The 72,089-nt window shown below is 40.3% G+C and overlaps 1 long non-coding RNA gene across 1 annotated transcript; it reads left to right on the forward strand.

Annotated features, from left to right (window-relative positions):
* Positions 1-1,369: 1,369 nt before the first annotated feature.
* On the forward strand, positions 1,370-7,189 carry LOC132376193 (uncharacterized). The gene is made up of 3 exons (XR_009506239.1): positions 1,370-1,417; positions 4,781-4,939; positions 7,147-7,189. It is a non-coding gene; the product is annotated as an uncharacterized LOC132376193 (long non-coding RNA).
* Positions 7,190-72,089: the final 64,900 nt, after the last annotated feature.

Below are 72,089 nucleotides of genomic sequence, written 5' to 3' on the forward strand. Positions count from 1 at the left end.
AGTTCCCTTTTCCTGGATCCTCCCAATATTAAAGGTGGCAGCTCTACCAGAAAAATATGAACCCCAATTCCATCTGAGGGGTTGGTGCAGACTAACTAGACAACCACTTTGCCAGTTGACTCATATCACAGGTCACTCACTGACTCATGATCATCATCATAATCTAATTTATAGACCATGGAACATTCTGTACATCTGGTCAGAGAGCCAGAGAGGTGACTAATATGGGTTGTTGCTGTTGGTGATATTTTTTTTTTTCCCACAAAAACAAACACTCCATCTCTTTCATTTTGCAATGGAATGTGAGACCTCAGTTGCTGAGAACTTTTGCCACTGCAAATGAGGGATTTTCCATCTGGTAAGAAATTCAGTTCATGATTAAGAAGTGTTTAGTAATAGCTGTTTGTGCTTCTGTTTTGTTTTGACAACACATGGAGACTGTATTGCCCCAAGGTTTATCTGTATTGAATTTTAGGCATAATTGAGAAATGAGCTTAAAATCTCAGGTAATTTTGACCAATAATGCAGTGGGATGAGGAGGTGAGAGATTGAGGTGGAAAGAGAGAGGAAATATATTTTCCCTGGTGCAAAGTAACTCTGATTCCATTAAGTTTCAGGACAAATCTGTTATGTTAAAAGTAGCCTTAGATGTTTTTTTAATCACTATGATATTGGACAAACACTATTGTAAAAATTCCCCTTTTTTTTTTTTTTAATGAAGAGCAAAACCACATTATCACACCAGTTTAATAAATCACCTGCTCTGATTTTCTCTGGGTTGAGTACTTGGATGTCTTTTAGATTGTTATTAGATAGAAAAAAAAAAAATTATGTCTGCATCATACTGTTATTTTCCTTCTTTCCCAGACCCTTTTACTTACTTAGGACAAGATAACTTGAAGTACATACAAGAATTTGAAGCACCATCATAAAAAATATATACTTATTGAACACCTTCCCCGTGCCATTGGCCAAGGGCCATACTAGGTACACTGGAAGATAGAAAGATCCTGTCTTTTGGGACTACAATTTAGTGTCAGAGGCAAAAAAGTCACATGAAAAAGTAAGTGTACATGAAAGAGTGGGTGCTCTTTATCTCCATGACACATCCACTCTTTAGTGAGAGCTGACATAGGTGACGTGAAGGCTGACTCCCCTTCCTCATTCTCAGGTCCATTTATTTACTGACTCTAGGAAAGATCGACTAAGATATCACTGTGATATCTGTGCAACTATCTCTGCCAAGAGCAGACCCTGATCCAAGAAGAAGAAAAAAAATGCTGTTTTCTCTTCTTGAGGATTGAATACTTCTGTCTTAACACTTCTACAAGTTTTTCCCGCTAAGGATGAAAAAGCTAGGCCTGGGGATGGATGAAGGAAGGAAGCGTGGTGGTCTTGTTGGAAAGAGTGATGGGAGGTAAGTTGGAAACCAGATTCTTACGCCCAGCAGAGTCTGGGTCATCCCAAAAGTCGAGGAGAGCCATACATCTCTGAGCAGGTAAAATGAGAGTAAACTTTTGAGCTTGGAGACTGGTATCTAAAGGATGCGTGGAGAGGAACAACTCATTAGCTCTACCTTAATTCAATGACATTGTCTTAAATGAGCTGTTATGGCCTGACCTGGCCTGGGGATGTCTTCACCATTTACAGCATTGTTTCTATTGAAAAATATTCTAAAAATTTCAAACAGCCGACAGGCAAGTAAACTTTTGGAAAACAACTTGTTCATAAAATGAGGTATGAGGTTCTTCGGTAGCATATGGGGTCATAAAGCTCTGGGGGAAAAAAAAGCAACAACAACATAATCTCTGAAGTATTGAGAAGAACAAACAATGCAACGTTGTCTTATTTCTGAAGAGATCAAAAGATCAATCAGAAACCTTGCCCTAAAGTATGTGTTATTTAGATTTATTTCCATCTGTCATCCTCAAATGATGAAATTAGCATGGTACCGTCACTCATTCTGAGAGCTCTTCAGCCAACATGTATAGATGAAACCTATGTGCCAAGCACTACACTAAATTCTTAACGCATGTTATTGAATTTAGTCTTTACAACCCTCTTAAAGTAGGTATTACCATCTCCCTTTTCAGAGGAGGAAATTAAAGCTCAGAGGGTTAGCTGATTTTACCAGGGACACACAGTTAGCAAGTGGGCAGAACCAGAGGTGAGCCCAAAGCCAGGGCATTCAACCACTTCCCTGTATGCCTCTGTGGATCAATCCACCCTTAAAACATATTTATTGGGCTTCCCTGGTGGCGCAGTGGTTGTGAATCTGCCTGCTAATGCAGGGGACACGGGTTCGAGCCCTGGTCTGGGAAGATCCCACATGCCGTGGAGCAACTGGGCCCATGAGCCACAACTGCTGAGCCTGCGCGTCTGGAGCCTGTGCTCCGCAACAAGAGAGGCCACGATAGTGAGAGGCCCGCGCACCGCGATGAAGAGTGGCCCCCGCTTGCCGCAACTAGAGAAAGCCTTAGCACAGAAACGAAGACCCAACATAGCAATCAATCAATCAATCAATCAATCAATCTTTAAAAAAAAAAAAAAACATATTTATTTGGTCTCCAACCTTTACAAACAAGTCCCTTTTAATAGAACAACTGGCTCAGGTAACAGGTACATTTAATCTGTGTTATTTGTCCAAACTGTTCCCACCCCTTCCACTCGAATCCTGTTGAAATACTCAAACATAACAATATTCTCTGCATGCTTCTCAAGTGTATCATTTTACATGTTCAAAATATCACAGTACCACTCAGCAGGAAGTAAACATTACTATCCATCCATCATGCATTGGTCAACTGAGCTAGAAAGAGAATAAATGGCTAGTTGTAGGATGTAGCAGAGGTGGGAGGTGTCTCAGCAAAACCAACAAAGTTTAATGGACTCATGAAAGCCCAGGAAGAAATCTCCCACCTGCAGTGGCAGCCGGAACGTGGAGACCTCAGGGTGCTTGCTTGGCTAATGGACTCAATTCCTCCTCCCTCCTTTTACCACCGAATCATAAACACATAAATTATCGTATTTATGAGCCCTCAGCTTTGTAGTAAACTGATTCACAGTCTCTTCCTGGGAGTCCTTTGGTCACATGTATCAGAATCATGAACAATGTGTTTTCTAGGTCAGAACAACACCCCATATCCAATTAAGCCCAGTTGAGGAATTCTATCCCATCCAACTCAGGACCACACAGTGGAGACATCTAGGCAAGTAGGGAGCTTGCAGAGGGAATGAATGAATGAGAGAGATGGACTAAGTACTGGTTACTTGCCTAAGTCTCTCTTCTGAGGTGCAGGCCCAAGGCAGCCCTTCTAGCTAGCCTACATGAGGGCCCCAGGCTCTGGAGAGTTCTGTCTTGAGATGCTTCTGCTCTATCACAACAAACAGCCAGTAAAAGGCAAAAAGAAACAACCAAATTCCATTGAACCACAGATGCATGTATAGAAGTGTCCCCAGATGCCTTGCTCTGTAGCATTTTTTACACGCATTTTAAAGAAATTCAGTGTCCTTGTGAAACATTCTCTAGATGGCTCCAAATTGATGTTTGACTACAGAATCAATTTAAAAATGCATACATGTAAGTATATAAGCATAATGTATACAAACACGTATACATTATACATGTATACATATCTGCAACATAGCATTTACCATTTGCCAGATGCTGTGCTAAGTGCTATAAACATGTTACTCTAGTTAAACCTCATAACACACACTAGGATATAGGTGGTGTCCTTTTCCCCATTTTACATACAAGATAACCGAGGCAGAGGTGAGTTGTCAAGGGCAGCTGGGAAGTAGGGAGCCAGGGCTTTAGCCTGACTCAGTCTTAACCATCACACTCTACTGATGGCACCTATTGTGAAAACGACTAACTTTTGACAAAATCTCTGTTGCAAAAAAAAAAAAAAAGTTAACCTTCTGATTTCAGCTTTCTTACTAACCAAGTTGCTTCTTTAGCTGATCTAATTGATCTTCCATAAGGAGCCTCATAAGAAGTAAGCAGCAGCAAGGTAAATGATTCTGGGAAAGCACCTTGACCAAATTATCCTCAATATGTATCTTGGGCTGTCCAGAATTCCACCATTATAACCTCAGTCCTGTGTGGTAATTCTTTCTCGACAATATAAAAGAACAAATGCAATAAAACTGATACCCAAATAAGAACTAAAGAGTGATCACATGAAAAAGCAAAAGTATACTTCAACTATTTATACTGATAATAAATTGCATCTGATTAATGCCCCGGGGTAAGTTGACACTTTAGTGGCAATAAGCATTTCCTTTATTTCTTGCTTTCTATTTTTGCATAGTTCTCTTTCCTCCTCTTTCTACTGAAGATTCCACAACTATTAGGAATTCCTAACTCTCCCTCCCCCCTCCTGCCCCTTGTTCTTCCCTTCCTCCGCGTGGACATAAAATTCAAGGACCTCAGAGAGGAGCAGTCTTCACTGCGGTCTTACATGTGCCCAGAGATCCACTGATGTAGAACTTTTTTTTTTTTTTTTTCCTGGGCAGAATCTAAGTAAAAGAGAGAGAGAAAGAGGAGAGAGAGAGAAGTAAGAGAGAAGCTTTTAAAATCCCTTTTCTGTTACATTCTAGTGGCAGATAATAGTCTTAGAAGGGTTCAGATCTCAGCTCCATCCCTTACCAACCCTGTGTCCTTAATTTATCTCAGCCTGTGTGCCCACATTTTCAAAACAAAAACAATTCCTAGTTCATCAAGTTGCCTTCAATGAGATAATACATGTGAGTGCTTAATTCATGATATTTCTAGAAATGCCAATGCCTCGAAAGGACCGAACACTTGCTCAAAGGAGAGGCTTTGATCAAAGAGGTTAAGCAAGAAGCTGAAGATGGATCCTCTCTGCAGAGGACAAGAGAAGACAGCATTCCCAGTCAGACATCGTGGAAAGGGGAGAGAGTTCTGCTGACAGTAAGTCCTGTGCTTGCCATGGTCTGTGTCCAGTGCTGTCTGGTCATTGAGTAGAGAAGGACAGGCTTTAAGGACATCCCAGGTAAGCGTTCACCTGGTGACAAATCTGCTTTTCCCTCTGAGCTGGAAAGGACAACCTAACATGGGGTCAGATGCCCACATTTAATAAATAAAGAGACTCCGCCCCAGCTTGCCTCGTTCTCTAGCCCAGTTCATGGCTGAGCCAAGATCAGCAGGGAGGTTCCTGATGCATCGTGGCCCAGGGGCTTGGCCCCACATCACGGTGCACGGCCCTGAGAAGCGGGCTTGAAGATGGGGTCACAGCAAGCTGTACCCGTCTGCTGTCCCTATGCAGCAGCAACCTAGCCACGCAGCTTGCAACGTGATGCTAAAGGTTATACAGCCAGCATCATAGAAAATACAAACCTTAGAGAGACAGCCGAGAGCAGGTGACAGCAGGTGCAGGGGAATTAAAGGCACTGCAGAGCCCCTGAGCACATAATGATGATGTAGGCGTCTGCTTTATCTCTGCTACGGAACATTGTGATAAATTATTAATAAAATGATTTGTGCAAGTTGTGAAGAAAAAGAGGCCTATTTTTGCTTAACCAACTTAAACAAATGGGAGGTAAGAGGCTTTTACTTTTCAGTCTGAACTTTAAAAATACATTAAAAGCGAATTGCATGTGGTATCTGTGCTCTTCATAAATTAAAAGGGGGAAGGAACAAAGGTTGGATCTGAGCAAACGCCTCTGAGTAAAGGAAGCTTAAAATAGTGATCTTCTTAATATATATCCTATAACCTATATCCCCTGTAACCTTTAGCCCCAATTGACTTCAATTCTGGAAGATAAATTTTACATTTTAAGACTAGAAATAGTTCATTCAATGGATCTCTTTATTTTTAGAATAATGGGTTTCTATTCTTAGAGCCCCTGACCTGGACTCACAGAGACACATGATATTATGTTTATTTTACTTAGTGTTTTTTTAAGTGTTTTTAATTTTATGTTATTTTTATTTCAAATGTGTTTTATTTAGTTCATTATTTTATTTTATTTTTTTTATAAGAGCCCAGGCAAGGCTTTTTTTTTCTTTTTTCAAATTTATTTATTTATTTTTAGCTGTGTTGGGTCTTCGTTTCTGTGCGAGGGCTTTCTCTAGTTGTGGCAAGCGGGGGCCACTCTTCATCGCGGTGCACGGGCCTCTCACTATCGCAGCCTCTCTTGTTGCGGAGCACGGGCTCCAGACGCGCAGGCTCAGTAGTTGTGGCTCACGGGCCTAGTTGCTCCGCGGCATGTGGGATCTTCCCAGACCAGGGCTCGAACCCGTGTCCCCTGCATTGGCAGGCAGACTCTCAACCACTGCGCCACCAGGGAAGCCCTAGTTCATTATTTTTTAATGGTCAACAATGAAAAGTTAAATTTCAGATCCTGGCTTTTTAAGAGAAACTAGAAAGATTGAGGCCCACACCCCTAAACAGCAAAGAATCAACTGCAGTCAAGAGCAGCCGCCTCCACAGACAGGCGGGCGCTTTTCCGGTAGCCCGGCGTTCCTGCATCCCTGTGGTCCAAGTCTTCTTCCTACCTACCCCGTCCCTCTTCCCTGCCCTGCCTCTGAAGATATTTAAATGTGTTTTAAATCTTTCCTCTTCCTCCCAGAATGCGAGCTTAGTTAGATCATTTTTCTGAACCCTTCTCTCCTTGCTGACCTACAGCCGTGGCACAAAGGTCCCAGGCAGACAGAAGGCACATTGCTGAATAGCATGTTTTTGAACTTCTGCAACAATTATGTTGGCTTTTTTAAAAGACGCTCGCATTGTGTTTAGGAGTAAAATGTTCAGTGTTGCAAAGGAAAAGTCATATTGCAAGATCTCTCTCCTTCAATGCCACATCTCTTCATCTCAGAAGAGGAAAATAAAAGCTATTTAGCACCTTCTACCTAAGAATGTCAAAATAATTAGCAAGCATCAATTAAGTTATTGATGTATTGATGTCATAAGTTTCACAAGTATTATTATTTAGACAGAAAACTGTGAGGCCTGTCTATGAGCCACGCACATGAGAGTGTCTGGTAAACAACGATGGACCGATGATGATGATGAGACAAAGTTGTACAATGATTGACCAGCAAAGGTGGGAGTGACACCCACCAAAAGAAGTCAGCATGTTTTAATCCATGCCTGTTCTGTTTGCTGTTTCTTATAGACCCCAAAGAATATATATGTCCTTCCTTCGGGTCTGTGTTGGTGAATTAGAGCACGTGGTCTGTATGAAAGCAGATTTTCTCCGAACCCGTCTGCACCTCCCACAACAAACACCATTTCCTGCCCCAGCATCTCAGAAGCACACGATGTGAAGCTCTCCTCCCAGCACCTGAAGTCTCCCAGGATGAACAGACACACGAAATATGGGAGACTTCCCGGGTCTCCAGGGAGGTACTCTTCTCTTCTGTCGTCCCCTTTCATCTAGTGGAGGCAAACTCACCATGATTTTGAGCCTCAGCTCTGAAGTCTATTAACCATGTTAATGCAGTGGAGGGTACCTAGCCCCGCGGAGCCTGTAAGGTGAGGAAACTATCATTTCCTGAGAGGGCTGCTTAGAAGGGTCTGTGTGGCCCTTGACAACCTACACAGGCCCTTCCAGATTCACGCGTTGCCCTTTTCTACTGGAGCTGTGCCCTCAGGAGCTTGGTCCACAGGCACCATACACCATACCAACAGGCTCTGTTGCCACCTGACTTCCTGGGGGTTGTGCCCGTGGAGGACCAGTGCAGGACCAGAGGCGGGAGGAGAGAGAAAGCCAGGTATTGACTACCCCAGCTCCCCTCCTGCTGGGTCGTTGTAGATCAGCCTCTTGCCCCACAGAAGCCACAGTTCCCATGAGGCAGCCTTCTCCAAACAGCTACACTCTGTGGGCTCCAGGACTGGGATCCCACTCTTCCTAGCCCCAGGGGACCACAGCATCCTTTGTGGTTTCCTGAAACTCTGCCCACACTTCGGAAGTAGTTCCTTTGTTGAACTCTCCTCAGATTCCCCGTGGGACTGTGGGGTGTCTTTCCTACCAGGACTTGGAGTGATATGCGTGTGAATGCCCGGCTGCAGACTAGAGGCTCAGTAGTGGTGATGATGGTCGCCAACTCTGCAATAAGAAAATATCCTGTGACAATGTGATTCTGCATCTGTGACTACAGAATGGTTTGGAAGTGAAACGCATGAGTGAATTCAGTTAAATACCCACAATACACAAATGGCTTTCATCAGGCTAGATATGACCTTATAAACTGAAACAGAATCTGGAGAAGTCAGAGGCCCTGGGATCACAAATCATTCTTGCTTCCTGGAGGATGGGGACAGCGAAACTTCTGGAGGAGAATTTATTCTAACAGTAGGCTTGTGGTGGTTCTCAAAGTGCAGGTCCCAGCATCACCTGGGAACAAGTTAGAAATTCAATCCCCTGGTCCCACTCCAATCCTGCAGAACCAGAAAATCAGAGTTGGAGCCCAGCAATATGTTTTTTACCAGGCCCTCCAGGGATTCTGATGCACACAGAGGTTTCAGAAACACTGGACCTAAGTAGTTGCTAGAAGTAAACAAAAGCCAGTGTTCAGGAGTCCAGGTAGGCAAATGGCTCACCTAGCAGGAGAGACTTCAGGAGCAGGTGAATTCAGAAAAAAAGAGCTTTGTTTTGGGGGACTCTGTCTTAGGCAGTGGGAATCGGTTCAGAACAGGACTCCAGCCCCTGAGAAGAATCGAGGTATGATCGAGGTAGCACCCCAATATCACAGGGGCTGAGAGCTATGTGAATTAGGATGCACTGGGCACCAGAAATGAGAAATGCAGGATCCTTATGAGAAGTGGAGACCTCAGCAGCCTAGTGTCTGAAATAGCCAGAAGCCCAGTTACCAGAACTGGAACTCAAGATCAAGACCAGAAAAGCATGTTGAGTGACTCAATGTGTGGGATGTGAGTATCTGAGCAGGGCTTTCTAAGTCCCTCGTGTCCTAAATAGGACCGGCCCTAAGAGCCAAGGTAACTGTTTCTTCTGGTGATGACTGAAAGCTTGGCTGTGGGGAGGGGGTGAGTACAATGACCCGATCTTCAGGTGGGGCCTGACCACCTCCCTCCACACCAGCCACTCACTGGCTGGCTGGCTTTCTGATTGAGCTCATCATTTTTCAAACTGACTTATATATGCAGACCTGTGGTTTTCAGGCTTCAGTGGGTGACTGGATAATTTATTGAGATAATACCCTGTGTTTTGTTCTCTGTGTTTTCTCCTTGCCTTGTTCCTAGAAGTTAGCTAGTCTCCTGGTATGTTCTTTTTTTTTTTTTTTTTTTGAATTGGAGTATAGTTGCTTTGCAATGCTGTGTTAGTTTCTGCTGTACAACGAAGGGAATCAGCTATATGTATACATATATCCCCTCCCTCTTGGACCTCCCTCCCACCCACCCCCATCCCACCCATTTAGGTCATCACAGAGCACCGAGCTGAGCTCCCTGTGCTATACAGCAGGTTCCCACTAGCTATCTATATGTTCTTGCCTTGGTGGCTTTTGTAGAGCTGAAAGCAGAAGAGAGCATCTCTGACATCTGGGGAAGCTGAAGTTTATTGAAGGGCAGGGAGAGAGGGCGGAGGAGATGGGAAGCAGGGGCAGTAGACAGTGGGCAGGAGCTTTGTAGGCAACAGGAAGGGAGGGGAGAAGGCGGCAGAGGGAGGGGACCGTCAGCAGTGTTCCCCCCTGGTAGTGCCATGCAGGTGGCAGGACCCCAAGGGGAAGGCCTGAGGTCCACTCAGTGATCACTATACCTTCAGGCCTTGGGGTTCTCAGCCTCTGGAGAAAGTCTCGTGTCCTAAAATATGGCAAAGAAACAAAGCCCTGGACGTTTTATTCTGGGGCAATAGAAGCCTCAAGTAAACCATAAGTTTCTCACAGGCATAATAATCACCTGTTGAAAGTTGGAATCTTGGGACCCACCCCAGACCTTCTGACTCAGTAGTAGCTCTGGGGAGGGGCTCGGGAGTGCACACTATAATAGATATTTCTGATTAAGGACTCCAGTCAGAAACACTGGAAAAGGTGAAGCCAAAACTGCAGCGTTCTGCTCATACCTACAGGAGGGTCTTCTCCTTACAAAGAAGCATAATAGACACTATCTTCCTAAAAACAAGTAATCCTAGTTCTTTGCATCTTTAAGGCTCAGCAACTCATGTCCCAAGAGCAAAGCTGAGAAAATTTCTTCTGTCACTCCCAGAGCCCATAAGATCTCTCTCCACCCTCGATTATGAAAAAATTTATAACAGGTGAAAATTAAAGTAGATCCATCAGTTTCACAATTCATACAAACCATCAGTCAATGACATAACATCCTAATGACTAATGCTACTACCCTAGAAATCGTAACTATTATGTAACTATTAAATGGGATAGTGCTTGGGTGAGTCAGTTGTGGACATGCCACTTTGCTTACCAGATGTGAATCCACACCTCATTTCCACCATGGACACTCAGTCTATAATGTAAATGCAGTCACCATCCGGCTTTGTGGTTGCATCATCTTTAGGTAATAATATTTGTTTGCATAGAAGAGATCAGAATAACACATTGTAACCCCATAGGTTACTTCTCCAGCTTGTCAGGATCCATGAACCTTCAGCCTAAATGGGTGGAAACACTAATGATCTGTAACAGGGGTTGGCAAACTAGAGCCAGAGGATCAGATCTGAACCACCACCTGTGTTTGTTCGGTCGATGAGCTAAGAATGGTTTTTACTTTTTTTAATTGTTGGGGAAAAAAAATCAAAAGAAAAGTATTTCCTGAACATTGACATTATATGAAATTAAAATGTCAGTGTCCATAAAAAGCATTATTGCCACCCACCCACCTTATTCCCTTACTCCCTGGCTGTAATTTGTTTTTTGTTTTTAAATTTGATCTACACACACACACACACACACACACACACACACACACAGAGGTTATTTGTTTTTAAACTTATGAATGATTGGCTTTTGGTTTTTTTTGTTTTTTGTTTTTTTTGCACTCTTCTTAGCAGCTTTGATTTCTGATAAACAAACAAGGATGTTGAAAGATTTGGTTTGGTCACACATGTCACATTCCATTTCTCAATCCATTTCATCAATTACACATGCAAGTCACATTGACTAACAACTGGCAAAACCAAGAGGGAAACTATGGCACATCAAGAAACTGACAGCAGACACTTGTAGTATTCTCCTAATAAATAACTCATCCCAGGTCAGGCATTAAAAAAAAAAAATTACAAAAACTTAACATCTATTCTAATTATAGGTTGAGATGAATTAGTGAACTAAACAGTTAAAAAGGGTGGCTCCAACTGCCATGCAGCCAATGAAATTGTTGGAAATGCAAGAGAAATGCTCTTCTCATGAAAAGATGCCCTTGTTCAATTGATGGTTATGCCTCTACCAAACACTTTCGTAAGGGATACTGTGGATTACCTCGCTCTATACCCACTCCAGGCCCTTTTAAGGGTCCTTAGACTAAACAGCAAAAAGCACGTTTTCCAGGTGTGGTTTATAGTGCTGTTCTGTATGTGATGTGGGTGTCTCCAATTAGATGCACTCACATAAGACTCTGATTCAGAACTGAGTCATGTGGGGGGAAAGGCAGGGTACAAGGCGCTCATTTTGTGGGTACAGGGAGGTGTGGAACCGGCCCTGGCAGCTGAGGTGGCAACTTCTTGATTTGATAGCTTCCTGATCAGTGTAGAGGGGACAACCACCCTTAATGGCCTGGTTCTACAGTGTGGCTTGGGGCTCATTCCTGGTAACTCAGCCTAGATTTGTTTCTTGGCATCTTCCAACGGTTTGGGAATTAGTATCAACACTCCGTAGTAAATACCATTCTGCATCGCTAGCCAGAGAAGATTCTATTTTCTGCAACAAAAATACTGATTAATACATTGAATTACCCATTTTAAACTACCTTAAAGCCTGTGGTTTTAAAAATTATTAAGACTAAAGAAACGGATAATAATACATTTCTTCTGAACTTCCCTATAGCCCATGGGAAGAGACAAAGAGGGCAAGGGAAGGAAAGGATTAAAAATTGTTCAAAATAATAAAGCTTGGATTGTTGGATCACCCATGGTCATTTCACATTTTCCGATTTTTCTGCCTAAAGATTACTGGTTTGTTTATTTATTTTTGGCCGCGCCATGTGACACGTGGGATCTTAGTTCCCCGACCAGGGGTAGAACCAGTGCCCCCTGCATTGGTAGCACAGGAGTCTTAACCACTGGACCACCAGGGAAGTCCCAAGATTACTGGTTTAATGTCCATCTTCCCTCCTAGACTGTAAACTCCATGAGAACAGGGGGTTATATGTGTTTGGTCAACACTGTGTGTGTGATACCTAGCATCCTTCTGGCTTATAGTAGCTGCACAATAAATATTGTGTGACTGTCTAAAGAGGTAGAGGCAGGTAATGAACATTTCAAGGTAGGATGTGTGTCTGTTCAATAATGTCGATAGTTACCGTTTATCAAGCAACTGCTAAGAGAATGGTATTGCACTAATCATTTTACATATATTATTTCACCCTTCTATAGAGTAGATAATACCTTCAACTTTAGAATACCTCTAGAATAATACTTCTAGAATAATACCTTCACTTTACACATAAAGAAATTGAGTCTCAAGATGTGACTGTGGAAGAATGGTCAGAGACACACCATTGCTGGCTTTGAAGACAGAGAAAGGGAGCCACAAGCCAAGGAATGTAGGCAGCCTCTAGAAACTGGAAAAGGAAAGGAAACAGATTCTCCCCAAGAGCTCCAGAAAACAATTCATCCCTACCAACACCTTGATTTTAGCCCATTGAGACCTGTGCCAGACTTCTGTCCTTCAGAACTGTAAGATAATAAATTTTTGTTTCTTTTAAGCCACTAAAAAAAAAAGGAAAGAAAAAAAGAAATTGAGCCTCAAAGAGGTCAAGTAAAAGTCATAACTAGTAATTGTGTTTTTATTCACACCCCAAAACTCTGATTTCAAAGCCCATGATGTGGCTTCTATTATACCTTATATGTTTGGTTTCAGGGATTCAGTGCCTTTTCAGTCAACTGTGAATCTCCTCACAGTGGCTCAATCACATAGGAAACGGAGAGCTTTTAAGACACCTTCTTCCATCCATAGGAAATCCTTTTAAAAGGATTCCTGGCATTTGTCTGCATCTGTGGTTAAAAATACTCCTTCATGAAGGGGGCTTCTTTCCACTCATAAAGTCATACCTGGAAGTGGCAAGACCCACCCACACATGATCTACTAGAGGCTAAGAGGCAGGTTGTCTTTATTCTCAGGATTCTTTAGTGGTTCTGCCAACCAAATTCTGAAGACACCAACACTAATTCTCTATGCAGGAATTTTTTCCGAGGAAACTTATTTTGCCCAAGGATTGTTTCTGTAATACAGTCATATCCACTCTGAGAGTGCTTTTTGGACTCAACTTAATCCATTTTACACAGACATAGAAAATAAACTTATGGTTACCAAAGGGGAAAGTGGGAGGGGATAACCTGGGAACTTGGAATTAACAGATACACACTACTATATATAAAATAGATAAACAACAAGGACCTGTATAGCACAGGAAACTATATTCAATATCTTGTAATAACTTACAATGGAAAAGAATCTGGGGAATTCCATGGTGGTCCAGTGGTTAGGACTCCACGCTTCTACTGCTGTGGGCTGGGGTTCAATCCTTGGTCAGGGAACTAAGATCCCACAAGCCACGCAGCGTGGCCAAAAAAAAAAAAAAAATCTAAAAAATAATATATATATACATATATATATAAATATATAAATATGTATATATATATATATATATATATATATATATATATATAAACTGAATCACTTTGCTGTACACCTGAAACATTGTAAAACAAATATACTTCAATTTTTAAAAAGAAGAAAAAATCCCTTTTAAAAGCCAATGTGACACAGAAGGAACTTGGTCGATTCTGTCACACTTTATTATCCATTTATATGTTCATGCATTCATTCAACAAACATTTACATAGCCTTGACTACATGTAAGACATGGAGCTCCATTTAAATGTAGTAGTTTTCTCTCTCCAATCACCACAGTAAGATTAGGAAGGTTGAAACAGGTTGTTCTTCAATAAATATTTTGGGTGGTTACATCTTTGTACCAAGATATAATATAAGGGCTTCCCTGGTGGCGCAGTGGTTAAGAATCCGCCTGCCAATGCAGAGGACACGGGTTCGAGCCCTGGTCTGGGAAGATCCCACATGCCGCGGAGCAACTAAGCCCATGAGCCACAACTACTGAGCCTGCGCTCTAGAGCCCGCGAGCCACAACTACTGAGCCCATGTGCCACAACTACTGAAGCCCGTGTGCCTAGAGCCCATGCTCCTCAACAAGAGAAGCCACTGCAATGAGAAGCACGCACACTGCAAGGAAGAGTAGCCCCTGCTTGCCGCAACTAGAGAAAGCCTGTGTACAGCAACGAAGACCCAATGCAGCCAAAAATAAATAAATAAAATAAATAAATTAAAAAAAAAAAAGATGTAATATAAGAAAGCAGCTCCTTTCTTGTAGAAACATTTGGACGAAGCTTAATTATAGATATACATATATGTTCAACTTAGATGTGACTCATCACCGTCCAAATTGATATGTAAGTGTCCCTAGACTACATATCAAGTCACACTAGTTCAAAAACATGCCCGGTATCTGACGTAAAATCTAATATTTTAAATGTAATAGATTGTCTCTTTGCTTTCTGAGGTTTCTTAGATCTTGATGCCCATAATATGAACAAAATTTTGCTTCTCTCCTGCTCTGCTTGTCAGAGTGCAGGCACTGAGATAAAGAGAAAAATGAAAGTGTCAACTTCCCGCAGATTTTAGATGAGATATTTTTGCTGGGACCACTTTAAACAAAGACCCATTTTCCCTGACCTTTTCGCCCAGCTGTCCTCCTGAGATGGCAGCTTGGACTCCAGCACATGATTAATTATAGATTCAATTTCAGGTGGAGAATGCACTCAAACAAGAGATGAAAGCTCATTACAGTTATACCTGCAAAGATCAGTCGCTGCAGTTCAAAGTCTATTAGAAAGGTTATAACTTGCCCATAAAAATTTAGCTTTGGGCTCAAGTACAGCATATGAGTTTCTAGTCTGTAAGTACCTTAAAATCAGAAAACTCAATTAGGTACTCCTAAATTAAATGGCTGGTGATTGGCAGAGAATTGAATTTTGATGTTTTAAAATTTCTTGCCAAAAGCTTGAGACGTTTTAATGTTTGAAAATATGGTGTAGCAATTAGAGTAAGAAATCTGAGAAGTCAGTTTAACTCCACCCCTCTCTCCCACCTCTCTGACAACGGGAGACACTTCTTCAATATTTCTGTACTGGTGTTTCTCTAAATGGAAAAACTGTAATGATATTTACCTTTTCCCAGAAGGTGTCAAGGAGCTAATTTAATGGCTCTAATCCTCTTTTCAAGTTCAATAATGCACTCTTCTAAGGAAATTCCTCCACCTCCCAGGTCCTCTATGGTAATTAAGCACAGACCCACCCAACCCCTCAGAAAGAAAGAGTTTCCTTTGCTTCCTGTGCGACTCTTCACTCCCATCTGTCTGGAACAAGAAAGGGATTTTTCCCTTTGCTAGTTCCCGGCAGAGAGGGGTTGGTGCCTCAGAGAGGAGAAAGGATTTCATAGTTTGGCCCACCCAGGTTTGAAATGCAAGTCCCACTTTCCAGATGTGTGGATTGTTTTCTTGTTTGTGAAGTGAGGACTGCTATTTGTGAGGCATGAACAAAGTAGCAAATGAAAAGTGCCCAGTGCACAGGGGACAATCCATGGTAGCTGCAACCTTTAGCACCCAGCCAACAAATCCAACACTTTACCAACCCACTGGCCAGCCCTGCAGGTCTCCCTCCCGTCCCTGGGGAGCCCTGCCAACCTAGGAAGATCAAGTCTATGCAGGCAGAGGCTTCTTCTCACCCTCATGCGGAGAAGCAAAAGAGATGACGTGGATTAGGGAAATACACTCAGATGTTGCTCTGGGGAAGATGCTCCAGGGATGAAGGGTATTTTCATATTCCGAAATATAATGTCAGGATTTCCCAACCAGTAGCATGGCCTGCCTTTTCCTAAATAATTAGTTTTCATAATGATTTCTAATACTAATTTGCTTATTTAATGGGACTACCACATGCAATTCTGTATTTCTTAGTAATACTCTAAGGAGCAATAATAGTCAAAGCTCAGAAAGCTTATTAAGACTAATACCCAAATGTAGTTAAATGCATTAAAAAGCTTTAGCAAAGAATATGCACTATTGATCCCACTCATAGTCTTGGCTTTTGCTGAGGGTCCATTAAGGCACAGCATGTTATCAACGCAAACTAGTCCCCAGGGAACAGCTCTCCTCCATCTTAAAATGAGGTGGCATAAAGCTGAAGCTGAAATATTCTGGAAATTACTGAGTAGTTACAGTCATTTTTCCCTGTGTTTTATATAATATACTTGTATAGCATTTTTAATATTTAGTGCCTTGTGCAAACAACAGTTTCCAAATTGGTTAATAGGGTATAATAAAATATACTTTTTCATAATATCTCAAAATATTATTTTATCTTCCTCCTGAGGGTCCCAATGCAGATAAATAATAGACACCAGGGCTTCCCTGGTGGCGCAGTGGTTGAGAATCTGCCTGCCAATGCAGGGGACACGGGTTCGAGCCCTGGTCTGGGAAGATCCCACATGCCGCAGAGCAACTAGGCCCGTGAGCCACAACTACTGAGCCTGCGCGTCTGGAGCCTGTGCTCCGCAACAAGAGAGGCCGCGATAGTGAGAGGCCCGCGCACCGCGATGGTGGCCCCCGCTCGCCACAACTGGAGAAAGCCCTCGCACAGAAACGAAGACCCAACACAGCAAAAATAAATAAAAAGATAAATTTATAAAAAAAAATAATAATAATAATAGACAGCAGGCCAAGTTAAATGCAAATAAAGTTTGTACTACTGAATCCTCATGATCCAACATTTTGTGGATCAAGAAAACTTCTAGACTATTCGTCTATATAAAAACCCACCTCTCCCTGTAATTAATTATTATAATTTTATTCTCTGATGAGCAACCCATCAAAAATATTTTTAAGTATTTTCTGCTTGAGAGGACTAAATAAGGTTTATTTTTTTTCTCAGTAGGTGTTGTAATTGGAGGTGAAATTTACATAATATAAAGTTAGCATCGGAAAGCATACAATTCAATGGTATTTAGGGCGTTCACAATGTTATTCAATTACCACCTCTATCTGGTTCCAAAACGTTCATATCATCCCAAAAGAAAACCCCCGTACACAGTAAGCAGTTATACCCAATCCCCACCTCCCCCGCCAACCCCCCACCCCATCCCCAGCCCCTGGTTACCACCAAGGTTTGATCGCTTTAAAGCTGCTTACAACCAATTAGAGGAAGGAATTTTTGTCTTTACCAAGGCCAGCCGAGTGACCTGGAGCACTCATTAAATATGGAGATTCCTGGGCCTCTGCCCAAAGATTCCAACACAATCAGTCCTGGAATATCAGCTTAGAAGCCGTTTCTCCAGGCCTCTCAACCCACCAGGGAGCTTTCTCTACCCCTAATAAATACCTTCAGCCTAACAGGGTGATGGACGTGTGAAGAGACGTCCCTTTGAGAAGTGTCTTATGATGGAAATGGCAAAGCAAGATGCAGGGAGGGAGCAGGCCATGTCAGAGGAGGGTTTGGAGAATAATGCAGATGTCTATACAGCTGTCCCTCAGTATCAGAGGGGGATTGGTTCCTGGATTCCCACAGATACCATCCATGGATGCTTAAAAGTCCCTTATATAAAATCACATAGTACAATCAGCCCTCCATATTCACAGATACCCAAGGTCGACTGTATGCCTGAGTAGAGAGGGGTACAGTGAGGAAGCTTCTACTAGAGTGTCCTACTGAGAAGGAAGGAAGGTAGGAAGGAGGGAGAAGGGGAATAAGGACGGGAGGGAGGAAGGAGGCAGGTAAGGAAGTAGGCATGGCATTCAGTGTACCTGTGATCAACGTTTGACAGAAGGTGGACTGTTGCTCGTTTTCATTAAGGAGGAGAAGGGAGAAGACAGACTGGTGTAAACGCAGGCAGCGTATGGATTTGGTGGTGGGAACGTAAGGGGCTTCCTGACTGATGTCTTCAGCTTTCTCTCCGCAGCCTAATACATGATTCATTGCTGAGGGTGGGTGGTGGGTGTGTGGGAGTGTGCGTCTCCTCCTTACAGAAGGAAAAAGGCTCGAAGTTTCAAAGAATGAGAGCAAGCTTTCTAGAGAAGCTGAGCGAGTTTGCAGGGCTGTGCTGAGTGTGGTAATTACGAATGTGCAGTGATTCCAGTTGTGCTGGTTGTGGCATTTTCTCGGCAGGCCCATCTCCCCGGTGTAGTCAAGGCAAAGCAAGTGTGGAAGTTCATCTGTGGTTCAGGCTTGCCTGGAAGAAAGAAGCGTGAGGCCAATAAGGCATTTGCAAGGGAAGAAATTCAGACTCTCTCAAGAATACAGAGAGCTTAATAGAGAAATGATTTTCATCATGGGTGAAAATGCCAGGAACTGATTAAGAATTTTCCCCGTCCTCAGCTAGGGCTCTTTCTCTACTCCGTTCCCTGTCCAGTCTTATCACAAATATTCCTTTCCGACAGGGTAAATTTTTAATGGCCTTTAAAAAATGTACTTATCATGAAAAGACAATTCACAAAAGAGCTACGACAATTTGATAATGTGAAAAATGCTTCAGACTCACTAGCAAGGAAATGAAAATTTATTTGCTAAAACACAATGTATTGTTTTTCTATGTCCAGCCCCTATCACTCATTTTGTATATGGGGGGAATTTCCATTTCCTTTGATTCAGGTTTCCGTGTGGAGACACTGCCACGAGGAATATTCCTGATCTTTCTTCCTTCCCCCTCCCTCTTCTCCCTAAGCAGGGGGAATGAGTGACTTATCTGATGAAACTGAATTTTCCCACCCTCAGACTCTTTTTCTCTTGCCTGTTTTTGTGAACCAACCTATCTGCAAAATACATATGTCCTCGTTTGCTCTGTGTCTCATGGCAAGGGGTCTGCCCCTGGGGGATACTGGGTTTAGCCTACCTGCATCCTGTGATCACGTGGATAAATCTGTTTAACTCAGGTCTGACGAATTAGCAAACCCAGTGGGCCACTGATGTAAAACCATATTTTCTAAATTTATCAGTAATAAAACTGATATTTGGTTCGATAAAAAATTAAAAAAGGAAACACTTAAAGTGCTATAGCTTGTTGCCCAGGACGGAGCTCAGAGCTTCCCAAGCTTCTCAGTTCATGGTGCCCTTAGTGTCTCAGTAATTTCTTCCTGATGCTCTAGGCCCAGAAAGATACCTGACAATTCTATTTATTAAGTCGTTAGGTCCAAACAACTGAGTAAGTACTTATGTCCTAACAATTTACTAGCTGCTTGGGGGAAAAAAAAAAAAAAAAAAAAAGCATAATTTGAAAGAAGAAATAATAGCCATTTCATTCTTAATAGTCACAATTACTTACCAATAGGATGTGTGTGCCTGTTGAGCCCCACACAGGTTCTGAAATCTTAGAATCAGGTAAAATTCCTATTTATCACAGCAATCTCTAAAAAAACACAACTTTGCAGACATATTTCATCAAGGGTGGGATGACATGGGGGTTGGGATTGACATATAAACACTCATATGTATCAAATAGATAAGTAATGAGAAACTGTTGTATAGCACAGGGAACTCCACTTCTCTGTACAGTAGAAACTAACACAACATTGTAAAACAACTATACCCCAATTAAAAAATAAAAGATATTTCATCAAGAGAAATGTAATGTGATCTCATTTTGAAACTGTGAATTCCCTTGAGCTATTGGTTCATGTGCTATTCAGTAGATGTTGAATATCGCTGTGGTTTCCTCAGAAATTTGAACCATTCCTTGGCAGTCCTGTGAATTTGGTGGGGTGTCCCAGGGAGCTGTGGTGTACAGTTTGGAACCAAGGGACCTGGAGATAAGAATTCTGTTTCAAGTTTGGCACTCACACCACTGTGCCTTCCTGCTCCCCACACCCATCATCATGGGAAAAATGATGCTGATATTGAACACAGACAAAGGTCACAGAAGTAAAAACAGACCTAGCATCTCAGTAAGAAAGGCAGAGAACCTCCACCTTATGGGTTGATAAGCAAAGACCAACATCCCATCCCAGACCAGACTTCAAGGGCCAGGAATGATGTGGGATGAACAAAAAGAGAGTCACACAGAGTCAGAACTACTGGTTCAAGCTCCCCAATTATGAGTCTTCTCCAGTTCCTTAGAGAGGAATAGAAGACTATATCCCCTTAAATATCTTTGTATACTCTGCTGATCTGCCTATGAAGGGCAAGACAGTTGAGTGGAAAGAACATGACTGTTGGAGATAAATGGACCAGGATTCAAGACCAGTTTTCTCATTTACAAGTTTGTGATCCTGGGCAAGTAGTTCAACCTCTCAACCAGTTGTTGCTGAGTTTGGTAAGAAAGTTATGATACCACCTGCCTCAATAATAGTTGAGGCTGAATGCCAGAGTATATAAAATCTGTCTCACACAATAAACCCTTATTGCGTGGTGATTATTCTCATTTTGTTAATGTTTTTCAGAAGGAAACATAAGAAAAACTCTTATTAAAGTCAACTATTAAGAAAAGGAAAAACAAACAATCACTAATTTTCATGAGAATTATCAGGCTGTTGCTTTCCTAGTTAATCATCCTGGAGTAAATAGCAATAATTGGAGGCAGATCAGAATTAGATAACCACCACCAAATGGACCAGTGGCATTTTAGGCTCAGTTTCCCATTTTCCAAAAGCAAAGAAAGTACATCTTATTCCTCTGGGGAAAGTGCTTAAATGATTTCTGGGTTCCTGCAGCCCAGAGTCATAAAAACCAGAGATTAACTTTCCAGGTTCCTGACTTGCACAGGTATCTTCCAAGGCCTTGTGAGAAGCCCTAGTGATGTGTTCACATGATCATATGATTTTGTAAAATTTGCTAAGGTAGTAGACAGTTGACTCTTGTTATTTGCAGTAATTATACAATTTTATAAAGTCACCATGAGAGCTGAATTAGTGAATATTGAATTGTTGCTCCTAGCAGAAATACAAGGTTAGGTTCCTGTGAGCCCTGGTCACAACATTTTTGTCAACTGATCAATACATATCAATAACTTTATTTTATATATGGTTCTGTTTAAAGACTTATTATTTAATATATACTGTTGATTCATTGGCATTGAGCTCACCACCGACAGACTATAATAATTCTTGCCTGAATGAAGCTTATTCAAAATGTATTTTCTCCACAAGGCACCTCACAACCTTCTTCTACTTAGGAACACTAGAGAGCAATTTAGCACTACACTTCAGGGTCACTGAACTAGCAAAATCAGCAAAAAGCACAAAAATGCAAAAAATGTGGTACTGAATTGCCTGCAGAAAGGACACTTGTTTACAGCATGAGAACTGAGACAAGAAGGCAGGGCATCACCCTGTTCAACCTCAGCTGGGAACTTGCACATTGGGCAACTCAAGTTTTTCATTTCTCTGTACCTATCTATGAACCACCACCAAAAATGTGCTACAAATATTACTTTTGGGTTACATATAAATTTTAGTGAGTCAGCAAATTCACAAATACAGAATCCACAAATAATGAGGATCGACTGTACGTTTGCTGTAATTTGTTAAGAACACTGTATTTATCCACTACGACATTTCTTCCATCAGACTTCCTCTGCTGTCTGGTGGAGTTAGAGTGGCTATATGGATTCTGAGGATCCAACTAAAGGGAAGTTTAGTTGGGAATACATTTATTTGATTTTACTGATGTATATTTATGTGGTTTCCAGTCACTTCCATATTGAAAGAAAGAAAGAAAGGAAGAAAGAAAGAAAGAAAGAAAGAAAGAAAGAAGAAAGAAAGAAAGAAGAAAGAAAGAAAGAAAGAAAGAAAGAAAGAAAGAAGAAAGAAAAAGAAAGAAAGAAAGAAAGAAAGAAAGGAAGAAAGAAAGGAAGGAAGGAAGAAAGAAAGAAAGAAAGGAAGGGAAGGAAGGAAAAAAGGGAGGGAGGGAGGAAGGAAGGGAAAGAAAGAGAGAGGAAAGGAGGGAGGAAGGAAAGGAGGGAGGAAGAAAGAAAGGGAGAAAGAGAGAAGAAAGAAAGAAAGAAAGGGAATGAGAGAGAACTTGGGCAGATGTTAAATGTCTTTGTCTTATATGGAATTCAATATTTTCCCCAAATATATACATCTTAATTCCCTAGGTCTTCTGATAGATCTTCTGATTGTACCATGTGTTGCAAATACTCCTCCCTGTATTAGCTGACTTTGGGAGTTAGAGAAATGCACTTAGATGCTCTGGGAACACAAACAACTACTGTAAACCTTTGCCCGCTGCATTAAATGACAAAAAGCCTGCAGTACTGAGTTACAGTTCCAGAAGTTACGGTCACTCAACTGACACAAGTAAAAGCTTTGGAAAGAGAAAGGAGAAAAGGTTCATGTGAGAGGACGGGTGGGGAGAAGTGGAAAGCAAAGGGGAGTGAGAGTGACAGAGAAGGGCAAGGATGGTGAGCGCAGTCAGAACGGCCATGGCCAAGTTTGGAGAAGCCCAGCGGAGCTGCTGGTGAAACAACCAGGGCTAGCAGCCACTCTCAGCCTAACCTCCGAGGCCAGGGCCCCAGGGAATTCCATCTGGACTTAATGTGGAGCCCCAGAAACAGCAGCTCAACCCATACCATTGTCCAGAGAATTTCTAGAGGCTGAGGCAGTAGGCAGTAAGGAGCAATCTGCCTCAGTGCTCTTTGACCCAGGATATTTTAATTTCCTAAAGCACCCACTGTGTGGCCCTAGAATGCATTGTTCTTTCTGCTCTCTAGTCTACTTAGGGCATTCCAATTAGACAGTGACCAAAGAAAAATAATCAGGAAAGGCGATTAGGTCTATCTATAAGTCTGATCCTACCGTGTAAGGAGAGGTGGGAAGTAGGAAGAAGGAGGAAGGTGACCTTGACCTGCTATTTGTCTGAGCAGAGAACAGAGCAGGGTGGAGAAGGTGGGAGAGAGGGTATGGAGGGAAAAAAAAATTGGAAAACATTCAACATATCGACCTCCTATGGCTCTGATTGACACCAGCCTCAGGATGAAGGTGCTGCTGTAACTTTCTGGAGCACCCTTATTGCTAGCACTGGAGAGAAAATTCTGTCCTAATTTTAATTTTTTTTATAAACCTATTCAGTGTCGGTACAATTCTTCTACATTAACATCTATATCTTGTCTTCTGGAGAAGAAAAGAAGGAGAAGAGACCACAATGGGGACGTGGCCTTCCCCAGCTCTGGCATGGTCCTGCCCTAGTCACTAGAACATTTCTGGGGTAATATACAGAGAAAGAGAGGAAACTTTCACTAAACCCATTTTCTCCCAATTTTGGGTCAGCTTCTGGAACCAATAATATGTTGTGTGATCATATGAAATTTGACTTACAGATAAATTTCTACTAATGAGTACAGGAAGTACCTATTAAACTTCTATTTGTTTAATATGGTGCATGTGAAGTCTTATATAACGTTGCCATTTTATCCCAACTCCATCTGGCAAAAGAAAATATATTTTGTGAAAGAAAGATTCATTTCAAAACAAAAATATTCTGGCGTTTGGATCAGTCATTCCAAAGTGCTAGTGAAGATATAATTAAGTAATTTGATTTGCCACTAAAATCACTACCTTTATTTACTTGTTGCCATGATGCTGGGCTAAATCTCATATTGCATCATCGTAGTCCTCTAATTACAAAAGAGAGTTGCTTTTCTATTTGGCCCTTCAGGGTTCAATGTCATAGTGTGATTGGTTAACATTCATTCCAGCTCAGATGCCTAGTTTAAGCTGATCATGGCAATTCCTCTCCCCCTCCACTGACTTCTCAGAAGCAGATAGGGATTGCCCATTTGAGCTGAAAGGGAATGCAGAGAGCCAATCTCAGGGCTTCTAGGAAAAGTAGCCAATCTATCCCTCCCCGATGATGGTGAGCACGGTTGATTTTGGCAGCTGATATTAGCCTTACTGAGATACTGTTGCCACACTGAAATTAACATCATTCAATAATGATTTAAGGGACTTCCCTGGTGGCGCTCCGTGCTCCCAATGTGGGGGTCCGGGTTCGATCCCTGGTCCAGGAACTAGATCCCACATGCATGCCACAGCTAAGAGTTCGCATGCCACAACTAAGGAGCCCACCTGACACAACCTAATTAATTAATTAATTAAAATGATTTAATAAAAGGGACTATTTACAAAGGTAGGGGCGGGGTGAAATGAGAGCGCAAGGAATAAAGCAGCACTTTAGGGCAAGATGGAGGAGAGCTCTCATCACACTCGTTCCCAAAAGGCACAAGGGGCAGGGGTTACAGAACCCAGGAGAGAGTGATGGAGAGAGGGTCACCTTGAGAAGAACTGTGACTTGGATTAAGGAATGTGGTCAGCGCACCTTGACCTCACAAGGAGGAAGCCGGATGAATAAATAGCCCAGCTTCATTCTCTTCTCTCTGCTCAGTTTCCTTCAGGGTCTTCCTATTGGCGGAATCCAGGCAGAAGCCAGCAGATGAGGGAGCCCACTCATGTAATCCATACAGGTGGGCCTCACAGGGCACAGAGCAGACAGAGAAGGGCAGAGGGTGGGTCTGAAGGAATAACTGAAAAAGTCCAACACACTGCTTTATTAAGCCTGCAAGGAAGGCAGCCTAAGATTGAAGACGGCGCTGTAGAAGTCAGAGCAGAGACAAAGCACCTGGGTGACTAATGACAAGCAGCCCTAAAATCTGCCCTATCTCTGGACTCTCTGCTCTCTAAGACAAGTTTCCGTATTGTTCAAGCCTGTTGAACTCATAGGAGCTGTAACCTGCTGCAGAAACTATCCTGACTCAGTGCTTTTTCAAACTGCAAGTGGTAACCCGTTAGCGGGTGGTGAAATCAGTTTAGTAGGTTAAAACCAGCCCTTTTTAAAAATGGAAGGGGGGCTTCCCTGGTGGCACAGTGGTTAAGAATCCACCTGCCAATGCAGGGGGACACGGTTCAAGCCCTGGTCCGGGAAGATCCCACATGCCGCGGAGCAACCAAGCCCATGCACCACAACTACTGAGCCTGCGCTCTAGAGCCCTTGAGCCACAACTACTGAAGCCTGTGCACCTAGAGCCCATGCTCCGCAACAAGAGAAGCCACCGCAATGAGAAGTCCATGCACCGCAACGAAGAGTAGCCCCTGCTCGCCGCAACTAGAGAAATCCCGCGCACAGCAACGAAGACCCAACGCAGCCAAAATAAATAATTAATTTTAAAAAAAAAATGGAAGGGAAAACAGAAAGACTAAAATAGAATATCTGAGAGTGCATCACACAATAAAAGAATAAGTATCTTTTCATGAAACTTATTTCAGTCATGTGTGTGTACACATACACATGCATACTTATACTAGACGTGTAAAATGTATTTCTTACTATGAGTCAGGGTTTTAAAAAAGTTTGAAAGTCACTCTGCTAACTGACAAAACAAGTTTTTCCCTCAGACGTTTCTTCTCAGGCATATTGTGCATTCAGGAAATCACCTCAGCGTCAGAAGCCTGCAGGGCATCTTTAAGAGCATAGCAGTCTTTGTGATCACAGCTTCTAGAATTCTCTATCTGTGAAAAATAGGCTACAGGGTTCCAGAGGCTACAGTTCTCTCTATAGTAATAAAATGTTTCTCACTTATTTTTATTTTATTTATTTATTTATTTATTTTTATTTATTTATTTATTTTTAATACTTATTTTATTTAATTAATTTATTTATTTATGGCTGTGTTGGGTCTTCGTCTCTGTGCGAGGGCTTTCTCTCTAGTTGCGGCAAGTGGGGCCACTCTTCATCGCGGTGCGCGGGCCTCTCATTATCGCGGCCTCTCCCGCTGCGGAGCACAGGCTCCAGACGCGCAGGCTCAGCAATTGTGGCTCACGGGCCTAGTTTCTCCGCGGCATGTGGGATCTTCCCAGACCAGGGCTCGAACCCGTGTTCCCTGCATTGGCAGGCGGATTCTCAACCACTGCGCCACCAGGGAAGCCCTATTTTTATTTTTTAATATCCAATGTGTTTTCAAAGTTTTGCCACTTTCTATGCACACAAATGCCCCACTCCTAATTTCTGCAGATACTGAAGAATGGTTTGAGTTCCAAATTATCAGTAATCGATTTCTTTTATCCTGATTCTAAAATTCTCTCCAAGACAGGACAACTGCTAGTTTTCCTTACAGGGCCCGTTCACAATTCCTTATTGTAAGATTTGTCCTGCCAACCAAGCTTGCTATACTAGTAGGTACTTACTCTGAAAGTTCTAGCAAATATAAAGGGCCCCCTGATATCTGCTGGTAAAACACTGAACAGAATTTCGAGTTCATTTTTGAAAGATTAAAATGCAGGAATATCCAGTGTCTCTTCACTTTACTGTCAGACGATCCTTTTGTCTGGTAATATAAAGCATTTAAAACTAAGTGTCTTAAATAAGTGTTACTGCCCTTACGAATGCTTTCACCTGCAAGTAAAAGATAAGTAAGAAAGACTTTCAGTGATCTCAGCTAACAAGTTGTCCAGAGGTAGGCAGTTCTGAGTTCCATTTTGGGAGCAGTAGCTAAAAATGACATCAAGTATTCAGGCTCTTTTTAGATTTCCACTCTGCCATTTTTAGTACAGTGGCTCTTTATCCAGTCATCTCATCACTTCATGGTTACAGGAAGACAGATGTAGCTACAAGGAAGTTATCCTCACTTAGCTACAAGACAAGAAGAGAGGCTTAGAGGTCAAAGGGCTTTTCACAAGTCTCTGTATTTTTAACCAGGAAAATACTCTTTTCTAGAAGCTCCTTCTCCCAACAGATTCCCTTACATCTTTTCAGCCAGAAGTTGGTCATATGCAAAACACTAGACCAACTACTGGCACACAGGAACCAGATTACCATGACTGGCTAAGACCCATGAGATTCATTCCCTGGAGATCACAACCTGCCTTGAGATTTAGGAATCTGAATGAAATCAGAATTCTGTTGGCTTGCCAAGAGAAAATGGTCTTTGGATAAGAGCCTTTGACAACACCTTCCTCCTCTCATTCTGCTAGCAAAATTGGACTGCCTCATTGGAACAGGTTAAATGACTTTTGTAATGTAAGCTCATTGGAAAGGCTCTTGGAAACAGAGGTCATTGGTGTGCTTTCTCCATACTGAGTAGAATTTTGAAAACTGTGGAAACAGAAACAAATGACCTGACACTCTTAAACCTCAGCTTCTGCAGAAGAAGCTTTAACTAAAAATTTTCTATGCCAAATGCCTTCTAGAATGAGACTAATGTTGTACAAATCTAAACATTCAGGTACATGAGTCAATTAGAATGAATAGCCGAGGATATCTCAGATTTGGTTTTAATTCTCTGCACATATGTATTCCACAAAATCTTAAGAACAATTCCAATTCGTTCTATTATGTGCTACGTATACATCCATGTTAACATACATATACAGCAAAGACTAAATTAGTTATTCCTTCAGTTGACATAAATCTGAAAATACCTCCCCACTAGATCACTTCATTATTTAGAGCAAAATACCATAAATTCCTGAGGAAAATCAAAACTGCTCACTTGCATAGTGAAAATCTTGATTAGATGCTCTTATAGAAACTGGCTCTTTTTTTTTTTTTCAGACCAAATCTATTTATGAAAACTGAATACCAGATCAGTATTCCACTAAAATGTTCAAATTATCAGCTAGGTTTTCTAGTCTGAATAGCAGTTGTTCCTGCACTGTCAAAAACTCAGAGAAGTACTATATGACAAACTACTAGCATCACCCATTTAATGTTTGAACTTGCCTTGGACTGAGACGTTCATACTTACAGACTTTGTATAGTGATAACCGCCAATAGATATAGATCTCTTACACTAGAGGAGACTGTGCTAGACATTTTCCAGACACATTCTCATTTAATCCTCACAAGTCTGGGATGAAGGCATTATTTTCAAAATTTTACATATGAGGTAACTTCTTAGGAAGATAATGTAAACATTCTACAGTTACCAAAATAACAGATTTTGTATTGTCAAGCATGTTGAGGTCATTATTATAAATCTATTGTAATAGATTCAGTTATAGCTTGAACTGGATATTTTACATTGCTGAAGTCCATGGAATTTAGAGTTATGATTTACTTAATTTGTTTAAATATTCAAGTTCTTTGTTTACAAACAAGAGAAACAGATTCTGGTTAACTGAAGTAAAGCTGAAACATATTGGGAGAACATGGAGTAGCTCACAGAATCAAGGAGGAATAAACAATCATTGGAAGAATAAGAAACACGAAAATGTCCAACATCTAGGTACTAATGGACCAGCTCCTTCAGGAAAACACCATAGAGATGACCCAATATGCTCACTTCTTTTGGACATGGCTCACAATTCTAACTTCTGGGAGGTTAAGTCTGATTGGTCAAGCTTGGGTCACATGCCTAACTATTTTTCAAGAGGAGGGTAAGGATCTTGATTATTGGCATAAATAGGGGAAGAGGAGTTCCCTAAGGGAAAAAGAAGGTGCTGCTTCCAGAAGATGAAGGAGGGGACCCTGGGTTGGCAAAAACACGAGTTGTCCATGACAGTATGTTGCAGAGGTGGGATTCAAACCTCAAACCACGCCAAATCTTTTGCTCTTAACCATTTTCCTATTTTTTTTTCAATCACTCATTAGTAAAATAATTCCAGTGGAGCAAAGTGAGATAAATATATGATAATTATTTCATAGGGCATGGCATTGCTGTATACAAATTCAATGATTAATACCAGCACTCATAGAAAAGTCTCGAGGGAATCCAATGGCAGGTCTTGCTGATGATTTTGGCATCTTGTCTGGTGATCTCCTTTGTGCCATGGCCTGCTTGTTGGGAAGCTCTGTTAGCAACCAGACTCAGCTAATCAACCAAATCTGGGATCATTGACTAGTCTTAGTTCAGTTCAATTGCAAAAGTGTGTACTTCCTCTTTCCATCCGTCTGACATCACAAAAATAACATTATTACTTCTCTTAGTGTCATCTAGCAGTTTCATTTGTGGTTTACTGTTCCAGTATCAACTCTGGGAAACAAAATATCAACTCATATTTTAAAATTTCCAAGTTCCTTTTTGAGGTAAAGATTTATTTTTCCACAAAATTTCCATGGTTTTCATTAATGTGTAAAGAGAAAACTCAGGTTATAAAATTTTGCTTTTTAAGTTAAAAGTAGGTGTCAGATTGTAAAGTAGCCATCTGAAAGTCCCTTTGATATTTTAAAGTTCTCACCATTCAATATTTTTATTCTTTAAAGCTGTAACATGTATTATTGTGAAATGCCTGAAGGCTTCATTTGGAACTATGAAACCAGGCTTCTTTTTTTCTCATAAAATATTGTATGTATTTTAGTGTAGCTTGGTCCTAGTGAGTAAAACCAAATAACTAAAATTGAGCAAGAAATAAAGAAAGAATGAAAGAATGGAAGGAAGGAAGGAAGGAAGAAAGGGAGGGGGGAAGGAGGAAAGAGAAAAGAAGAGAAGAGAAAAGAAAAGAAAAAAATAAAATAAGAATTATTCTTCACTACCGTTTATTGAACCTGTCAGGACATGGGGTAGGGTACACATCTATACACACAATCTCAATTGATGGCAAAGATAATTACTACTAAAAATAAATATCAGTTTGTGAAGGAAATGAAAGGATAAAGTGAAACAAGGAACCATGACATTGGCCCAACAAAATGGCTGTGCTAAATTGAAGAATTTAATAGGAATCTATTTGCTATTTTTATTTTTATTTATTACATTTATTTATTTATTTATTTATTTTGGCTTGTTGCATCTTCCTTGCTGTGTGTGGGCTTTCTCTAGTTGTGGTGAGCAGGGGCTACTCTTTGTTGTGGTGCGTGGGTTTCTCATTGCAGTGGCTTCTCTTGTGGAGCACCGGCTCTAGGCATGCGGGCTTCGGTAGTTGTGGCAGGCGGGCTCAGTGGTTGTGGCGCACAGGCTTAGTTGCTCTGCAGCATGTGGAATCTTCTCAGACCAGGGCTCGAACCTGTGTCCCTTGCACTGGCAGGTGGATTCTTAACTACTGTGCCACCAGGGAAGTCCTATCTGCTATTCTTAAAAGGACTCCTGAAGGTTCAGTGAGACTTATGGAGCAGGGGCTAAGGATGTCACTCTAGATCTAGACTGAGAGAGGTCCAGTCCCAACTCTGCCATTGAATAGCTATGTATCCAAATCAAATACTACCACACTATTTCTGTGGGTACCAGTTTCTCATATGTAAAGTGGAGGTAATAAAACCACCTACTATATTTTGTATGTGTGTTAAACAATACTTCCAAGGTACTTAGAATAGTGCCTGCACTTTATATTATTATATCTATGTTTAGGATATTAGGGAACCATGAAAAGTATGTTGTAGAAATAATATCCATTGACATGGGGAAACGTTTGTTATAAAATAGTATACACAGCATGAGTCTATTTTTTATAAGCTATATGTATGTATATATATATTCATTGACAATGGAAGCATATAATATAATGTGAATAGTGGTTATCTCTGAGTGGTAGGGTTATCTCTGAGTGATAGAATTATGTGATATTCGTTATTTCATTGTGCTTTTCCATATTTTCCAAATTTTACCAAATGAACCTGATTGATTTTATAATCAGGAAAAAAAAATCACTAGAAATACAACCAGTATTTTTTTTTTTTAATGGTTTTAAGTGGGAAAGATGAAATCAAGTAGAAAAGAGCCTTTCCATTCTGACAGTCAAGATCAAAAGAAAACTGGCCAGGTCACAGAGGAGTTAAAAATCTTCAGTTCAGTCCAGGGTACCTGGAGGGAAAGGAAAATAATGTGGGATTCATATTCAAGTGTGTGTTTAAATCTTAACAGCAAAACAATAACCCCGTTACCTTATGTAAGCAACTTAATGTCTATGATGTTCAGTTTCCCATTTATAAATTAAGGCTGGTTGATACCTGTTGTGGAGACTTGATGAATTATGTAAAGAGTTAGGGACACAGTGTGCATTCAATAATGATATCTTTATCTCACAAAGAGGCCAATTTATCATCTTCATTACTCATTAAATGAAAAAAAAATATTTTTTATATAGCTTCCTGCCATAAACTGGAATTTAAGTGAGCTCATGACTGTAATAAATAACTCAATAATCTATATGAATTCCTTTTATTAGTGTTTGAGTCCAAAGGGCAAGACTGGGTTCCATTGTTTTAAAGAGATTATTTATTTCCACCTGATCTTGGTTGTAACTACTGTCTACATGATTTTAAAAAATAATGAGCAAACCAAGTCTCAGTTTATTTGGAAAGAAAAGATTTTTTTTTTTAATGAAATAATAGTAATTCTCTTGCTCCAGGCCTCCATGCCACCCACCCTGACATATTAGGCATTATTTCCATTGTTTTGAGGTTTCACGTGTATTTAGCCTCATGGTCAAATGAGGTCTAAATAAATGGGGGAGAAAAAAGAGAAAGAAAAATCACCCTATCATTACCTGGTCCCAACCCTCATTACTTGCAAAAGCTGTGGTTCTCAAATTTTAGTGTGTATGTGAATCTGACTCAGTGGGTCTGGAATAGTTTCTGTGATACCATTGCTAACAAGCTCCTGGGTGATGCCAATGTTACTGGTCCATGGACCACTCTTTGAGTAGCAGACTCTAAGGGCTCTAGTCAACAGTGTTTCTGGCCTACCACATGCCACAACTACTGAAGTCCGTGCGCCTAGAGCCTGTGCTCTGCAATGAGAGAAGCCACCGCAATAAGAAGCCCGCGCGCCGCAATGAAGAGTAGCCCCCGTTTGCCACAACTGGAGAGAAAAGCCCGTGCACAGCAATGAAGACCAAATGCAGCCAAAAATAAATAAGTAAATAAAAATTTTTAAAAAAACAGTGTTTCTGGCCTAAATGCTCCTATATTACAGGGGACATAAACTGAGGAAAATGGAAATTTCTCATGATTTTAGTCTCCTCCACCCAATACTGTTTTTAATGTTTCTAAGCCTCTGCTCACTTTGTTCCTGCTGACTCGCTTGCTTCTAAAATCCTCATCCATTTGGTAAGTTGTGACTTATATTTTAAGGTTCATGTCCAAAGCTATGTCTGCTGGGACAAGACCTGCCCAGTGTATGGTGGTAGCCGGGTCCCTAACGAGTCCCTATATTTTGCTCCTATTGGCTCCTCTGTCCATCCTCATTTGAATCACCTTCTCAGAGTCCATCAAAAGGACACAGAGAGACCCTTGGGGCGGGCAGGGTGCCCTTTTAGGCGCATTCCTTTCCATCAGGCATTTTCCTAAACTCAGCAGTTTTTCAGGATATCTAGTCCACTTGGCCAAGAGGGGCCAGTGGGTGCTTCCCTTCAACTTTTGCATAGTCTTTTGAGTTCTTTGAGGGGAAGATACTTGCAAAAATACAGAGTGATATACAAATATCCAATAACACAGTAGGATTAATAAAAGCTGTCTTCTTTAAAACATAAAAATATTTCTGTGCCACTGAGCCTCTTTGCTATCTGGCAAGGGCAAACTCAAACTTCCTGGCATAGGTGGCATAAGTGAATGAAGGTGGTCAGTTAGGGACAGAGTCCTGGTGAATCCATGACTCATCTGAGCAGGACAGCATCCAGCCACCCTCCCACGTGAGAATGTCACCCAGGGCTGCCAGATTTCCCAGATGCCAGAAATCGAGATTTTTATATGAAATCTCCCATATCAACAAATCCAATTTTGGGTTGTTGTTTAAACACTGTGAAAGCCAAACCAAACAAATCTATGGACCAGATGCAGCTGGTTGAGAGGAGACAGGGAAGAATGCGTGATTTCTTTTTGCATTTGGTTTAAAGTGACTCTGCCTTGAAAATAAAATTTCACTTCTAGCCGGTTGAAATCAATCAGAGCTGAGTGTAAAGCTTACCAGTGCCGGACATAGTCTGTGCTTGGCGACGGCTTCCCTTTTAAACTGAAATGTGAGCAATAATGTCGAGTCTTGTTCAAGATATTCTTAGCCTCTATCCGTATAAACTTATATGCATGGTCAAAAACACCCAGAATCATCTGAAAAGTCTGGTTCCTATGTCTGCACCCACTGATAGAGTATTGTTTTTCCTGGCCTTCTTTTCAGAAAATAGCTGCCATGTAACATAAGGAATCGAGAGGGCTGGGTGAGCACATCTGGTTCTGACCAAAGTCTGTGTGAGCAGTGTGGCATCTCTTCTGATTCTGATGGTGCAGCAGCTTCTCAAGTTTGGCAGGTGGTGTAAAAGTCTCTAGATATTTAGGCTTAGAAAGCCGAAAAGAAAGCTATGAAACTTGCTCAAGTTGACCAGCACGTGGGAAGAAGAAAATTAGTGGATGTGTCAGCAGTACATTCTATATCATCTTTAACCAACAGTATCCTGCAAGTCAAATGACTACACCTATAAGATTATACTCTTGGTGCCCAAAGCACTATTTTTATTGCTTTCATTTTTGTGTTTTTTCCCCATTTTTATCTTTATTTTTCAGCTGGGAAAACAATCACCTCGATATCTGAAATAATGACTTCATGTATTACACACCTTGGAATTCTCCTTGCAATTTGTCAGTTGAATGGATGAGTGAATACATTATCTTAAATCACAGAGGCTAGAACAATGACCTCTTTTACTCTATCATGCACAAGGCAACAAATCACAGGTGCCCATTTATTGCACATAACAATGAATGAATAGCAGTGAATGAATAACAATGAATAAACAAGAGGCTTAGAAGCACCTTCTGATCTCTAATGGGCACTGTAATAGTTCCAGTGTAATAATTATCATAAAGTATTAACAATGGTATTATGAGAATATAGGAGGATTTGATCTATTCAGGGTTATCAGTGAAGTCTTCCTTGCGGAAGAGATAAAGGATATATAGGGCTGTTCATTAGGAAAGAAGGGCAGAAAGAATATTCTGGGCCAAGGGTCAGCAAATTATAGCCCATGGACCCCATCCAGCTCATCACATATTTTTATAAGTATAAACTTGATTGGATGACAGACACACCCACTCATTTATATAGCGTCCGTGGCTGCTTTAGAGCTATGATGGCAGATTCAAGTGGTTGGGAGAGAAATCATATGATTTGCAAAGTCTAAAATTTTGATTATCGTGGACCTTCACAGAAAACGTTTTATTGACCTATATTCTAGACAGAAGGAATAAGATATTCAAAAGCCCTGTGGCCAGAGAGAGGATGAGTAGGAACAACTGAGAGAAGGCCTATGAGATCAAAGTGGGGAGAGTAAGGTAAGAGGTGGTAAGCATGGTGAGAGGTGAAGCTAGAGAGGTGGGCGAGCCCAAACCAGATAGAGTCTTGAGGGCCACATTAAAGAGTTTGGGCTTTTTCCTGGAAGCAATCTGAAGCCATTGGAATATCTTAGGCATGAGGGGGACAGGAAGAGGATGACAGAGTTGACACGATTAGTTCGTATTGGAAGACCATTGAAGCCACACTATGACAAATGGATTGAAGGAAGGCAAAGCGGAGGCAAATACAACACTTAAGAGACTCTTGAAAGAGACCAGTGTTTTTCTGGGGGTGGGCAAACTACCACAAAACTCTAAAATTTCAGTGACTTATCATAACTAAGGAGAATTCCATGCCGAAAATTCATTCAGTTTCTGTTGATACAATAGTTTGTAGGTGGAGATAAAACCTAATCTCATTTGGTGGAAGAAAATAATAAAAGCATATGTATAAGTTAATTTATGAGCACAATTAAAATAGTAACATTCCTCAAATCCAGACTAGTTTAATCAATACATAGTAAACAAGAGTGTGTAAAGAAGCATAGAAATTTAGCTTAAATCTGCATAAAGAAAATGACTACCCATGTTTTTAAATTATTGGTCTTATGATTCTTGAAATACAAAAAAAAAAAACAAAAACAGGAGGAGAAAGAGAAGAAGGAGGCGGAGAAGGAGGTGGAGGAGGAGGAGGAGGAGGAAGGAGGCTCCTGTTGCAAAGTATGGAAAGATGCAAATGAGAGTCAGGTGAAAACTTCATCTGCAGTCATCCTAATGTGCACCTCTGTGCCTGTGGCACATTTAGAAGACAATTACCTTGGTTTTCACATTTTCTGGTGATCAGTGCTATCCTGACTTAGCTGTCCTGGGAACACCTGTGTCTGTTGTGCAACACTGATGAACTTGAGTCTGGAGCTGTTAGCCCTGTACCTCTCTCTACGAGTAATAAGGAACACATAAATGCTTAAAACAAGGCAACCAGAAACCTGACTTTGCCAGTCCTCCTTGGTATCACATTCATTTATCAGCCCACCAAGGTCACTGACCTCAATTCCCCACAGCCTAGCTACTAAAATGATTAATTGATCCATTTTCTTATTTCATTCATTTAATTTGAAGGAGAAAAAAAGTGAAAATATTTTCAATAAATTGACCTGTAAGCAATTGTATTTAGCTTGCTGCATCCTCTAAAAATGTATTAATGGTAATGAGAAGCATCTGTACACGCTCCAACAGAGATAAGAGTGAACAAAGAAACAGTAGCTTTTATTACATACCTTTGTCACATTAATTAACTTGTTATCCCAGGTTTAGTCCTCTCTCTACAATTCTCCAGACTATTCTAACCTCAAATTCACAGGTATATGAATTGAAAGAATACACTGACAGATATGGAGATCTAATTGGATTTCTGTAGAGGAAATAAATATGTAAGGAATTTTTAGAATGTATTTATTTTTATAGCGATTAATGGAGAACCCTAATGTTAAGTAAAACACAGTTTCCCTCAAAACTTCAGGGCAAAAGTTGTCCATTAGAAGTTTTGTGAAAATTGTATTGCCTTCTTCATGGAATGATAAGCACAGAGAAAATAATAAAAGCGTATGTATAAGTTAATTTATTCTCATTGTAATGACCAAATAATCAAAGGATCAATTCATTCTAAACACCTGGACAATATCATATAGTATTTTTAATATGATACTCGGTAGTGTACTGGTCAATAGTTAACAAATGGTTAGGTGGTGGGAGCCCTGATTTGTAGAGTGTGTTGGTATATATGGGGCAAATATACCCACCATGACTAATGTCAAGCTTTCAATGTAAAGTCACTGAACAGGGAGTAAGGAAGAAATGTATTGTAATGTATAATATATAGTATTTTCTCCATACAGGATCTGCCAGATTTAGCAAATAAAAAGCCAGAATGTCCAGTTAAATCTGAATTTCAGGTAAACAACACATAATTCTTTTTTTTTTTTAAGATTTTGTTTTTTGATGTGGACTATTTTTAAAGTCTTTATTGAATTTGTTACAATATTGCTTCTGTTTTATGTTTTTGGTTTTTTGGCAGTGAGGCATGTGGGAACCTCGCTCCCCGACCAGGGATCGAACCCACACCCCCTGCATTGGAAGGTGAAGTCTTAACCACTAGACCACCAAGGAAGTTTCCATAATTCTTTTTTTTTTTTCTTTTTTTTAAAATTAATTAATTAATTTATTTATTTTTGGCTGTGTTGGGTCTTCGTTTCTGTGCGAGGGCTTTCTCTAGTTGTGGCAAGCGGGGGCCACTCTTTCTCGCGGTGCGCGGGCCTCTCACTATCGCGGCCTCTCTTGTTGCGGAGCACAGGCTCCAGACGCACAGGCTCAGTAGTTGTGGCTCACGGGCCTAGTTGCTCCGCGACATGTGGGATCTTGCCAGACCAGGGCTCGAACCCGTGTCCCCTGCATTAGCAGGCAGATTCTCAACCACTGCGCCACCAGGGAAGCCCCATAATTCTTTTAATATAAGTATTTCCATGTGATATTTGGGACATAACTTACACTAAGAGAGTATTCATCATTTATCTAAAACTCAAATTTAACTGGGCATCCTGGATTTTATCTGGCAATCCTAATATAGATACCATAGACATAATCTCAAGGGCATAAGTAATAGTAAAATATAATTCGTTTTGAGTATTTATTACCTTTCTTGTGAAAATAATTTAAATTTTAAATTTATATAATTTGATTTTTAATAATGACTGTGACAACTGGCTCAAAAATTCCTAAAAATTTAACCATTGGCTTTTGCAAGTCAGTGCTAGCACACCTCTGATTTTATATTTAAGTATAATAGTTCTACATAAGAGAGTTAGATTTTGAAAATGCAACGATGGTACAAATTTTAAAGTGTATCATCTTTATTACTCATAATATTACTGTGATTTTAAAACAGCTTATAAACATGGCTTCATTCACTTTCAGTTGAAGTAAATTTCAGTGGAATTGAACTCTCCCAACCCCATGCCACCCCTTAACTCCCACTCCTGGAAAAATCTCTGTAGCAAGGAAAAATACATTTTTAGACTTCTTCCTTTCCACTTTTAGGGATTTGTGTGGTAGTCAGCCCTCTTTAGAATTGGGTGATTTTAATGAAAAAACTCTAACTTCAAAGCTTCTGCCACTTTTCTGTGGGCTGAAGAATGGAGAACTAGAGTAGGAGGTCCTTTTGTCCTTGTGTTTAACTGAGCACTTTGATCAGATATGGGTAATGCAGAGATAAGCCTGGAATTTTGTTTGGGGTAAAGGTGAAAAATCTGCACCAATTCACAAACAAAGTAATGGGATTAGGAGTGTGCAGGCCTGCAGATAAGGAGAAAACACGATTAAGATGAGCTCTAGAGAACTGGGTACTGAGAAGGCCAAAACGACAATTTACCTAATATTTTTAAATAATAAAATATAAAATAAGATATAGAATAAAATAAAATAAATAGAGCAGGTGTCCCTCACTTTAGTCAAACATTACACTCAAAGGATTTTCTCTTTTTGACATTTAGGGCATTTCTATTTCATGGTAGAAACTTGCATTGTGAATTATCACCATATATATATTAGACTAAGTTTTATTTTAGGTTTTCTTCAAGTGAGGAATCCCCAGTACACATTCTGTTTCATGTTATAAATTTATGTATGATCTAGTTTAATTCTCAGTCAACGTTTGCCCTATATGTTGACTTCAGTTATCCTGGGAGAACATAAAAAAATATACGAAATGTAGCATTAAAAACAGTAGTTTGTATTTTATATCAGAGCCTGTACCTGACAAAGAAATCTGCAAGAAAAATAACAAATTTAGATATCAATACAAGTTCTGTAATCTAGTTCCTTTTCTTAATTTTCTCATTTCTTTTTTCTTTAATATGTATTTATTTATTTATTTGGTTGCACCAGGTCTGAGTTGCAGCAGGCAGGCTCCTTAGTTGAAGCACATGAGTTCCTTTGTTGTGGCATACGAACTCTTAGTTGTGGCATGCATGTGGGATATAGTTCCCTGACCAAGGATTGAACCTGGGTCCCCTGCATTGGGAGCATGGAGTCTTATCTACTGTACCACCAAGGAAGTCCCTCTCATTTCCAATATTAGAAAATTGTATCACAAATAGGAAGTTATTAAACATGTTTGAAGTCTTTTCTATTAATTTGAATAGTAACTCAGTAAAGTATTCCTATAGGTTCATCATAGTTGTTTATGAACTTTATTTAGTTACCAAACTGAGTTTTGACTATACCAGAAATCTGTTATATTACTGGTAGTAATTGAACTAGACAGAATTAAACTATTTCACTAGCATAACAGGTCTTAAAAGTTTCTTCTAACCATTTGATTGGACTGGTATTGATTAGCTCAAAGGTGCATTCTAAAATTATCTTCAAAGATTGCATTATTTGTCAAACTCTGTTATCTATGACACTAAATGATGAAAATCAATCCTTCTAAGTTTTACTTTTGTAAGATGAAATTGAATTTATTTCCATTTTTCTCAGTGAAATTGAAATAAGATGTACAAAAAACAGAAAGAGATGGTAAATTTGTCCCAAATAGAAATGTAAAACTAATTCAAAACTTTAAATAAAAATGTTTCATAGATAGAATGGAAGAAATAAAATGGTAAAAATACAAGTGAAAGTGAAAAGAAGTGATTATATCTAGGACTTTGTCTCATTGGTACACAATACAGTATTATTATTGTTTTTTTTTAATTAATTTATTTACTTGTTTTTTGGCTGCATTGGGTCTTCTTTGCTGTGCACGGGCTTTCTCTAGTTGTGGCGAGTGAGGACTACTTTTCGTTGTGATGGGTAGGCTTCTCATTGCAGTGGCTTCTCTTGTTGCGGAGCATGGGCTCTAGGCACGTGGGCTTCAGTAGTTGTGGCTCAGGGGCTCTAGAGCACAGGCTCAGTAGTTGTGGCGCATGGGCTTAGTTGCTCTGCGGCATATGGGATCTTCCTGGACCAGGGGTCGAACCCTGGCAGGTGTATTGGCAGGTGGATTCTTAATCACTGTGCCACCAGGGAAGTCCATATTGTTGTTGCTATTGTTACATTTTTAAAAAATGACTATATTTGGGACTTCTTATATAAGACAGGGTTATTGTAGTTGCTATTATTGTTATCTGCTCTCATTAATTTTTACTTAGACCTACTAAAGAGGTTGTAGTATTTCTGATCACACGATAATGAAAAAGTCACCAAGTGATAACTAAGGATCCCAAGTTCACCAAGCAGCTGCAAGACTTTGGCAAATCACTTTGCCTCTCTGGGTCTGAGTTGTCTCCCCTGGAGAATAGAAGATTGGACCATATATTCCCTAAGCATTCTTTCTAAAATTATAAAAGTCTGAACTCAAACATCGAAATAGAAAAGCAGATCCTTTAAATGACTCAGCAGCTTTTATGCAGTTAGGACGGTGAATGATAAGACTTCAGCAGCCCTTTTTTAGTTTCATTTTATTAGATAAAAGTCTCATTATTTTTTTCTTCAATCAAAACTTGGTAAGAATTCAGAACATTAATAAATGTTAATATAATGGAGTTGTTAGTGGAAAAAGTTCTATATTATGAAGAAACATACCACAGGTTCCATTTTAACACCAGAGTGATAGATTTGTTGCTTAGTCACAAATGGCAGAAATTACATCCTTTTTCAGTTTAATTTTAAAATAATATATCAACTAACTTTTTGAGGGAGCCTGGATCAACATGGAAAATAGAATGACATGGAGCTCCTCCCACAAATAAAACAATATATCAACCTAAAACAGTACAAGGGGCCATGTAGTTTTTCAAAATTACTTCAGGGAGTATACTAGAAAAAAATGTAAAGACTGCTGTTCTAAACAGACTTATCTTGCTTAGTGCTTTATTCCTAATCTTAAGCATAATGCTAGAAACATAGTAAATCCTCAATAAATCATGAAGAGAAGTCCTGAGGAACAAAGGAGACCTTGAAGAAATCTCTCAGGGACTAAATCCTTATTATTCTTTGCCACCTACTTTACAAGCTACCCCTTTGTACTACAAAAGATAGTAGCCATTTTGATATTCTTTGAGTCTCTTTGGTTTGAGACAATACACTGTCCCACAATTTCTTTCACCAAACCCACTTTAGACAGACACCAAGGAGGAAGAGGGCCTTTTTCTTTTTTAACACTTTTATTGGAGTATAATTGCTTTACAATGGTGTGTTAGTTTCTGCTTTAAAACAAAGTGAATCAGCTATACATATACATATATCCCCATATCTCCTCTCTCTTGTGTCTCCCTCCCACCCTCCCTATCCCAGAGGGGTTTTGACTAAGCATATCATCCAGTCCTAGTCATGGTGTCCACAAAGCTCTGTGTGGCCAAGTCATGAAGGTTTAGAAATGTAGAGCTCAGTCTATTTTTCCTCCAGCTGAAGGAAGAGAATACAAAAATAGAGCTCTGCAGGATAGATTAAAGTGCTGGGTAAATGCAAAGTAGTTAGGAAAATAGTTCTCTTCTTCCTTGTGAATTTACATGGATGTATTCCAATGGTCCATAAATTCCAGAGAAATCTTTTAATATTGGTGTGTTTATACAATTATAATCTAAAAAGTATATATTGTCAGATTTTCTTCTACAGTGAATTAGCAACTGAAAGTAATTTTCAAGAAATAAGGTGTTTGTTTCTTAAGCCAGTAGTTTTCCAGCTGTAAATTCTCTAGAATTAAAACAAATATTTTTTTTTAATGCTTTAAACATGCTATGTTACTTAAGTCTAGGTAAGAAAAAAAGTCTTAATTCACTGGAAAGCATCTTTAAAAAATTAATTTACTTGATGCAGTGCATCCTTAGTCACAAGAGTGGTACTATCATTAAAAAAAAGCAAAATGTTTCCCCAACAGTTCCACTTTTAGGAATTTGTCCAGGAGAAAAAAGTCATACAACTATATGAAAATGTATGTGCAAGGATATATACTGTAAAAAAAAAAAAAAAATGGGGGAAAAAACTCAACAACAGAGTATTGGATATATACATTAGAGAACTTTTATACATTGTATAATATGCAACTATTTAAAATAAGGTAGAACTATATTTATTGATATTAAAATATGTTAAAGTAAATAAAGAAACAAATTGCAGAAAAGTGTATATAATATAGCTCTATTTTTGTTAATAAATAAATATACATGCAAACACAGACATTCATGTGTAGAGATGAACTTGAAAGAACACATACTAAACTACCAATTATGTTTACATTTGGGTAGTGGAATTGTAGTAAGCCTAGGAGAAAACTACAACTTTTATATGTTCCTACATATAAATTTTTACTATGAACAAGTACTATTCTTATAAACTTAGAAAGCCCACAACCACTCACCAAAAACATAATGAAGTCAAAAATTAATTATTGGAAAGAAAGGATACATTTATTTTTCTTTGTAGATTATTTTAACTAGTAAAACCCAAAGGATTGATTGAAAACTGTTATAATTAATAAAAAGAATTTAATAAAGTGATTGTTTTAAAGATTACATATTCCTTGGGACTTCCCTGGTGATCCAGTGGGTAAGACTCCATGCTCCCAATGCAGGGGTCCAGGTTTAATCCCTGGTTGGGGAACTAGATTCTGCATGCATGCCACAACTAAGAAGTCCACATGCCACAACTAAGACCTGGCACAGCATAAATAAATAAATAATAATAAATTTTAAAAAAAGATTACATATTCCTCTAAAGAGCTTATCAATATTCCAACCATAACCAACTAAAAAGTATAATGGATAAAACATACGTGAACAAGAATAATATTTTTGACTTCCTTTTTCCAGTGTCCATTCCATGATTGTTTTTGTTGTTGTTTTTGTTGTTTTGTTTTTGTTTTTGTGTTTTGTCCCCATCCAGAACGTCATCCAGGTTTCTTTACCCAGTGGAATGATCCAAATTTCATTCCTGAAGCTTCTGAACCCTCTGTGGTCCTGACTGGTTTGGATGCTGTAATTTTCCATCAACTTTACTTTTGGATGTGAAAGTACTAAAAGGCAGCCAGAGAATCCCCTGGCTTCCACATATAGGCCTCCAATTGTTTGGCATCAACTCAATTTCCTCTTGGTAATTAGGATGAATCATCCTAGACAGTAGACTAATCCCCTTCTTTTTCTCTTGGTTCAGTGGCATGGGGATTCCAAATTGGCCAGGTGGCAGTCTCATCTTCCAACTCAGCAGAAGTATTGTTGTATTCCCAGTGGAGTATTCCTCCCTTGGGAAGTAAGACCTCCAAACCAGCAGGCCTCAGAAGTGCAGAGATAGGAAGCAAGAATCCTGCAAGTAGGTTATAAGCTGAGAAACAGTAACTTAAAAACTGGCACAAGTGTTAAATGAACAAACAGAATGAAAAATATATACATCTTAAGTAATATACTAGAGAAAAAAATTTACAACCATGAAATGAGATCAGGCTATTATAAAAAAGGACTATTCAAAGAATACTCAGGAAAGAGATCTTAGAAATTAAAATATAATATCAGAATTTTAAAAATTTAATACAAGAGGATGAAAACAAAGCTATGGGAATGTTAAAGAAATTTTAAAATAAATTAAAAGATAGAAAATAAAAGAGAAAAGATATGAAAATTAGAGAACCAATCCAAAAAGTTCATCTTCCAATTGATTTCAGAATAAGAGAGAAAAATAAACAAAGGAAAATATTTAACAAAAATATTAAGAAAATTTTCCAGAATTAAAGAATGTGAGTTTCTTAATAAAAATGCCCCACTGAATGCCCATAATGATAGATTGAAAATAGACCCACGCTAATGTTCATTGTTACTGAGTATAGTACATTTGGAACAAAGAAAATATCCTACAAGTTTCCAGAGGGAGAGGAAAAAGTCAAATACAAAAGATCAGGTAAAAGGATTCCACTAGCAACACTGGAAGTTAAAAGGAACTGTAAGATGAATAAGGTCTGTAAATCTAATGTATAACATGGTGACTATAGTTGATAACACTGTATTGTATAACTGAAATTTGTTAAGAGAGTAGAACTTAAATGTTCTCACTGGAAAAAAAGGTAAATATGTGAGGAGATGGATGTGTTAATTAACTCAATGGGGGACAATCCTTTCATAAAGTACACATATATCAAAACATCACATTGTACACTTTAAATACCTTATAATTTTATTTGTCAATTATATCTCAATAAGGCTGAAGAAAAAGTAAATCTCTGGCCAATCTCTCAACCACTTATCCTTATATGAAAATAAATTCAAGAAGCACTGTATCGAACCTGTTCGAAATGCTTCTTAACACCAATGTAAAATAGTTAGCTAGTGGGAAGCAACAGCACAGCACAGGGAAATCAGCCCTGTGCTTTGCGATGATGGAGAGGGATGGGATCGGGAGGGTGGGAGGGAGGCTCAAGAGGGAGGGGATATGGGGATATATGTATGTATATGGCTGATTCACTTTGTTGTACAACAGAAACTAACACAGCATTGTGAAGCAATTATACTCCAATTAAGATCTATTAAAAAAAAAAAACTACAATGAGATACATTTCACACTTGAAATGAAAATCAAAACTACAATGAAGTATCACCTCATGCCAGTCAGAATGGCCATTATCAAAAAATCTAGAAACAATAACTGATGGAAAGGGTGTGGTGAAAAGGGAACCCTCCTGCACTGTTGGTGGGAAGATAAATTGATACGGCCACTATGGAAAACAGTATGGAGGTTCCTTAAAAAACTAAAAATACAACTACCATATGACTCAGCAATCCTGCTACTGGGCATATACCCTGAGAAAACCATAATTCAAAAAGAGACATGTACCACAGTGTTCATTGCAGCACTATTTACAATAGCCAGGCCATGGAACCAATGTAAATGTCCATCAACAGATGAATGAATAAAGAAGATGTGGCACATATATACAATGGAATATTACTCAGCCATAAAAAGAAATGAAATTGAGTTATTTGTAGTGAGGTGGATGGACCTAGAGTCTGTCATACAGAGTGAAGTAAGTCAGAAAGAGAAAAACAAGTTCGGTATGCTAACGGTATTTGTTTACATATGGAATCTAAAGAAAAAGGTACTGATGAACCTAGTTGCGGGGCAGGAATAAAGACGTAGACATAGAGAATGGACTTGAGGACACGGCGTGGGAGGGGGAAGCTGGGGCAAAGTGAGAGTAACATCGACATATATACACTACCAAATGTAAAATAGTTAGCTAGTGGGAAGCAGCAGCATAGCACAGGGAGATCATCTCAGTGCTTTGTGATGACCTAGAGGGGTGGGATAGGGATGATGGGAGAGAGGCTCAAGAGGGAGGGGATGTGGGGACATATGTATGCATATGGTTGATTCACTTTGGTGTACAGCAGAAACTAACACAGTATTGTGAAGCAATTATACTCCAATAAAAATCTATTAAAAAAAACAACAGGAACTGGAGAAACACTTTCAGAAGAGTGAAGGAAAATTATTTCACTCCAGAATTACATACCCAGCCAAACTATCAGGTGTGAGGATAAAACAGATATTTTCAGTCATGTAAGGTTTCAAAATTTATCTTGCATGCATCTACTTCTGGAAACTTCTGGTAATTGTGTTTCACCAAACCAAGGAACTAAATCAACAAAAAAAGAAATGGGATCCAATAAAAAAGATAGAGGTGATAAGAATCCCCAGGATTGTGGTATAGGGCAGGGGTCCCCAACCCCTGGGCCGTGGACCAGTACCGGTCCATGGCCCGTTAGGAACCAGGCCACACAGCAGGAGGTGAGCAGTGGCTGAGCCTGCAAACTTCATCTGCCACTCCCCATCGCTCCCCATCACTCCCCATTGCTCGCATTACCACCTGAACCATCCCCCCTCTCCCTGTCTGTGGAAAAATTGTCTTCCATGAAACCGGTCCCTGGTGCCAGAAAGGTTGGTGACTGCTGGTATAGGGAGATCTCAGGATGACAGCTATAATAGTAAGTGGAAATGGTAACCAATCTATATTGGAACAGTTAAGAATACTCCAGAAGAGGCTTTTTCATTAAAATAAAATTGATAGATTACCTGAATCATTTGAGAGATTTTAACAACGACAGAGAATTTGTGGTTGAATTAATAAGTACATAATAAATTAAGCAAATAAAAAATAAGACACTTATTAACTTGAAGGGAACAGAAAGTAGTATCAGAAAGGAAAAGCAGTAATACTCCAAAAACTATAATTTTCAAAAGATAAAACTATACATAGCACATTTAAAAAGTATTGGGAAGATACAATAATAAAGCATTTTAGTATATAAGGAAAAAATGATTAATTTAGATTTTTACATCTGATAAAAAAGGCAAATGGTAGAGTATCATTCCAAAAAATACTTCTCTTTCAAATAGTTAAACCAGTGAACACCAGGCCTATTACCATAACTAATTCCTGATCAAAATGAGAAAGATCACAAATGGAACCCCTAGTGGGTGTATCAGTCAGGGCCTCAACAGGAAGCACGTGGCATACTCCACAAGGGTTTAGTGAAGGGATTATTTATTAGGTAAGGCCACTGTGGGAAAACCAGAAAGAAGAGTGAGGGGACCCCTGTGTTAGGAATAGCAGGTGTTACAAACCAAATTTATAAAGACACAAAAGGAGGGAGCTGAACGTGGTAGAATCGAGTATGGGAAGGATAACCTTTTTTTTTTTTTTAATTAAAAAAATTTTTTTTAAATATTGAAGTATAGTTGATTTACCATGTTGTGTTAATTTCTGCTGTACAGCAAAGTGATTCAGTTATACATATATACATTCTTTTCCATTATGGTTTATCACAGACTATTGAATATAGTTCCCTGTGCTATACAGTAGAACCTTGTTGTTTGTCCATCCCATATATAATAGTTAGCATCTGCTAATCCCAAACTCTGAATCCTTCCCTCCCTGACCTTCCCTCTCTCTTGGCAACCACAAGTCTGTTCTCTATGTCCGTGAGTCTGTTTCAGTTTCGTATATATGTTCATTTCTGTTGTATTTTACATGGAAAGGATCACCTTGAGAGGAGCTGCGACTTTTGACCTTTGGTGGAGATTATGCAACCAGCTCAAGGCAACTCTGCAGAGATGAAGTGGGTAAATACAGGACCTCACCTCACTGTGTTCCTGCTGTCTGACCTCCTATAGGGGCTCCCCATTGGAGAAACCCAACTGGAAACCAGAAGAAAAGTGACCCTGTTAAAATAATCTGCACAGATCTGACTCTGTGGCAGAGAACTTAGTGCAAAGGGTTGAAGAGCAAGGTGGAAGGGTGGAAATGGACGATATCTGGCACAGTGAACATGGCACACACTCATCCATATAATTTCTTTTTTTTTTTAATAAATTTATTTATTTTTGGCTGTGTTGGGTCTTTGTTGTTGCACACAGGCTTTCTCTAATTACGGTGAGTGGGGGTTACTCTTCATTGTGGTGCGCAGGCTTCTCATTGTGGTGGCTTCTCTTGTTGCAGAGCACGGGCTCTAGGCACGTGGGCTTCAGTAGTTGTGGCACGTGGGCTCAGTAGTTGTAGCTAGCAGGCTCTAGAGCATAGGCTCTGTAGTTGTGGCGCATGGGCTTTGTTGAGCCGCGGCATGTGGGATCTTCCCAGACCAGGGCTCAAACCCACGTCCCCTGCATTGGCAGGCAGATTCTCAACCACTGCGCCACCAGGGAAGCCCCATATAATTTCTTATATCCCAACTTTTACTGCTAATTACCACATTAAGAAAATACCTAAAAAAAAAAAAAGAAAAGAAAAGAAAATAACTTACACTGTAGATAAGTATCCATTTTATTTTAGTTTGCTTCAGACATGATAAGACTGAATAATAATAATAAATCAAATTTTCTCAACAAACACTTCGGTAAAGCATCCTTTGGGCACATTCTGATCCATTTAAAAATCAAGAAAAATATTTATGAAGATAATTTTTGGATGTGACTATAGGCAGGGAGGCAGGGAGGATAAAGTAGCATAGGGAAGGACCATGGACAAAGAAAGTTTTGGAAATGCCTTTGAAGGGCCAGTATTACTATCATTTGGGGAAGGGGTGGTTATGTGATTTTGCAACTGGATTGAAAGGATGGAAGCAACACTCAGCCTATGGGGTAGGTAATGAGTACAACATAACCTGCAATGGAATGGATTTGTCACTTCCTGATTCTGAAACACAATGGGAATCTGATCCTAGCTTTGAAAATACATCTTCACCCAGAAGTAGGTTACCATAAAGAAGATATCCTTTAGCAAGTACTTATCGATCACACACTCAGTGCCAGGAACCATTCTGGGGGCTATTGGTACTACAGTCTATAAGGCAGACATTGTCCCCACCCTGATGAAAGCTTTGTTCAGACAAATCATGTGCAGAAGTCCATTATATTTACATAAAAGATAGAAGATGAATAAAGATAAGAGTAGAGATGCTCTAGTTTAATTAGGTGTAGGGAGCCTGGGTCCCTCTCTGCTTCCCCATTCCTTCTGTCCTTTGGAACACAGTACATTGGTACGAAACCACTGTCCTTACAAACTTCACACCGTATTACCATCTCAGGGTTAGGCGATAGCAGTGTCTATAGAAAGGATTAAGTTTCAGTAAATCCCAGAAAGATGCTTGCCAATCATTCTCGTTTTAAACTTTTAGAGAATTATTTATATTATTAAGTTTTCGAATAGTCTAGCTTTATCATCCATTCATCCATTCAATAAATGAGTGCCTTCTGTACCTAAAACACTGAGGATAGTGTGTGAAGAGTTCTTGCCAGGAAGATAGGCTTTTAACACTTAATTACACAATCAATTATTTAATTACGATTGTATTGAGTGCTATGAGGAGAAAGTACAGGATGCTTTGAAAGTGTGGTGCTGTGAAGATTTCCTTGAGGAAGTGACGTTCATACAGATCACTGGTTGATTACTGGGAATTAATTCGTCCAGGGATTGCAAGTTCAAATTCCTTCTGGGTGGCAGATAGGTAACACCAATGTGTGTGTCTGACTGAAAGAAATACGAGCGCTTTAGGCAGACTGGAGTACGTCTACTGGCCTTAAGGCATTCGAATTCAAGTTTTAAAAATCTCTGGGCTGGGGCTTACCTGGTGGCGCAGTGGTTGAGAATCTGCCTGCCGATGCAGGGGACACGGGTTCGAGCCCTGGTCTGGGAAGATCCCACATGCCGCGGAGCAGCTGGGCCCGTGAGCCACAATTACGGAGCCTGCGCGTCTGGAGCCTGTGCTCCGCAACAAGAGGGGCCGCGATAGTGAGAGGCCCGCGCACCGCGATGAAGAGTGGCCCCCACTTGCCGCAACTAGAGAAAGCCCTCGCACAGAAACGAAGACCCAACACAGCCATAAATAAAATAAATAAAATTTGAAAAAAAAAGAAAATGCTAAAAAAAAAAAAAAAAGAATGTTTAAAAAAAAAAAAAAAATCTGTGGGCTGGCCAAAGAAAAGAGGTCTGCCTCCAAGGATAGCTTCTTCAGTATTCTTGGGCACCGAGGCACAGCTGGCAGCTGGGAAGCAGGGGGCCGCTAGCCGCCCGGACCAGGGAAGCCTCTGGCCAGGACACTAAGCGTGCTGCACTGCCTGGTGCAACTCTTTTTTGTTTTTAAATCACAGTTTTATTGGGTTTTTTTCCCAATAAATTTATTTATTTTATTTATTTATTTTTGGATACATTGGGTCTTCATTGCTACACACGGGCTTTTCTCTAGTTGCAGAGAGCAGGGACTACTCTTCATTGTGGTTTGCGGGCTTCTCATCGCGGTGGCTTCTCTTGTTGAGGAGCACGAGCTCTAGGTGCACGGGCTTCAGTAGTTGTGGCTCGTGGGCTCTAGAGCGCAGGCTCAGTAGTTGTGGCGCACGGGCTTAGTTGCTCGGAGGCATGTGGGATCTTCCCGGACCAGGGCTGGAATCCGTGTCCCCGGCATTGGCAGGCGGATTCTTAACCACTGCGCCACCAGAGGTCTGGCACGCGGCTTCGGCTCCCTGATTCAGGCAGGAGGAAGAGCAGGAGCAATGGCCCTGTCTGTTTTGATGAACCAGAAGACAGCAACCCTGATGGATGAAGGAGAGAGTTGGTCCAACCAGCAGGTGACAGGAGAAGAGCCATATCACTCAAGGCCTCATCGGCATGAGAGGGCATCCCAAGTATCCTTGGATGCACTAAAGGGTTTTAAGCAGAGAAGTGAATTAATTAGACATAGTTTTAAAAGCTCACTGTGGAGAATTCCCTGGTGGGCCAGTGGTTAGGACTCTGTGCTTTCATTCCTAGGGCCCGGGTTCAATCCCTGGTTGGGGAACTAAGATCCTGCAAGCACTAAGATCCTGCAAGCCGAGCTACTTGGCCAAAAAAAAAAAAAAGAAAAGAAAAGAAAAAAAATGTGGTAAAAAGCTCACTGGGCAACAACATAGGAAAGGATTGGAAGCAGCAGTTAGGAAGCTGTTGTGGTGGTTCCCTGTCTCCCCCGTAGTTTTGCATCCACGTCATGTAAATAACTGTGCTTGTCTTCACGCAGTCTGACGCCTGTAATTCCTCACTATAGATGACCAGGTTGGATGCTTCCTTCTTAGTCCCCACTCTGACAAAGAAATCACAGATGTCTGTGCCCTGGAGTGGAATCTTCTATTTGCTGGCTAATATGGCCTTTGGTTCACTTACTGAAACCAAGATGGGTAAGACAGTCAAGGCTCAAGAAATTCACATGACTGGGGAGAGAGATCCTTAAGCCAATGAATATTAAGTGTGGTGGTACCAGCAATGCTAATATAAATCTGAAGTATTATGAAAGTATGAGAACATGTACCTAACCTGCCAGGGGTGAAGCTTCACTTGCAAATCTAAAAACTGTTGCTGGATTGATCATTTGGTTTAGGATTCTAAAAACAATTCTTCTTTCGAGATGATCTCATGCAGACTTTGTCAATTAACAGATATAAATGTATACGATTATTTGACTTGGTGTGTAAATAACTTGCATGGGTCGTTTGTCCACTCTCTTGGTGACGCCATTCATGGTTCTTGAAGAGCCAAGAAAAAGGCAAGTGCTGTGAGTCAGCAAGTCTCCATAATGTTTATTTAAAGCTGAAAACTTGAAGTTGGGAAAAAACTGAGTAAGGCAGACACATTTGCTTCCTTTTTTAAAAAATGGAAATGACAAGCTCTTGCAACTTCATACTCAGCCTGACATGATGTATTTGTGTTTTTGTTGTTATTGTACAAGACAAATTGGGTGAGTCTTCTGATGTTAAAATTAACTCACTTTTTTTTCAATTTATTTATTCACTGGTATACTTAGGCTCAAAATTAATTTCTTGCCTCTTTTTCTCCCCCTACGACTTTGTGTAAAACATGCTCAAATGACATTAAGGCTACGAATAAAACACTGAGATTAACGTCATTTCCTCAGTGAAAATTACCTTTTTTGACATGGTAATCTTTCGTTTTTATGATGTCTCTAAGTATAGATTAAAAACTCTCTAGGCTTGTATTAAGATTTTATTGTATAGGGCTTCCCTGGTGGCGCAGTGGTTAAGAATCCCCTGCCAATGCAAGGGACACGGGTTCCCTGTTCTGGGAAGATCCCACATGCTGCCGAGCAACTAAGCCCGTGTGCCACAACTACTGAAGCCTGCGCGCCTAGAGCCCGTGCTCCGCAACAAGAGAAGCCACCACAATGAGAAGCCTGCACACCACAACAAAGAGTAGCCCCCGCTCGCCGCAACTAGAGAAAGCCTGCACACAGCAATGAAGACCCAATGCAGCCAAAATAAATTAATTAATAATTTTTTTTTAAGTACTTCCTTATTAAAAAAAAAAAGATTTTATTGTATAGCTATTTTGTCCTTGGATGACTGACACAAAATCTTGTGGTGGTGGAAATCAACTTTTGTGCTGAGACCATTTATTTCTGCTCATGATCAAGGGAAAGGCTCTATGTTACAATCTCTAGGGAGGAGGGATATTTCCAGTGCTCTGAATAGGGAACAGAAGACATGGAAGTTTCTTTAACACAAGGATTTGCGTCCATGTTCCCATGAATAACAGTGCCGTACAGCTGCGGGATGGCAGATCAGTCCAGAAGTTCGCCATACAGAGTTGGTATCACCACGCCGACTGAGTCATTTTCAGAATGTTGCTCCAATGTCTCAGACACAAGCCCAAACATCTCCTAAGCTGCTTTTTCCCTCCAGGTGACCAAACTAAAGGAAAATAAAATGACAGTTGTCATCAGCTCATTTTTTAGCCTGATTTATACCGTCCTTAGCAACCAGAGTACCTATATTAGGGCACATTGCAATGGTTGTCATAACTTTGAAGAAACCAAATCTCTGAGCTTTTCAAGAAATGTGTGTCAATCGTTTGATGGTTAAAAGCATTAAAACCTAAAACTGAGAGGCAAAATACATCATCTCTCACTATCACCTTTTTGAGCCAGACAGTTGACAGTGTATAGAGTTAAAATGGTAATAATAACTAGACACTACTGTGTGCCATGTGTTAAGACTTCTAAACATATTTCATTTAATTTGCAACCATAAATGTTAATATAAGGGGACTACGTTTTGATGTTAAACATGTTTTTGCTTCACTGATACTAAAAGCTATTATTAATTCTTTAGTTTATCACAGTGTCTATAATATAGGAAGCATTCAATGTATTCGTTTATTCAAACAAGTATTCATGAATGATTGCCTTAAAAGTGTCTTTCAACCGATAGTTCTTCTGATATGGCTATTTAAATGTCTCTAAAGCAAAAAGCAAATTTTGAGAAGCACTAGCCAGGTTAACGTTCCCCTTCCTGCTCTTAGAGGCTTACACATTTATATGACATTAGGAAAGTAAATCACGGGAGGCAGCTGTGGTACAGTGGAAAGAACCAGAAACACTAGCTTTGAATGCCCCACCTACCTCCTGCTCTAAAGTCCTAGCCAGCAGCTGGTTTGGACACAGGAGAGTGGGACAAGACCCTTTCCCCCCCAGGAAGATGTAGACAGACGCTAGGGTCACATTCCAGTGGACTGAGGTTGAGGGCAGAGCTGCAGACCCAGATGGTCATGTGGGTGTCCGTGCAGATGTGACTCAGGGCAGCCAGGTGTTCAGAGCTCACCACAGACACACCAGGTGCAAGCTGGGGAGGGCCAAGGCTGCCAGGGTATTCCGTGCTCTGGAAAGACTTAGATCCATTTCTCTCTGAACCTGGGCGGCTAAACTGGTAAAGTTCAAACTCCTTAGCTTGACACCAAAGGGCTCTCGGGATCTCACTCTAGCAGAACTTCTCACAACACCTTCAGACGTGTGCTCTCTGTCACAACCAACAGCTAATCTATGGCTCCGGAAAGTGCTCAGTATTTTCCTAGGGCTGTGCCTAGCCCCCGCTGTCTCTACTACCTGGGGCGCCCCACCTCTACCCACTCCCCGTGACTTGTCCAAATCCTCCTCACCTCCTTCAGAACCCAGCGCCAAAAGCATCCCCTCCAGAGGACATGCCCTGACCCTCCCCCTCACTCCGGACCCAAGTCAGACATTAACTGACCATCCTCAGAAAGCTCATGACACTTTCTTTGTATTTCACGTTTGCCTCTTTCTACTTTGACTTAGTTATTTGTATCTGTGGCTTAATCTCCTTTACTAAAATAGAAGCCCTCGGGAGAGGATTTACATCTTGAACATTTTCGTACTCACCCCAGTAACAGGGCTCAGCCCTTTCAATGAAGCCATTACCCAATAAACACCTATTGAGTTGATTGCTGTCTATATTGCTGCCTTGCCTGTTATGCTGAGTGAATAAATAATCTTAATTTAATGCTTCGTTATAGGGACACAAGTTATTGGAGAAGAATGACAAAAGTGGAGAAAGCCGGGCTTCCCTGGTGGCGCAGTGGTTGAGAACCTGCCTGCCAATGCAGGGGACACTGGTTCGAGCCCTGGTCTGGGAAGATCCCACATGCCGCGGAGCAACTAAGCCCGTGAGCCACAATTACTGAGCCTGCGCGTCTGGAGCCTGTGCTCCGCAACAAGAGAGGCCGCGATAGTGAGAGGCCCGCGCACGGCGATGAAGAGTGGCCCCCGCTCACCGCAACTAGAGAAGCCCTCGCACAGAAACGAAGACCCAACACAGCCAAAAATAAATAAATAAATAATAAATTTATAAAAAAAAAAAAAAGTGGAGAAAGCAGACCATTACACTACGAAGTATAAATGGTGACATGTGTGTGTTTAAATTGATACAAAAATATGTCCCCAAATAATATTGCTCTTAGTGAAAGGTAACAATATATATCTATTTATTACTAACTACACAGCACAGATTTTCTGACAGTCTCAAAGGAATACGAGGAATGAGGTGAACAGAGGGCTTGAAGACAGTCGTTTCAGACTTCCCCTGGGAGTGAGCACGCTGAGAAGCAAGAAAGCCTGATTCCCTCCTGCAGTGGGATTGTGTTATTATCTATCCTATCATGAAATGCATTGTTTTGTGACTTCAGTCATTCCTGCTTTACTGAGAGCAAATGAGTGAGAGATTATGAGGAGGACTGCTGCCTACTTCACCCTCTCCTGGGGCCTCCACCAGCCACAACGGGGACTCCCCCTTCCGGCCGAGGCATTAGCTTACCAGCTCAGGCTGCTCTGCCACACTTCCTTCTTTCAAGGGAAACACTAAGGCCAAGGGATGTTCCAGTGCAGGTCAGGAGGAATTCACCATGTCATCAACCTAGCTAATCACGAGCTCTAACCAGTTGGTTCCATTTATCTGGTTTTTGCGGTTGGGATAAAGTATCCTGTTGGACTGCAAGACCGGTTTTCATTCTGGAAATGAACGTTTAGTTCTCATCTGATGTGTTGTCAAAGTCCCCATGGCTTTTGCCCTCGGGAGTGATGGGTGCCCTTGAGAGGCTGTATCCTGCTGCACAGGTAATGCCGGCTCCCATAGCTACCAAAACTCCCAGAGGCTGAGAATGTGGAGCATTCACACTGCAGCTAGAGAGAGACCAGGGCAGCGCTAGAGCTTTTCAAGTCCCTTCAGGAGCTCACATTCTGTGACTCAACCAACACAGCAGTGAAAGAGATTGTCTTTGGAAGGACCTGTGTCAGTTGGCCCTGGCTGACAGTGACGACCTTGAAGGAGAGGTGAACAGACTTCCATTACTTTATGTTAGGAAAACTTTGCCTTCTGAGTAAAGGCCAGAGATTCAAAGTATAAATGGAAACAGAGGCAATTTAAATGAGATGATCTCTGAATTAGGTAAATCAAATCATGTACTTTCATTCTAAAACTCTATTTCCATTCAATCCAATGACTTTCCTCTGTGACTTTGGCTTTAAATGGATGCCAGAAATGATTACTTTGGATTCCTGCTCTCCCACTCCTGCCCCCTCAGCTTTCATGGTAAAGGTGCAGTGGTTAAGTGATTGCAACTGATAAATGCAAGTGTCTCCTCTTCAACACAAGGGCAGACACTAGCTCTCATGAAAGTTATTAACCTTGCTTATGAATGGACATAAACGTACGTGGCAAGATGGAGGTTTCACAGCTTCAGCTGGCTCTGTGGACATAGATTTGCTCTAGACTAAAGTCCCAAATCAGTCAAATGTAAGCTAACTGCAAAAACACCACAGTTGTTACATGTATTGGGCTTTATAGACATAAAATTTATAGAGATTAAGTTCTCTCAAGCTTTGAGGTTAGAGATTTTATGAAGCACCTGGAAGCTTTGAAAAATACGATGCTCAGGCCCTACCTTACGTAGAATCAAACTCTCTCCCATGATGTGGCCTGGGTGTTGGAATTCCTCAAAACTCCCTAAATGACTCTAATAAGCAGTGAGAGTTGAACCTGATACAGTTCAAGCTGTAGCACAAAATGCAGATTGAAGAGGTGTTATGTGCAGAAAACAGAAAAAATAACAATTTAAATTATTATTAACAGAATTAAGAGAACTAATCTCCTAATTAACTAAACTGACCTCTATCCTAGGCACTTCAAATAAATTCCTAAATGTCCAAGTCCCCAAATGGCCATTTTGGGGACAAAAAGAGAGCTAAGCATTTTATTTGTGCAGACTATGTGATGTAGTACCGTAGAGCAAAGGGACTTCTTAAGGTCACTTTTCTGAAGATAGCTTGGACTCAAAGACAGGGAAGCCTGGCAGGAAAGGAGGGGGGGGGACTGTTGACTCAAGGTGGTACCAGTAGCAGAGCTGCCCTACTCCCTCATCACACGCAGGAGGGGTGGGGCTTTCTGGGCCCGCATTTCGTGAAAGTTCTTCACTAGTTCACAGGGAAGAAATGGGCCTTTCCTTAGCCCTGTAGGAGTAAATTCTCTAAAGAGCTTAGTGAGGCCTTTTACACCCAGAAGACATTATTCCTGTATCCAGCGTCCTCCTTCCACTGTCTGCAGTGCTCAACCGACCAGCAGGAATTGGAACACTTTATTGATATGACCAAGGCCGTCCCTTCACCTGGGATGACTCCACTCTTGGAAGCTCCACTGTGTCCAGCTTCGTTATGGTCCCTGATGAGAGCTTCATCGGCTTCCAGGAAAGGATTGAATCACACCCATAGGATTGAGCTGAACAGTTACTGTTATTTTTTATTTCCAGGGAATTGGTTTTTGTTTTGTTTTGTTTTTTTAAATTATTAACACCTTTAATTATTATTTATTTATTTATTTATTTTTTTTGGCTGTGTTGGGTCTTCGTTTCTGTGCGAGGGCTTCCTCTAGTTGCGGCAAGCGGGGGCCACTCTTCATTGCGGTGCGCAGGCCTCTCACTATCGCGGCCTCTCTTGTTGCGGAGCACAGGCTCCAGACGCGCAGGCTCAGTAGTTGTGGCTCACAGACCTAGTTGCCCGGTGGCATGTGGGATCTTCCCAGACCAGAGCTCGAATCCGTGTCCCCTGCATTAGCAGGCAGATTCTCAACCACTGCACCACCAGGGAAGCCCCAGGGAATTGTTTTTTAAAGTTAATCTTATTGCCACAACTATAAAACCGATTTTGAGACATGATAGGATATCTGAAAGTTAACTAAAGTTAGTGATGTGCGTATAACATCTCATATTAGGACATTTTCTTGAGTAACTCAAACTTTACTATGTAGTCCCGCCAGATGGGAAATGGGCCCTATTCCTGCGCAAGGTCCAGAAGACGGTGGTTCTCAGACTCTAAGACACATTATAATCATCTGTTGGATTTGAATTTGTCTTTAAAAGCCACACTCCAGATGCCTCTAATGTAGTAGACAGTCCTCAGACCCCAAATGTGGGAGATGAGTACAGGGACCCTGTTTGTGTCTGTGCGTGTGTGTGTGTGTGTTTTTAATAAATTTTTTTTTAACATTTTTTATCTTTATTTGTTTATGTTTTTGGCTGCGTTGGGTCTTCGTGGCTGCGTGCGGGCTTTCTCTAGTTGTGGTGAACGGGGGCTACTCTTCGTTGCGGTGCGCAGGCTTCTCATTGTGGTGGCTTCTCTTGTTGCAGAGCACAGGCTCTAGGTGTGCAGACTTCAGTAGTTGAGACGCTGGGCTCAGTAGTTGTGGCTTGTGGGCTCTAGAGCTCAGGCTCAACAGTTGTGACGCACGGCCTTAGTTGCTCTGCGGCTTATGGGATCTTCCCAGACCAGGGATCGAACCTGTGTCCCCTGCATTGGCAGGCGGATTCTTTTTTTTTTTTTTTGGCAGGTGGATTCTTAACCACCGTACCACCAGGGAAGTCCTTGTTTGTGTGTTTTGAACACAGGACAATGACCACAGTATCAGTTACCTCTGACAATGGTCTCCTGAAAACAAATAGGATTCTTTTAGTCAGGACCTTATTATTCATGTTAACAATGTGAATGTGTTTCTGAGGCATTACAGCCCAGCGTAAGCCTCTAAAGAAAATAGTAAGAAAACCATTATCTATAACTGAGGGATACCCACCGGGCCCTTTCATCACCACTGTAAATTCCTTTCTCTATGTTCCAACTCCTTGCCTTCCCCCAAACAAGGATTCTACATCAACCTCCTGGGTTATATGATAGGGAGGTGTAGCAATATCTCGTGCTGTTACCATTTGGATTTTTAACTGTTTCATTAGCTTATATATGGGTCACAAGCATATTGGTTAGACATTTTGTAATTTGCATTTTAAAAACCTGTGTCTACACATAAACCAGTTTAACTTACTGGAGATTATTATTTTTACTGTTGTTATTATCATGATTTACTTTAAATGCTGGTTTTATGAAGAAAAGAGGAGTGCAGTTTTTGGTGGCTTGAACATAAGGACACTAATATAAATATTTGTGGATTGATTGCTTGTCAAGTAAGAGATTTGACTAAATGTTTCACCTGACATCTGAAGAAACTTGATATAGACCAGCAGACTGCAGATGAAGTTCGGGACCCGATTGTAGAAAACGTCAGAGAGGTGAAGAAAAAAATAGTGCTGGTGAAAAAAAGGTTCATAAAGGAAACGGTTATCTGTGACGTAGACAGACACAAATGGGATGCCAAGGGTGTTCCATAAACAAAGAAGGCTGCTTTTCATAATGGAGAGGGAATAGAATGGGGTCGGTGAAAGCCACCCAAGGTCACTGGTAGGATAGGAGGAAGACCTCTTTTCTCAGCAGATCCCTGACCTGGGGGAAATAGGTTTGGATAGATAAAGAAATAGAGAGAGAGTAGAGACAGAAACAGAGAAAGACAGAGACAGAGACAGAGACAGAGAAGGATGGTAGATAAAATAAGCCTTCTCTAGAGATACAGCTAAATTTATTGAGCCCTTACTATGGGCACCAACAGTCATACGATGCAGGAACTAATTCTGTCTGCACTATAAGATAAGGCACAAAAAGGTTAAGTAATTTGCCCAAAGTCTCACTGAGCTAAGATTCTAATACACAAGGAAATCTGACTCTAGAAACTGTGTACTAATTGACCCTGCTTTGTAACTGAAGGAAAGATAGCTCACAACATAGGAAGGCCCTACTTTATGTACATCTTACTGTACCTGGCTATCAAATTCATAATCATACCAAGGGCACAAATAAATGGAGAATTAGAAATAGTGATAGGCTGGTTTTTTAAAATGTTAGATTGATAGGATCTGGCAGCTAATAATTACATAAAACAAAGTAAAACAAGGTGAGAAGACTGCTTACCACATCCCAATAATTTAAAATGAGAAGATCTCTAAACCAGAAATTATGATGCTTTGTTTACCCAGCCATCACCAAGAGAATTAAAACTGGCCCAATCTCTGTATGCCTAAATGTTCTCTATATTTACAACAAATGGTTGCTAACTGACCTTGCCCTTTCACTCTAAATAAGTTATCCATGGCGGTTGCTTTATCTGATTTTTTTTTCCTTAACATTTTATTATAGAAGTTTTCCAACATACAGCAAGATAGAAAATTTTCAGTGAACCCACAGTATACTCAGCACCTAGATTTCAGTGCTGATTTATCCAGCATCTACCTTAGGAACAGCCTTCTTGATTGATATTCAACTTCCTCTCTGAGTTATCTCACCATGCCCAGCATGATGCTTGTTATTAGTTTAGTCATTTGGATGGATGCTGTCATCCACTATGCCTTAGGCAGGGATAAGTGATGAGCAACTAATCAAGGGCAGAATCCAGAGAAGCAAAAAGGAGTCCTTTGTACGCTGTGCATGTTATTACTGGTAGATTTTCCACGCATAGTTGTGATCAACAGTCACCCGACAATAAAAGTTTTGAAAAGATATCAAGGTTATAACACTTGCGCATCAAGCTAAGATTCCTTAGAATTCTTTCTCCCTTAATATCACTCTTTCCCTTGCTTTTCACCCATGTTGGTAATGGAATGGGATGGAACTCATATGGTACATAAAGGGATGTTTACTCTCACAGGCACTGGCCAAGTAATCCCAAATGCACTTGAACTTCTGTTTCGACAATACTCTCCCCTGCACCAGTCATTTGAACTTGGAGGCCACATTTATAGACACCTCAACCTTTCTCTCTTTAGAAAACCAACATCACCAACCTCACTGAAATACCTGGACATATAGCAAGGAAGACACACACCATGAACAACAGCTGTGAGAACATTGCTTGCCCATCAAAACGATTACTGGTTGGGTATAAATATGGATTGTTAAGGGTTGAACTGTGTCCCCCCCCAAAAAAATGTGTTAAAGTCCTAACCCCCAGTATCTCAGAATATGCCTTATTTGAAAATAGGGTCTTTGTAGATATAAACAGTTAAGATGAGGAATTCCCTGGTTGTCCAGTGGTTAGGACTCCATGCTTCCACTGCAGGGGGCAAGGATTTGATCCCTGGTCAGGGAACTAAGATCCCGCACACCACGCAGTGCGGCCAAAAATAAAAGAAAAATAAAAGGTGGCAATAAACAGTTAAGATAAGGTCATTAAACTGAGCCCCAATCCAATATGGTATCCTTGTAAAAAGGGAAAATTTGGACATAAAGACAGACATGCAGACAGGGAGAATGCTGTGTGAAGGAAGTGAGGCATCAGCAAACTACCTGAAGCTAGGAGAGAGGCATGGAACAGATTGTCCTCACAGCTCTCAGAAGGAAGCAACCCTGCCAACACCTTGAACTTCTAACCTCTGGAACTGTAAGACGATAAATTTCTCTTGAGCCACCCTGTTTGCAGTACTTTGTTAATGGTAACAGGAACTCGACACCTTTGCCTTCGAAGATAGGGTATACAAGGTTAGAAGCAGTGGTGAGGAAAAGAATTGATTAGAGAAAATCTAATTGTACAAATTTGCTTCCAACTGATATGCCAGCATTCTGAAGATCTCCTTTAACAGGTAAAATGTTTAAAAATATATTTTAAAGTGAGTTTTAGAGACCATATCTGATCATTGTTTTGTTACCACTTTGGCATTTGATTTCGGCTTATTTCTATCTTATTGGAACATGTGAACGTCCAATGTTTTTCATGAGGATAAAAGAGTAAGTCCCACAAAATACAAGTATGTAATAGGTGAGTAGATCTGGATAAGAAATTCTGCATTCGTTCTTGTCAACTCAGCAATGTCAGTATTCTGTTCTTCTTACAGCATATGCTTAGGAAAGTAGAAAGTAAGAGAGTAGATATATTTTTAATAGATAATTCTTCACCAAAATTTTCAGAGGATAGTAGAATTTAATTTCCAGTTTTTCCCTACCCCTAGCCTAGAAGTCAAGTAAAAGGGAGCAATTCCAATTCTCCCAGAACTGCAATGTCCAATTCTTCAGAACTAGGAGGTCTCCTGGGTTTTCATCACTGCCAAGCCTTTCAGAGGAATCACGTTCCCTCAAGGATGGCCCGATACTTCGGGCTCTTATTCCTTTCACCAAAACTAATTGCTGCTCAGCCTCCTTCCTTCTAATTCCTGCATGCCCCGGCCCTCAAATACTGGAAGTTCACTAAAGTGATCCAGTTGGTGAAACAGGAAGTGGCTCTAACTCCATGGGGCATCCTAACACGGCCAGATTTTTGACTGTGGCCCAGGCAGCAGAGAAGCAGGTCACTGCCAGTGCTGGTGTTCTGGCCACCATCACAGTGAGGACACATCCTAGGGACGGTCAGAGCCTCTGGTCCTCAGAGCCAAGACTACATCACACACTTATAGGAAGCCCTTCCTCCCCAAATGGATGTAAACTGGGTCAGAATTCACTGAGCTTCTATTGACTTTTCTATAACAGTAAAGATAATTCCAGTAAGTATTTACCTTTACTTATGTCTTTCTTGAGTGGATATAAAAGTATATTCCATTTATGTGTATGTATATATACACATATTCTTTTTTTTTTCTTGCCACACCACACAGCTTGCAGGATCTTAGTTCCCCGACCAGGCGTCAAACTCGGGCCCTGGCAGTGAAAACGCTGAGTCCTAACTGCTGGACCACCAGGGAATTCACACACATATTCTATCTTTAAAAATTAGTTGAACATTTTGCTTTTGATTGCCATGTGATTGTTATCAATAGATTAATATATATTTATTAAACCATGTATCCAGCACAGGGTTAGGCATGGTAAGGAATCTAAAAGAAGAATAAGGAATGATCTCTGCCCTAAAGGTAACTTTAATTAATTGAATTAATTGAATTTAGTTAATTTAAAGTTAATTAATTGGATTCACTGAATAAACAAACCTAAGGTTCCTATCACACATGAAGTACAATTATTGCCAAAATCTATGGTAAGTACTGTATAGAAGTATTTAGCTCCAAGTATAACATGATGCAAAGGAAAGAAGTTGGCTTGACTCCAACAGCCAGTACACGTTCTCTCAAGGACATCGGATGTGAGCTGCTTTAAAAGAGAAAATTACAAAGGTAGGCTGAGGGGCGGGGTCTGATGTATTAGATTGTGCAGAACACAGAACACAGAAACAAAGCCATGAAAATGGGACTGGGCATGATCTGGCTTGGGGGAATTAATGCATCTGATCCAAGAAGGCTGCAGATCTGAATGAAGGCAAGAGGGAACAGGTACCTCCCCAACACGTGTTTTTCTCTCTTTCTTTTAGTCTTTGTGTTCCTTCCTTCCAATATTGATTGAAAGCCTGTTAGGTACCTGGTGCTCTTCTAGGTACCGAGGGGAGGAGACAGCACCTACTGATACGCAGGCTACATTGCAGTCAGGTAGACACAAAGGAACGGTTGGGGGGGCATGTGGGACAAAAGTCTGGAATCTCAAAGAAAGCTAAGAAAGAGAAACGATTTGGAATTGGCAGTAAGGATCGAGAAGCAGCTACTCCATCTTCAGGCCCAGGGGTATACAAGATATGGGAGAAACCACACCAACTTGGGAGGGACGCACAAGAATCAGTGCCCTGAGGGGAAAGCAAAGTTTCAGTTAGATCTAGATACAAGGTGTGCAAGGTGTTTTGTTGATGAAAGACAATGGTTTATAAAGCATCAAGTAAGAGTGCTTAGAAGCATGGAAGGGTAAGAAGTTGGGTCAACCTCATTGTGTTGGACCAAAGAGGAAAATAAAACTCCGTGTGTGTGTGTGTGTGTGTGTGTGTGTGTGTGTGTGTTCACTAGTCAGTTCAAAGTTGGCTTAAGTAAAAGAAATCTCATTTGTGGTTGACTTGTATTTCTTAACTGTGTCTTTTGCTCATTATCCTTCAGCAGAAGGATTGGCTCTGTCTCCCTTCAATATTCACCATCATCATATCTGCCAACAATAAGGCCCCATTCTGAATTCCTTCAGTCCTGCTAGAATAAAATTCTCTCTCCTCTTTGGAAATCCCCTCAGACTCTGGAAGTTTTCCTGCATCCATAAAAACTCTCCACCCGAGATACACTTTTAGGACCAGCACTAGCCAAGAGACGTGCTACCTCACAAGACTGGAAACAAGTTCCAAAACCTTCGAGTCGTCTCCTCACTGGCTCCACCAAACTTTTTATTTTCTGGTGCTTCTGGATGGCTGAGAATGGAAAATTACTTGGCAAAAGTTACAATACATCACCAGCACAGAATTACTGTCCCATATCCTGAACTTTTCAAACCACTCTTCCACCTGACAATAAACCGAGGCTTGTACTGAGTAACCTAAAAACCAAATGAGTCCGTCCTTTTCAGGCTATCATATGCCCTTATCTTATTTGGTCCTCACAAGAATCCAGTGAAATAGACAGACATAGAAACTGAGGTCAGAGAGTTAAGTCACTGCTCATATTCACATCCATCATAGGTGATTCACTGTAAAGTTAAAGAAGGTTAAATATCAGGGTCCTCCTCTTGCATGGTCTCCTTCGAAGATGCTGGAAGGGAAAAAGGCCTGACAATGTGTTTACACTGTCATAAAGTTTCTATAAAATCTGTAAGAATGAGACATATTAGTCATACTTGGTGATTAAATCACAATTATAAAAATCACTCTTTCTTTCCCCTCCATCAGATTTCTCTTCATGTTGGATGGCCTTGAGCACTTTAGAATCCAGCTAAGGAAAAGTTGAGTTGGGATATATATATATATGTATATATGTATATATGTATATAGTGTAAGCTTTATAGGATCCATTTATGTGGTCCAAAGTCACTCATGTGTATAGTAACATGAGTGCAAGCCCCTCTGATGTAGGACTGGCTTTGAGGCATGTCCTCTCCAACCCCCTATACACACACACACACACAAACACACATACACCCCGCGTGCCAAATCCTCCAGCTTCTATAAAAAGAGTGTAACCTATACAGAAAGAGTGTATAGCCCTGGAAATATGTGGGTATGAGTATGAAACAAATTTTCATATATAAAGAGTGGATTACTCCATTCTTTATAGAAAATAGTACAAAATTGTTATCTTCTGAAGAAGCAATTGAAGATCATGCAGCCAAGAAATGTGAAAAAAGGAATATTATAGAACTGTGTCAGGCTAATAAAAATATTGTGTTGTTTTTATAGATTTTTGTAACATATATGACATTTGTCGTTTTTTAAAATTTGTAATCCTTAGTATTTCTTTTCTCATTATAAATAGATATTCACTTTTGTACCTAATTTTGTATTTCTAATCTGTATTCTTTTTCTTAAAGAAGATCTTTTGCCAAGTTGTATAAGCCCTCAAAATACTTGCAAAGAAACTAAATACTTTAACAAGTCAGACTAACCTTGCAGCCTCTCAGATCTATCCGGCCTACGTATACAGTGTCAGAATCAGAAGTTACAGTGAAGAATCTGACCAGTGGTAATTTCCACTAAGAGTAGGTCTTTTTTTTTTTTTTTTTTCCTAATGACTTATCCATGTTGAACATTTTGATGCCATGAAAACATTGAGAAATTCCCCTTTCCCCACCCCCAAACCTCCACTCCAGTAGTTTTCCTTTTCACACATGCCTCTTCATTTCCTGATTCTGGTCTGGGCTTGAAGCAAAGGTACCTGAATCCAGCCAGAAAAGCTGTTATTACGATCGTTTTGGCCTAACAGGGGCAGGAAATACCAATAACCTTATGTGAGCTATTCCTCAATGAAAAGCCAACCTGAATGCATAATGTGAGGCCCTTGCATAATTCAGATGATGTTTAGATAAGGTCCGGACAACTGGAAACACCTTTCCTTCTAATCCTTGGAGGCCACTGGGTAGGTAGGGCTCCCCCACAATGAAATGCTGAAATAAGAGACTGTAATAACAATTTTTTTAAATGCAAGCCCCTGAGAAACAACAAATAACTTTTCTGTTGGGAATATTGTTCCAAATACTAACTTAACTGTCAAACATATAGAAAAAAAAAATAAGATTGCCAACAAAACTGCAGAAGATGAGGTCTTATTCCTTGAGAAGAAAGGATTATTCAATTCACTGTTCAGTCCTTGCACAATTATATATGTTCACTTCAATCAGACCCCAAGGTAAAACAAAATGGAGTTCCTTTCCCTGGTGCATTATATGGAAGAAATGAAGAAAAGGAGAGAAAGAGAGTAAGAGAGAGAGCTTATCCAGGCAGACTGCCTGATTCTCCCGCAAAGACCATAAGCCAATTTATAAAACACGTAAAGCACATACAACATCTGATGATATTATATGTCACCTACAAATTGGCACTTGCCATTGGCACTTGCCATCTACCTCTACAAGGATTAAATTATAAGCAGCTGCAGCTGCTGACCTTCAACACCCACTGAGGCACTCTGTGCTCTGGGAAAAACTGGCAGAAGAAGTCTTCAGATAGTTAGATATTTTCAGGAGAAGATTTTATGAGCTCAATTCTTGCATCTCCTCGCATCTAGAAAAGCACTAAAATCCTTCATGGTGAAGTCCGCTCCTCATGACTAGCACTAACCTTCTGCAAAAAATATGTGCTTGATTGCATGTACTCCCCTTTCACCAAAATCACATGTATACTGACCTTCCCCTCTACCACTTTGGAGCAATTTCTCAGAACTATCTGAAATGCTGTCTCCCAGGCTATAGTCCTCATTTTGCCTCAAATAAAACTTAACTCACAATTCTCATGCTGTACAATTTTTTTCAGTCAACATGTGCATCTTTCTTTCAGTGAAACATGATACTAACAAACTGATGTTACCAATATCTGGGTTATAAAGTTTGATGCTGAATCCTCCTCTTCAATTGTACATTAAATCCCTAAACTTGGGTGTTTATGATAATCTCTCTCTTACTTCCACCTTGGGCACTTTTGAAATTGTTACTGTTTGCAGTCCTGTTTACCATGCTGGGAATAGCATTCGAAAGAAACAAACATTTCAGAATTTGTATTGCTTTGTTGTGACCTGCCTGATGAATCACCCTTGGTCTACCACCCCATGGTTTCCCAGCACTGCCACAAGGCTGTTTTTCCCCAATAATTGGAGAACCCTGTTTACACTGATTCAAATACATGTCTGGGCAGGGCTTTTTGAACTGCTTCGGGTAAGAGCACTAAGGCAAGGCCTGTAGGTAGCTAGCCCTCTCGCTAAAGTCTAGATGGTAAGAGAGGGTATGAAATGAGATTTTCTAAACAACTCCCTTTGCAGAAAACCTGAGGTTTTACTTTTTCTTTGAATAGTTGGTTCTGAGCATAATTCCATGACTTTTAACTGCTTGGCTCCCAAATATTTTATGACCATCGAGGATGGTCACAAAACAGAGACAGTGGGACTAGGCAGAAGGATGCTTGATGACTAGAAGAGACCCAGCTACTGTACATCTCCTGCAAAGTCCTTCATGCAGAATAAGAGCTCAGGTCTGTGTCTGTCAGTAGGTAATTAAATAAATGAATGAACACACTATGGAATGAGCAGAAATAGAATATGTAGCTAAACTTTATGGGGAATGACACCCTGCTAATCCCAGAGGCTCACTTAGGCAAGAGCCTGCTAATCCTAATGGCATCATGGCTGGATGAGTTTCCTGGCGCTGATCAAGCCCCACCAGAACAACTGAAGTCAGAGGTTAAGAATGAGACCCTTCTTCACTGTATTATTGTTAAATCAATATGCATATCACTGACCCTCAATTCCAGTGAAATCTCTATTATCTATTTTATAAATTACTCTCGCTCCTGGCCACTGTTCTTTCACCCACACACTACTTACCTAAAAGCCCTTTAACTATTCATTTCAATCCTCTCCCAAATTAAAAGGATTAGGGTGGAGCCTTAAAACCAATTTTTCTTTTAATTAAACACTCTCATGAAAATGACACCAGGAAATAGGGGCAAGGGAAATGGCAAAGAGAAGAGGTTACAAAGCAACTGTGATGTGTGGCTGATTTAATCCCAATCCTACTATAACTAACACTGTAAACCTGGTGATGGGGGAGGAGGGGCAAAATGGAATCCAAACATTAACAAGTGAACCTCAGTGTAGTACAAACGAATAACAAAACCACATGGAAGGGGGTGGGGAAGAAAAGAATTAACCTGAGTAACTCTGGGAAATAGTATCTTGTTTATATACTAACAGGCTATATAGATAATAAGAACTGTACACAAATATACTCAAGTACACTGCATCTCTCATGGGTGTGGGTTAGCAATTCCGAAACTATCTGTATATTAGGATCGAACAAAAAGTAAATCTATTGTGGATAATGAAAGAAAAGTTTCTCAGTGTTGGAAAAAGGAGTTACAAATCAGGAAAGGGGAAAGTTAGGTAGAATACATCCTACAGTGTTGCATCAGAAACAGAGGTATCGGTATGAACTCATGGATTTAAATGTGTGTGCATGTGTGTACACAAATGGGCTACTCTTAACAGTGATGACTTAGAATTCCCCTCCCCCTCCCTTTTTTTTGGAGGGCTCCTGTGGGGTCCTTAAAGAGAGAAGGAAAATATATTTTGTCAGTTTTTTTAAGGGAAGTAAATACCAGGCTCACACTAAGAAATGCTATTCCAAATGAGGCCAATGAGGGTGTTATTAACCCAAAACAGAGCCTTGGGGCAGAACTGAATAATGGGGTGAGGGAGCAGTAAGAAAATATCAAGGACCCCTGTTCTCAAGGTTTCTTAATCCAGGAGCCATGTTCTCAGTACTGCACACTCCGCTGACTCCATTTAACGCTCATAAAATAGTCACACATTCAGAGGCTACTGCTTAATTTTAATAAACTCTCTTGATCTGCAGAATTGGTTTAAAGGCAGAAGTCCTGTAGTTTAAAACGTGCAGGAGAAGAGCAAATCTAAACTTTTAGGGTACTTTTAAACCATTTTTGAATTAACAATATCTAATCAAAATGAAAAACACAGCAAGAGCAGATCTCAGAGATTCTTCGAACAGACTCAAGAAACTTACAAGCAACCAACTTACTTTCTCCAGAAAACTTTCCCATCTGTTAGTCACTTGTACAACTTCAATGAGACATTAATCAAACAAGGAGGCTTGACGCCACATGGAATGAATCACTCCCAGTTCAGTGAAGTCTCTGAGGGGGTACTGACAAGAAATCTACTTCTCTGTTTCCACGGAGAGATTTATTTATGCATGAGATCAAGAAGGAGAGAAGATGACTGTAACACTTCACATCAAATGGAGACATGAATCAGAGAATTAGCAGGACTTATGTTGATGGAGAGTGTGATGGCAGCCACTCTCTACAGCGTTCTCTGACCTAGGATTTTCTTGTTTCTGTTTTATCACTGACCATGTTGTCTTAACCACTGTCTGTAGAAAACTTGTACTCTACTAAATCTGCCTGTCCTGTAACTTCTTTCTTAATCTGACCAGAAGCCCCAAGAGACCGAAAAAGTTTAAATCAGACTTCAGTGCGTTTGCTTCCTTTGCCTGATTGAGATTTCTGAGAAGTTTACGATAGGAATATCATGGAAATTTGAAAGATAGAATCATAAATAATTAGAGGATTGAAGACTCAGCCAGGAGCTAAAATGATTGTCCGTGGTCCTGTTTTGGATCTCAAAGCTATGGACCGAGAAAGAGTACCATTATTTACAAATTTTATCCTACAGTGCAGCTGAGGAGTTCAGGTTTTTAAAAATTTATTGAATAATTTATTTTAATTGAATAAATTGACATTTACTGAATATTGAATAATTGCTAAACCTAAAATCTAGGATTCATTCATACAACAAATAATGATTGTTTATGATGTACCAGACTCTGTCTAGTTACTGAGACTAATAGAGACAAATGAAAAGCTGGACCCTGTTCTCATCAAGCTTATGAATGAAAGAGGACATATAAACAAATTAAACAAACAATCTGATGCAGTATAAAGTGTGAGAAGGATGCAGAAATAGAAAAAGGAGAGAGCTTTCAATCCTGGAGGTGCGAGGAGTCTTAAAGGCCCTGCAGAAACTGACATTTGAGCTTGTTCTGAAGGAGAAATAGAGGTGACCAGGCAATCTGTAGGAGAAGAGAAAGCGGAGGAAGAAGCGGGGCAGGGCTTTCTTGGAAACAAAGAAAACAACAGGTGCAGATGAAAGCATGAAGTAGTATCTCTTCCTATAAAACTCAAAGACGAGTTATTGGTGAGTTAGATGGGCGAGGTCATAGGAGGCAAGCATGATGGGAGCAGATCCTGCTGGAGGTCATCAGCAGGCCAGAGCCACCTGTATCACACCCACTCTCATGCCCAGCCTTGAACTAACAGCCAGTGAGCTGCCAGGAAGAGGTCTTCAGAAGAGACATGGTCAGACTTGCATTTGGATGGATTTTTCTGGGTGAAAACAAAATGAGAGAAACTATGGCGACAACATGTCATTTATACAGTGTGGTTAGAAATGTTTCTCCCCAGTGTTAATCTTCTAAAGAATAAAGAGCACTAGCCTTCCTTTTCTTCTAACCCTTCAAATCTCATGGCAATTGCTAATGACATCAGTACCGATGACATGGAGTGTGTGTGAGGGTGGGGAGGAATTAGACTGCGATCATCATCCCTTTGTCACCCGCTCCTTCAGCGACCCCAAATAAACATGCCATCTAACTAAAGACACTGGGCTTGCTCTGAAAGGGCAGCTTCAAGACAGGGCTCTGAGCCCCGCTTTCTAACCATCTGCAACTCTAAGAAGCCCCCAGTATACAAATTCTGGAGCAGCCACTGAATATCAGCAGATTACTCACAAATGATTCTTTGGTTCTTCCAGACCTTAGAGATCTCATAATGCCTTCTTGTATAAAGACCTATACTGCTCTCAGAAACTGCTCTCAGAACCCCACTCATCTACAAATGGTTAGGAGAGGCTTCTGCAGCTGGAGCCTAGGGAGAGAGTCTCCGTTCCTTAACCATGAGTACCATTGCTCCTGAAACTGTCGGCATATGGTTTTGCCATTGGTTAAATCCTTAGCAGAATTTCCCAAGAGTCTTTTCAGGTCTGAGCTGCCACATAATCATATTCTATCTGAAAAGCTGAAAGCCTAGAACAGACATGTAAAACACACAGTATTGATGATCATTTACAAAACCAGAATGAATTTCCTGCAGTGCTTTCAAAACACCAAACTAATAGCTACTCATAAATACCTTCCTTTGTTTTATACATTTGAAATAACCTTGGTTAGGTTCAATATGATTACTTCAATATGATTACCTTTTTGAGACTATCATGTGCCCATTTTTCTTATCTTTTCTTCTCTCTTTATTATTTCTTTATCACTTCTATTTTCTGCTTAGCTGTTACCAAGTAATAGATTGTTCATAAGAAATTAAAACTACTTTCTTTTTTGAAAAAAATTAGTGTCAATTAGGCAGGGTAGACAGATCCTCTCCCTTTTTCTCATCTCACTCATAGGGTTGCCAGATTTAACAAATAGAGATGCAAATGGCCCAGTTAAGTTTGAATTTCAGATAAACAACAAATAATATTTCAGTATAAGTACATTCCATGCAATGTTTGGGACATAGTTACACTAAAAAAAAATGTCTTGCTATCTATCCAAAATTCAAATTTAACTAGGGATTCTGAAACCCATTCAAAAAGACTTGAGTTATATTTCATGATATTTTGGTTAGTATATTTAGCCTGAAAAAAAAAAATCTTCTACCCAGTTTTATGGAATGAAATATGGATACATGTCACTTTGCAAAATAAAGAATAATTTGACTCAACAGAATATTATACATCCATTACAAAAGACATTTTGTGATAAGTATATCCTAACATGGGAAAATGCACATAATAGGCTGAGTAAAAAAAGCAGGTTGCACAATTACATAATAGTAGTAAAATAATAATAACTAGTCTTTATAAAATGCTAAGTATGCAAAAGGCATATTCTAGCTGCTCTTCTGTATTAACTTGTTTAATATTTACCACTATGAGATAGGTACTATTATTATCACCAATGTAAAGATAAAAAACTGAAGTCCCATAAATGTTTACTTGCCCACTATTATATATTCACACATATATATGTTACCATATGTATATACATATGTACACATATGTATGCTACCAAAAAGCTATTGATACATGAAGAAAAAAAAAAGACTAGAAGAAAATATAATAAGCTGTAATGCTCATTATTTGGAGCAAGAATATAGTGACTTCTAAAATCTTATTTCTGCATTTTTTTATATTTTCCTTAAGAGCATACATTGCTTTTCAAATAAAACAATAATACGATTTAAATGGAAAAGTGTACCTAACTGGAAAAACTCGAATCCCATTTTTCAATGCCTTTGTTACCTGCCCACACTGTACATTACGAAGTTAGATTTGGGGGGTTATGTCACTCCAAGTTTTAACCCACTCAAATCTTCACTGGGCTGATATGAATCTCTGCCTTTTCAGTTGAGGGTTCCTTTGCAATCAATTGGCTAATTCAACCCTGTGATCCCAGTCATCAGTACACATTTCAAAGTTCTCTTAAATAAGACCTTCTGTAGAAGATGAAATAGTAAATGTACCTGGCAAATGAATGAATGCATGAATGAATGAATGGAGTTCCTGTGGCTTTTTGTAGACATTGCATTAGATGGCGCAATGCTGGCTTCACTGCCAGCAAGGAAAAGTACAAGCAACTTATACCTGCTGCCAACTCATCCCCTCAACGTGCTCTGGAAGAATCAGTCCCTTCAGAGAATTACAGACTCATCCAAGGTGAGGTCATTATGTTGGTTGGCGCTCTTAGGGGAGAGGTTTTGTCAGCCATATATCACAGACAAGCTTTCAGAAGAGCATGGAGAAGGCTCCAAGCTAACCGTGAGCTGAGGTTGCTCCAGAGTCTCTTACATCATCACTAATAAGAAATTTGTTTTTACAGGAAACTGACACTAGCAAAAGAGAAAGCAAAAAAGTAAGCTTCTGGCTTTTACTTTAAAGGAAAGATGCCAGCTTCTAAGCTCATCCTTTAATTGCCTTATACGGTAATAGAAGAGATTGTTAGTGTAGTGAACAAGCCAGAACAAGGATGTGGAAGCCAAGGGTTCTCTATTCCCACTATGGAAAGTTCACTGGACATGTGGTCTGAAGCCAACCAGAGGATGCAGGAGATTGGAGAACTCTCTTTCCTTTCAGGACCACAGCCTTCTCTCCTTTGCAAAGCAACGACCAAGTCCTTCTCAGAGAGATGCTACAAAGATGCTTCAACATAGAACAAGAGTGAGTCGCGGTTTGTACAACTCAGGTGCTGCCAACCTACCTCTGTGTTTCCTCACAGTTTTTGTTTTCTTGGTATGATAATTAGTTGTTGGCATTCTGAATGTTTCTTCTGAGGAAAAAAAATGTGGGCACC

This window comes from Balaenoptera ricei, chromosome 12 (assembly GCF_028023285.1).
Source record: "Balaenoptera ricei isolate mBalRic1 chromosome 12, mBalRic1.hap2, whole genome shotgun sequence".
In the NCBI taxonomy this organism is placed as follows: Eukaryota; Metazoa; Chordata; class Mammalia; order Artiodactyla; family Balaenopteridae; genus Balaenoptera; species Balaenoptera ricei.